We start from the raw sequence: 71695 nt of genomic DNA on the forward strand, positions 1-71695 counted from the left end.
GACTGGATCCTCAAAAGCAAACTCAACGGGCTCCTCGTTAGTGAACTCGTCTCCCGGCTCTACCCAAACAAGACAAACAAGCAACAAGGATACAATCAACCACGTGCAATCTCAAACAATAAGATGCAATGATGGTATGCTATGCGGGATGCGATGTGGGATGCAAAATGCAAGATATGACAGGAAATGCATGAACCTGGCCTCAACTTGGAAAACCAAGTGTGCCACTGGAAATATGGGATGAAATCTCTTGAAAACGTTATAAAGAACGCCGGAATCGGAGTTACGGTTTGGAAATGGCAAGCGATTCAAATATGACACCGGTCTGCGATTTACAACAAGTAGGCCTCTAAATGCAACGAAATGAACATGCTACAGCACTCAAATATGGCAACAAAATACATGGCAGGGAAGCATTCAAGATGCTTAACAAAAGACTAGCACTGAGCCACGGCCAATTTATCCATTAACAGGTTCAAACAAGCATGGCAAAAACGCAAATGGAAAACAGATCTCAGACTTAGTGAAATTAACACTTGTCTGAAATTTCAGATCATATAGCCCTCTTCGGAGCAACGAAACAACATGCTACTGGGTCTGATTATGACAAAGAAGAACATGGCATGGAGCTACTCAACAAGCTTAACAAAAGTCCCTTAGTGACCTTGAGCCAAAAGGAATCACAAAATATACTAACAAGCACACGAACATAGCTAAAACATAATCAGTTTTCAGACTTTGTGAAAACTGACACATGCTGAAATATAACTCACGAAGGCATGTTAACGAGCTCGACGCACTCACTACGGTGCAAGTCATGGCAAGACAAGCATACATCCATTAAGAAGGCACAAAATTCAAGCTATACATGGCAAGAACAATGGCATAGCATGCACGGATCAACTACAACAACACCGGCAAAATTGCAAACGAGTTGACAATCTGCCCAGATTCACAACGAATCAAAAGTAGAGCGCGATTGACTCAAGCTAGGGTGCTCCATAATTGCAAACAAAGACATGGATGGATAGAGCACTACAATATTAACAAAACTCCTTTAGTGATCATCCACAAAAGAGACACGGATCACTAGGAAACAACCTGAACATATGGCATCATGAACTAAACAATCCCAGGACTTAGTGATATTACTAAGTCCCTGAAAACAGAGTTACCGAGTGCCTCACTTTGCAAGCTTGCACTAGACACCACACACATCACAAAAATACATGGGTTTCACCTCTGGAAAGATGACAAAACTCTTAACAAAACATATGTAGGACTCATGGGCATATCATGCACACAATAATCATGGCAAAAATGACAAATGACTAAGATGAAAAAGCAGATCTGACAATTAACTCACGAAGCCCTCTTCTAACAGCATTTCGGGCATCAATATGAACTCAAATGAAAATGATGCAATGGAATGAAATGATGTACTCTCTGAGACGAACACTTTGATATGCTATATGCATGAATCGGAGCTACGGATGCGGAGATATCATAGGTCAAAGAAGGCATAAAAATTAAGGTTCGGAGGGAAAAAGTCAACCCGATCCAAAATCCTCAGATCCAGATCTTGATCGGCCGGAGTTACTGTAGCAGGGCGCGACTTCCGAGGTTCGCCGGAGACGGGGATGACGCCGGACTTGGAGGAGAGGAGGCGCCGAAGTGGAGGTGCCCGGAGGTGGGGCAACGCCGGCGCGGGGCGGCGCCGGAGCTCGGCGGCGCGGGTTGGCGAGGTAGCGTGGCGGGGCGGCGTTCGAGGCGGCGGAGGCAGCCGGCAATGGCGGCGCGGCAGCCGGCCGAGTGAAGCGACGATGGCGGCGGACGGCGGAGCGAGCACCGTCGGGCGGCGCGGCCTCGGGCACCCGCGCGGGCGGCGGCGCGCGGATGGGCTTGGGGGGGCCCGAGCTGGGCCTCGTCGGGCCAGTGGCGGAGGGAGCAGCGAGGCGACACGTGGCGGTCGTCGGTTGGCGGCGGCGGGATCCGGACGTTGTCCGGCTCCGTCCGGACACGTCCGGCGGCGGCGGAGAGGGATTTTTTTAGGGTTTCGAGAGGGGATCCGCGAATTGGAATGGGGGGTGTTTAAATAGGCATAGAGGGAGCTAGGAGAGTCCAAATGAGGTGCGGTTTTTGGCCACGCGATCATGATCGAACGCTCTAGATGATGGAGCAAAGTTTGGTGGGTTTTGGGCCAAATTGGAGGGGTGTTGGGCTGCAACACACATGAGGCCTTTTCGGTCCCTCGGTTATCCGTTGTAGTATCAAACGAAGTCCAAATGATACGAAACTTGACAGGCGGTCTACCGGTAGTAAACCAAGGCCGCATGACAAGTCTCGGTCCAATCCGGAAATGTTTAATCCCCACACACGAAAGAAAGGTAGAAATGACCACCGGAGGAGAACGAAGCACCGGAATGCAAAACGGACAATGGAGAAAATGCTTGAATGCATGAGATGAACACGTATGCAAATGCAATGCATATGATGACATGATATGAGATGCATGACAACGACAACAACACACGTAGACAAAAAAACCCGATCCCAAGGAAATAAATATAACTTAACGCCGGAAACGGCAAGAGTTGGAGTACAAATTGGGAAAGTTATATCTGGGGCGTTATAGCAACTCAATATTCTACACGGATGTAGTTTATATATAGGCTGTGAGATATTATGTTTGCATAAAACATCAATTTTTCTCGTCGCAACGCACGGGCATATGTACTAGTAAACTACAAAGAACATAAGTTTTTTGCAGGGTGGTTTGATTTCTACTTGTATCCCAATAAATTAGTCGAGCGAGCTTGATAAAGCTAGACTAGATGCCTAGCATGGATCTTGTAAACTGTGCAATAGTTAATCGAGATACAGAGGCCGCGGTATTATTGCTATTTCTCTTTCCAGGGAAAAAAAGAAAAAAAAAACTTTGGTTACTTTTGTGGAGCCATGCTTGCGCGTACTTCAGATTTCTTGAACTTAGCATCTTTTGGCGATAATTTTTTGTTCTTGTACTTGGGCTTACTGCATTGTTATGTTAGGAACATTGATTTTCTTTTGTAACCGAGCTTTGTATCTTCGGGAGCTAGAGCTTCTACTGAGTCAAGGCTGAGCCCACTAGAACTCGGTCAAGCTTAATTAGTTTGTTGACAGCCTGACCTTGTTGCTACCTTGTCGCGTCAGTTCGACCATTCCTTGTCAGAATCGGGAAAGCGAGACATTGTGGCATCTTCTACCTGGCGAGGTATCTAACTTGATGAGAAAATAGACCAAATCTTACATTCATAGTTTACCACATGGTATACCCAAAGTAAAACACATAGAACATACTCACACATCATCGCACGATTTACCCTATCCAACATCATGATATACAACACACAAACACATCAGAGTGGCTTGCTGGAAATCCAACGCCTAAGCATTGCGAGGCATCTCTCAGGTTGGTATGATGGTGCAGTGTGTCCACCACCCTATAAGCGTGATAATTGGTCAATGAGAACTGTCCAAACTAAATTGACCCATGATAAGCATGAATCTCATCAAGAGACATGTGCAATCCATATTTCCAAGAGAGTCTCCTAAGTGAAGGCAGAGATAGATATCTTATTACCTTTACGGTGGCGAACGTCATGTTATTTGTATATGCTATTGTGAATCTGCATATTTGTTATATTTCACATTGTAAGTGGAATTATCCGATGCAGTTTATATACGTTAATAATATAGAAACCAACATGAAGAATCCAATTCATCAAACGGTATTTAAATATAAATTCTCACCCAGCGGATTGTCCATCAAGATGCCAAGCCCTCCATTCATCTATAATGGAGAAGTTGAGTGATCTTACCCAAGACTGTGTACCCAAAAAAGGTACAACAGCATCATGGTCTCCACTGTAGAAGAAAGAGAGGTGAGCAGTTGGAAAACTATACTCCCTCCATTTCAAAATATAGTTTGTATTTTTGAAATTCAAGCTATATAAAAATTAACATCTACAATACCAAATAAATATCATTAAAACATTGTGAAACATACTTTTATATTATATTATTTTATATTTGGTAGTATAATGTTAATATTTTTTCTAAAAAATTGGTCAACCTTTACAAGATTTGTCTTTTAAAATATCCATATGCACTATATTTTGGAGTGGAGATAGTATTCAACTCCATAGTTGCTGATGTACGACAGATCATCTTTTGTTCCGCTGTTGTACATTCAAATATAGTTAAAATACAGCCCTACAACCAGATGATAATTGTTGTAAGCTATCTGTATTTGTTTTTATGTAATAGTAATTACCTATATACCAAGGCACGATAACCTTTTGATGTAATATTACGATGGTACTTTATACTGCTCTCAATGTCATGGGTGAAAGGTAGGTCTTTTTCATGGCACCTCACCCATTCGCCCATGCTCCCCTAAGTTGTTGGCGCATAGTGATACAAAAGAAGAGTGTTAAACATCAGATGCCAATAGCAAGAGATAAATATCTTCTCGAGCAGAGATAGTAATCTAACCTCCTTGATTCCAAGGTTTTCCCGTGTGATGTTGTTGTTAGCCCAAACATATGCCAGGTAGGTAATATAGCCCTGTAGATGGGAGAAAAATAGGAAGTTGGTTGGGAAATAACTTTTGATGACTCACAACATCTTAGTAAGTGTTGGTTGCTTTGGAATACAAAGCGAGGGGAAACTCTTTTTCGGTAAGTGGAATAACTAATCTGCATAGCTGCGTTGTTTTTTGTCAGCACTGAAATGCCTGGTGTATATATATATATATATATATATGTGTGTGTGTGTGTGTGTGTGTGTGTGTGTGTGTATGAAATATTGTGTAGTGATGTTGTATATGCGTGTGAGATTCTGGTAGTGCAGCGGGCCTGCTTCTACTGCAATTTCGGGTGTATGGCTGGCTGAAATTAAGCAGTTTGCCCTTCCTGCTCAAACATCCGACACAGAAATTTATACCTTGTGGGATCTAGTATATAACAAACGGACTAATTTAGTTCTTGCTCATCAAGGATATGAACCTATGTTCTGAGATGTTTGGTGGTTAGGGTCATCGCAGTCAGAATTTTCTCCCATTGGGTACGGTGGTAAAAAGATTGTAAGGGATGAGATTTTCCATCTAATGATAGTTCTTCTTTTTTTCATCCAATGATAGTTCATTGTGTAGTTTAGAACCAACCAGCAGAGTAAGGCAAAGCTTTATTGCACTCATCCAATATCACGGCATAAAAACAAGTCAGCCGCATGCACAAACAATCTATCGAGTTGCCCGAGTATGAGCTCGATTGTGTGCACATATTAATATGATATCCGTACTAATAACGTGGTAATATATACTCTTGTGGGTTTCAAAATGACAATCAATTCTTTTAAAAACCATGTACAGTAAATCATGGATATTTTCGTCATTTTACTAGACCTATATCTGCTCAGACTTTTTGCATTATTAGTAGTCATTTGCAATATATATTTTTCTCTTGTTCCCAACGTTTTAAAAAATGCACCTTCAAATTTCTTTTAGCATACTAATTGTTATTCATCGTGATATCACTTATTCAGTAAAGGAGTTAATAAAGATGGATTTACATGGCAATCCACTTGAGGCCGAGGTGGTGGATGTTTCAGTGCTCCAGTTTCTTGTTGGAGGATCCTGGCATGTGTAGTCTTATCGTTTGGTGTGGGAGACAGATAATTGCACTTTTTATACAAAATTTGGGAGTTGTAAATTTCTTCAAGCAACTGCAGGGAAACATAAAAAAGAATCATGCATATATTCAGTCTATTATAATATTGTGATAGAAAAAGAATTGTAGAAACTCATCAATCTATGTTTATAATATATACATGAGTACGAATTTGGCAGCCAACAACGTGCACATGGAGAGCTTTGATAGATTAGGATGGAAGTCGTATGTAAGCAAAATAGTTATGATAGATTAGGACAGCGATAGATTAGGATGGAAGTCTTATGTAATCAAACATGCTAATGATAGATTAGAACGGTGACATATTAGGATGAAAGTCGTATGTAATCAGACATAGTTATGACATATTAGGATGGAAGTCGTATGTACGCATATAGTCTTTAGATGGAGTCTTTTTGACAGGCCAACGAACATACTAGATCAAGATATATTAGACGTAAAAATTCTTTGAAAATGAGGAATTGAGAAGGAGATACGATGGAGGGTTCATCTTCTTAGTATGTAGAACAATATATAAATAGTTGTATAAAAATCTGCAAATAAAATGTGTATTGCTGTTGGTTTCCAAATTGACTTGAGCAATCAAATTGATCAGCGTCGTTAATCGTAAGTTGAGTGAGTTGTATGCTTACCGCCTTGAGCCTGTCCATAGCTTGAGCGCAGATAACATTCTTGGGGTTGGGGTTGCCATAACGTTCCCCATGGCAGTGCTCCATTATTGTCTTATATCAGATCGATTGATCACATGCAAGCACATGGAAACTGAATTAACTAACTAATTAACCTCATACGGGGAATAATCTAAGCTTTATATTAGTAGTGAACTGCAGGTCAGCGCATAGGTGATTGAGCAAGAGTTGGGAGCTTGTGTAACTAATCACCTCATACAGCTGATCGGAAATGACTCCTACTCCATGAAGATATGGCACTCTAGAATCGAGATCAATGGCCTCACCAGTAATCGGGTTGCCTACCAGATAGCCCTGAGAATATATGTTTTTGTCATAACAGAAGCTAGCTGTGGCCTGTGGCCAGACTAATTGTGATTTTGGCATTTAACATCAGTACAATAATTGTGATATATGTGTATACATAGTGTGTGAATGAATTTTAGAGTACTTACCTTGAGATTAATTGCCGGCTTCAGTCCCGCCTCAATATCTAAAAACACACAAATATATTGCTTAGGTGTGATGGATAGACGTACTATATCCACCTTTCCAAAGTAAACACCTTGAACTTTCTTTCATGTGAATGTGAAAAAGAATTACGAGTTATATATGCTAGTAATAATGCAGCACCTTCTGAGATCTTCTGCGCGACGTTTGGTACGATCTTTCCGGCGTACGAGTCTCCCCCGACATAGAAATGATTTGAGAGGAAATCTGGATGCTCAGTGAACCACTTATCCAAAGATGAAGAAATGTTTTTATCAGAAAATTATGTTGACGATGAAGATATATACTCTACATTGCAAATCAATGTATAGCAAGCAGCTTCAGTTGAATTATTGCTACGTATTACCTTGGCGAGGAACGTTTTGAGCTGCAGCGAAGAGGAGACCTCTCCGACGTCGTACCCTCTGGGGTCCCGGGAGAAGGAGAAGCCGGCGCCGACGGGCGAGTCGACGAAGATGACGCTGGCGGCCTTGGTCCAGGAGTAGGGGTGGTAGTGCAGCCGCGGCACGGTCCCGGCCGCGCCGTCGTAGGGCTCGATCACGAACCTCAACGGGCCCATCTCGAAGAGCAGCGCGCTGAGCACGCTGCAGCGGTCGCCGCCGGTGAGCCAGAGGATGACCGGGTCGCGCCGCGGGTCGCCCTCCGACTCGATGAAGTAGTAGAAGAGCTCCGAGTCGTGCTCCTCGTCCACGGTCACGTACCTGCCAATATGATCGTTGATAGTAGTGTGTTAAAGAGCTCGAAGTTGAACTGACCGCAGGTGAACAGACTGAATGCAATTTCGAGAAGGCACGGTTGGGTGGTGGTGGTACCCGGTCTCAAGGTGGAACGGGAGGGCGCCGTCGAAGCCCGGGAGGCTGGTGACCAGCGTCGTGGCCGCCTCGCCGGAGACGATGATCAAGCTGAGGAGGAGGAAGAGGAGCCGGGACAGCAGTTGCGCATCCATTGTTTGTCCGGTTAGCCGTTGAATTTCTGCCGGGCTGCCGTGCTCGACCGGACGTAACTGATAAAGAAGTGAGACGGCGTGCTGTCATGTCATGTGCCTATAGTTTACTGTCTCCTAGCTGCCGCAAGTGTATACAATGGGACTTGCTATTTGACTATATGTAGGTTGCCTGAAAATAAGGTTTGGACTCGGTCTTGCTTTTCGCCGTTGGATTGAAATCATAAACCCTGACCCATTACTAGAGAACCTCTACCTCTCCTTCACCGATGACCAGTAGCGAATCTAGGATGAATTTAAAGGCCAGGCTCAACTTCAGTACACATGCTGAAACTGGGTTATGATGGACTGAAACTGGGCTGAGATGGGCTGGGATAGGCTGGATTTTAATTTCGGAGGGCAGGCTTGAGCCCATCCAAGCCCGCCCTTTGGATTCGCCGCTGCCGATGACCCTGCGTCCGAAGAGATCTCGCCGAGTACTGGCCACGACACCCCGTCTCGAGCTCAAGCGATGTCAATAGGGATGTTGCGCTAGGCCACGTCGTGCCTCTTGTGTCGGGCTTGTTGCTCTGCATCTGCTCCCTTTCTTCTCCATTAAGATCTACTTGCATGAAATTTGAGTTCAAGCAACTTACAAATAAGCCATGTGGTATATATTCATCTCAAAGAAACAATAATACAACAATATCACTCATACAACGTATGTGTATCATTGTTTTTTCTGCTCGCGTGCGACCAATTCACATTCTTTTTACCCATGAGTGACCATTTTGTTGGCTAGAACAGTAGGGTACCACCAGCAAGAAATTTTGCAGGGTACCCGGAGATTCATATAACCTAAATCCACATCGTTGGATGCATTGGCTCCAAACGGATGGCAAGCCGCTGATTTGATGAATTGCTAGGATCGGGCGTGTGATCGGACACAGATTTCCCTTTTGTTTCTGCAAAACTCCCCCTCTTTAACGTAATGCATGATAATAATAATGATACGATGATGAATGAATGAAAAGCTTTTTAAAATCATAAAGTACTACCTCTGTAACTTAATTGAGTATTAAGCAATACATGAACTTATACAAATAAAATGAGTGCATTATCCAGTGGGAGAAAAATGTTTGAAGCAACTGTCTAAATAGGTAACGAAGTTGTTGTTTCTTGGGGTTCATGGACAAATACCAAAAACAATGCAAAATATGCATCTCAATATTGTACCTACATGATTTTTCTCAAATCTCTCAATATAGGCGGACAAGGCATTAAGTACATGTGACTTTGTGATCCACCATAAGTGAAGTTCTTTATTTTACTTATTATTAGGATAGGATGACTAGGATGAAACTAAGCTTAGCAATCCCGCAATACCCATGACTAACATGCTACTAGGTGATTGATTTTTCGACACTTCTGCTGCAAATATTTAAGGTATGAACTCAAAAAATCTAAAAATAGTTTTCTAAATACTCACATATGCCATGAATCAAAGAGTTGGGAAATAATAGTGCGGGTTGGGAGTAATCTATTTCTTCGTAGAATTAGAAAATTTTATTTGTAAGTTGACAATGTTGAGCGTCCATTGTATATATGTATCTGACAAAATGAATGAAAGGAGTGGTTATAATTTTGGAAGTTGTATACTGATTGGTGGAATTGTATGTGTAGCTAAGCTACAAACATTTTTTGCAGTCGGAGCTGGAGACAAAGACGGGAGGAAAGAAATGAAACGAGAGGAAGAAAAGAAAAAAGGAGCAGTAGAAAGATAAGGCAAGGGAATACCAACGGACGATGGAGGTGCCGCCACCGCCACCGCCCCCGCCCCCGCCCCGCACGACGGAGAAGGAGAGCAGAGCATGGCACTGGCGACGCAGCCGCTGCGGCTCCGCGTCGGCGTCGGAGCGGCCCCCGTGGCGTGCCGGCCTCCGAGCGCCAGCGTCCGGGCGCGCGGTGGCGGGAGGAGGAGGACGCGGTCTGTGGCGGCAGCGGCGGCCGAGGGGAGGGCGGCGGTGAAGGGGGCGGCGGCGGTGGTGCGGGAGTTCTACGAGGGCGTGAACCGGCGCGACCTGGCGGCGGTGGCGCCGCTGATCGCGGAGGGGTGCGTGTACGAGGACCTGGTGTTCCCGCGGCCCATGGTGGGGCGGGACCGGGTGGTGGGCTTCTTCGGCGAGTTCATGGGCTCCGTCAGCCCCGACCTCCGCTTCGTCATCGACGACATCTCCGGCGAGGATCCCTCCGCCGTCGGCGTCACCTGGCACCTCGGTACAGTACGCAGACCAAAAAAAAAATCCTTATTCTCTTCTTCCGGCTGTGCATCTCCGTCTGAGATGTCTGAATTTTGGTTTGGATTCAGAGTGGAAGGGGCGGCCGTTCCCGTTCAGCAGGGGCTGCAGCTTCTACCGCTGCGAGCCCCACCCGCAGCAGCCGGAGCAGATCCAGATCGTGTAAGCAAGCTCGTTCATTCATTCAGTGAATGACCAAATGTCCAAAGCGATTCCATTTCTGTATTCAGATTTGTGAGATTTGCGATCGCATCGCAGGTATGGCCGGGACTGCGTGGAGCCGGCGACCAAACCCGGTGAACTGGCGCTGGTACGTTGCATCATCAGCAAATGTTGCTTGCATCTGTAGCTGCTGTATGATTATCCTGATGAATCCGGAACGGGTGCAGGTTGTCATCAGGGGAGTCACCTGGATTCTGGAGCGCTTCCCAAGCCTCGCCGACAAGCTCTGAATCGATCGATCCTCACGGCAGTCAAACCTGGAGATGACTGAAACGGATTGCAACTCTCTCATCTTGCCATGTCAGTCGTGCTCTTCGGTTCACAAACAAGAATTGCCTGTCTCCTTCAGTTCTCATTGTAAATAACGTGCAATGCACAGTTGGTGTTGTAAGTATAAAGCGTAGGCGGATCATCAAGCAAGTTTGTTTGGGTTTTCACTCCAAGCATGAATTTTTTATGATAATTAGAGAAAAGGATCTTTTGCCTAGATCAATGTGGTCATATCATATAGGACCATCTTCTAGTCCAAGAATGGTGCTCGGCTCAGATGAAGCTTACACATATGACTATAATAAGTATGAAGTCCTACTTTGTAAGCTGGAAGCACTATGGGAATTTGTGTAGATTATATGCATGAGTTTTTACCGAATCTTCAGTAGTCTGCGAATCAGACACAACTCTTTGCTTGGGGCTGCATGCGAGAGCTGGGCATTCGGTAAAATTCCTCCGCCACCAACTAAGGAACTGATCATTTCGAGGAAGCGAAGGTTTCGCTATATAAGTATCAAGCTCTAACAACACAAGATCTGAAGAGCCAGCAGCGCAGAGTATAAGATCCCAATGCTTCCTTGTGTGGATTCTAGGTTGTTAATTTGGGCGTATTCGATGAACAACTCCTGAAATACCTTCTTCACTTTACCAAGTTGAGATGTAGTATCGGTACCAAAGGTTGTTGGAGACGAAATTCTGGAAAGATATATTCCTTGAACTTTGGATCAGTAATGTTGGGAATTGGCATTGACATCCACCTTAGTTCTATGTGCTTCTTGAATTTCTTTCTCGCGATTTGACCATGTTAAAACTATCATAATCGACTTTACATTCTTCTGTCTCTAAACTAAGTTTGACTTTTCAGACATTTGATGTGGATATTCTGGCCTAGAGATCACATTAATCGCTTCATGGAACACCTTTAGTTGTCTGCAAACCACTTCAACTCTTCCCCAATCCTAGAAGGGAATTGTCTTACTTCACACATCCTTGGTAGCAACCGTGATATCGTACAGCTCACATTCTTCTGTTGTAATAATCATATCCACATACAGAGCCACATGCCCATTTATTACATATCCATTTGTTATCCTTCTTTGCACTACAATCCATGCATATAGCCTTTACTCTATCGTACAGCTCACATTCTTCTTTTGTAACAATCATAATCATATCCACATAAAGAGTCACATGTCCATTTATTACATATCCATTTGTTATCCTTCTTTGCACTACAATCCATATAGCCTTTAACCTGCCGCACCTACTTGCATAACGATTTTTTTCAGAAAGTTGTTGGGGCGGGTTCATCCTATGATTAAAGCAATCATTCATTTGGGAGGGTATGTCTTTCTATGGGCATTATGGAGGTGCCATAGGTTTCGATGGCGTTCCAATATTAGGTTACATGCATAGGCATGCATTCCTACTTTCACTGTTGTGGTATTCGATTCTATGATTATTATTATTTTTAGTAGGAGACATGACTAGTACTTTCAACAATTTAATACAAAATGGGTGTGTGTGTGTTGTAATGATGCAGAGGTCGGGGTGTTACCTCCTTTTTGAGAAAAATAAAAATAAAATAAAAGAGCAACATATTAAAAAGCAGAGGCCGGGGTGTTACCTCCGACATATTGAAGTTAAATGGAGACGAATCCCTCCTTTGATTGCATGTTGTTTAGGTAGAAGAAGAGATATCTATGCATTTCACATAGAACCGCAAACTCTATTCATTCACAGCTAAAGGATAAGGTTCCATCAATGTTGGTTCCATCATAATACCCACTTCATCTCTACGGCCTTTACATATAGTTTTAATCATAATATAACATACATAATTTTTGATTTTGTGTAGTATCACATAAAGACAATTATTGACCAGGTAGTTTAATCGACCAACCAAATAATTCAAATGTCGATCGTTAATGCTATGCACCGGTAGCTATCTTTAGACACACATGTAGACTCAAGTACTAAAATTTTAGCTTCACATACTGATGTAATGTCAAAGTGCAAACTTATCGTAAATTCGCAATAGAAATTTAGTTTTACGTATTAATCTAATATTGTATATAATTAATCAGTCAAATCATATTAGAATTACTAATTTCCAATTAAGTACAAATAAAAAATCATTTAACTTTGTATTAACTATTCGGCACATGATACATAACAAATCACATTTTATGAAATCAGCCTCAAAGTCAGTCATGATAAACACCAATATTTACAATCTCTGATAATATATAATAATGTCATATGTGTTTATTTCCCCAGTATGAATAAACAAGAAAAATGATAATCACATTTTTGTTTGGATATAGAGTTTAGGCCCGTTGCATGGGATTTTTTTAAATACATTAAAAAATTACATTTTAGGAAAATCGTACCTTTTTAGGTTTATTAAGATAGTCTAGTATCACCTATTAACACAATTTGCCTCTAATCAAACATTATTTTGAATATCATTACAATAAATATTTTTACAAATACGATATAATAAAAATAATTAAATATTCTTTCTACGCAGTTGTGTGGGAGACTGACCTATTGAATACGAGTGAAATTTAATGTTGCTAATATACACCACGTGAGAATCTACACACACACACGCTACACCAACTAATATTCATGTTTTTTGTGGGACACCATAGTACTGATTTGTTGACCTTTTTTACTTGAGAGTTAGTGTTTTTTTCTCACAATCAAGATACCTAGTCATTATTAAGATTTTGGGTGAATAAGTCATTAGACGGATCATAATTAACATAAACAATAAGGACTAGAAACACATTGCTTACAAACGAGACATGTACACAAAAGGGGGCACTCGGCTTTACAACTACGAACGTTATGCCTTGGTGTTACACTCTTGTTAGTGGTCACTACAACTCATGGCGACTTTCTACACATGGTAGCGTCCATGGTTCATGAGAAGCACATTTTTATTGAATAATGGAGAGATGTTGACACTACTGTCTATATTTGTATAATAATACCATTTGACAAGTGGTAGCGATCTAAAGCCTGCAACTAAGGATATCTTCTCTAGAATTATCTCCCAAAGCATCTATGTCTATTTCTACACATTCACCACAAAATTTCCCCAGCATCTTCCATGATAACTATCTAAATCTTGAATTTTTTTAATTCTGAGTGGATATGTAGTGTCTTGACAATTTTTTAGTACATTGCTCGAGAGTGCTCACGTACTTTTCAACTCAAGAGCGCATGCATACCATACTATGTGAGAAACAAATCATATATAATTAAATTAGAGGACATCAACGGCATGCAAACTGTTTTGAACATTAAAAAATATATTACTTTCAAACCGAGCGTCCAATCAAATTCTGTTTTCCCCGATGTGTTCCCATGAGGAGCTTATTCAAACTAGATTCCACATGGCATATATATCCAATAAATATTTTGAAAATCAACTTTGAGTCATGAAAACAAATTGATGGTACACATATGCTTTTCTAGCTCAGATCGATTTTTTCTAGCATAATGATAAGTCAATCATTGTTATTTATTATTCAACGGTGAGAATATGTATGTTTCTAAAAAAATATTGCTTGCATATCATTTATGATGCTTTTGTGTACTTTTCTAGCACTTGTGCTAGTTTCTTCAAAGAAACGTGATAACCCTTAAAGTTGTATAATATTTTTGTTGTTTTGAAACTTGCTTTTGGCACATGCAATTCATAACAAATGATCAACCTACCGGTTTGTGAGAGAAAATCAGGTTTGTGTTGAACACATGGTTTTGACAGAGTAAGTTTCTTTTTAAATATATCCACCGAAATGTGTCCATGTGGGATCTAGTTTTGAAAGGTCTCGTGATGACAAATGTTCAGAAATGCAAGGAAAGCATGTGGGAACTAGTTTTACTCCAAACAAATACTAAGTCATTGATACTCCCTTCGTCCAGGTTTATTAAGGCCCCTCACAATTTGAGGCAAAGTTTGATTTTAGCTTTGTGCAACATAGTATGAGTTTTTTTTGCGGGGGAATGTACTATGAGTTATATGTACAAAATGATGTATTGTTGGAAATTTCTTTTGAATACAAATCCAATAATATTTTTTGACATATCATTTATATTTTATAAATCAAGTCTATGGTGAAAATTTAACCCAAAATATAAGGAGGACTAATAAACCCGGAAGGTGGGAGAATGTGCTAGAAAAGCAAGTTCATACAACAAACATGATTTTTGTGGCAAAAAGATGCTTTTCAGAAACATTTATCGAAACGTGGTCATGGGGATCTAGTTTCAAAGATCTCATCCCGATGAATACAACGATGAAAGCGGATTTTGATTTGAAATATAGTTGCATGGTGATGACCTCATTTTTTGTATTTACATTGTTTTTCCCTTTTTTTTCTAGTACACTATTTGCTGAGAGGTGCACTTGTTGTTGGAAATATGCTCTATATGAAATAATAAATATGTTATTATTTGATTTTTTATGTTCATAATTAAGTTTATTTTTCTGTGCTAAAATTGCAAGGTTCATGAATATGAGATTCTAAGAAAACTTGTTTGCATGTGTGAAGATGTAAACACCGAACAAAACTATAGTCCGGCCTCTAAACTAGCTCATTTATTGTCGATGGTTCTGTTTTCCTAACCATGGGAATTGTTATTGCAACAAGGATGCTAGCAATAATAACAATACATTATAGAGTAACAATAGTATTGGATAGACCCAAACTTATGAAATACTGCGAGATCATGTCGTTAATATGTTGTTGGTGTTTTCATGATGTGCTAACACTTACTTAAGTCCTTAGACCATGAGAATCTCATTTAAATGGATATCAGATGGTTACTTTGGGATTGTCAAAAGACACTCTATAACAAGGTGTTATAAAGTAGCTTTCGGGTATACCAAAAAGGATACCGTGGTGTTCGGTATGTCAAGATTGATATTTCCACCTTCGGCGATGGAGAGACACACTCTGCGCCCACTCGATATTATGGTGTTCATCATCGTCTAGCCAGACATAGTGACTAAGGTGTTAGCCACGAGAATATCAGAATACGGGAATGTGTAAAGAGTACAATCCCGAAACGAGGATTACTAGGTATTATGAACAAAGTGTTGATCACAGGAATACCGAAAAGTCTTGTCAGTTTTTTTAATGTATTGTAAAGTTAGGGAATGGTAATGATGATAGAAAGGTTCGCTCGATAAAGATCTTGGTTGATGCGGGAATTATTATGGTGTCCAGATACCACTGGTAATTATTGTCCGGAAAGTGTTCCGAACATGTCCACACATTGCCGGACCTGTAGGGTCAACACTTTTAGACTGGTGTTTTTCTAGAACAACTAGAAGATGAATGAGAAGGAAGAATTGGGCACCGGAAGTGTTCCGAGAGGTCCCGGTAATGTCCCGGTGATGCTGGAAATGTTCTAGATTTTATTTTTGCGGGATATGTTCTAGAAATGACTAGAAAGTTCTGAAACTTTTGGAAGGTCCTATTGGGTTGACCGAATGGGACAGGACGATTCTCTACACATTCAAACCGGATTCCCGTGCGTCCGCCTGCATCAACGCGAGCAGTCGGCACTCACTCGTCCATCAGCTTTCCTTTTTAGGCCCCTCCGCTTTCCCTTTTTTCAGGCCTCCTTTTTTTTTGAGATAAACTAGGCCCCTCTGCTTGCTTTTTTTTAAGGGTAGGCCCCTCTGCTTGCTTTTTTTAAGGGTAGGCCCCTCTGCTTGCTCTGCCAGCTCGCTCGTCTCCACCAGTCGTCCCTGGGCCGGGCCGGGCCGGGCCTGGACGACAAAGGAAAAAAAGAGAGGAGAGAGAAAGAGGGCTTGCTGCGCGCGTGCGGCCCATCGGGAGCTGATTAAGAAAGTAAACCCTCCTCGGTGGCTCGTCTCCCTCCTCTTATCCGCTGCGGCTGGCTGCGCCTGCGGCCCCGGGGCCTCCCTCCCCTGCGCTTTATATCTCCTCTCCTCCTCCGTCGGCCTCGCACCCCTCGCCGCCAATGCCACTGCCACTTGTTGACTGATTCACCCCCACGCCATTCCGCACACCAGAGACGAACCTTCTTGCTAGTAGAGGACCAGAATTCCATGGAGGAGGAGATGCGGGTGGCGGTGGTGGGCGCCGGCGTGAGCGGCCTGGCGGCGGCGCACGAGCTGGCCCGGGCCGGCGGGGCTGCGCGCGTGACGGTGTACGAGGCCGAGGAGAGCCTCGGCGGCCACGCCAGGACCGCCGACGTCGACGGCGTCCACCTCGACCTCGGCTTCATGGTCTTCAACCGGGTACGTACGCATGTACATACGGCGCCAATACGTACACACGGCCGTGATGCGCGTACCAATACGAATTCTCGAGAACATGATTCCCATTTTTTTAGGATGAAGAAAAAATACATGAGTTTCGGAGAATAGGATTCCTATCGAGAAGAATAAATATTTTTTTTCATACCATTCGGAGGAAAGACGTGACTATCCTACAATTTTTTTTTGAAATATACCTTTGGAATGGAGTATTTCATAGAAATTTTAGAGGGACTCGTGTTTTCACCTCTTTATATTTATCTACAGTCCTCGTGTTTCATCTCTTTATTGTGGGCTTCGGTTCCTGTACATGTAGGTGACAAAACCGCCTTAATAGCCGGCAAGGCATCTCATCTACTTACGAAATATTTAAATCATTTTTCTTCGGTAAGCCAATAATGATTACCGAATAAACTCTTTCTTCTTTGGTAAGCTAGTAAGTGATCACCGAACATAATTATTATTTTTGATACACAATCACATCAATAAAAATTACAGGTAAAACACGTGCCAAAAACGTCTTACATTATGGGATGAAGTAGTAGGATTTCTATGCTCTGTTTGCAACGTACGGACAACTATCTAGTTAAGTTAACGTAGATGGGTACGTATTGTTCACTATTTTGAATTAGCTCTTTTGAAATTGTTTGGATTGCTTACCACATATATTAGGTGGTTATTTTGAATTAAGCGGCGTTTTTTATCCTGTCCAAGCAAGAACCATGGTGGCATTTCCCCTTTAACAATTAAAAAACCCGGCAAATCATGTCGGCACCAATTAATCACGTGAATTCTTACCCAAAGTGCTTAACCAATAGCATCGGCCTATCCATCGGGGGACTCGATATGAGAGGCAGTGGGTAGGTAAACCATGGGAATGGCCGGTGTGTGGTGAGCGGGCGACGTGGACGCCCTGATCGCCTTACGATGGCACGGGCGAACGGCCAGACAAAACTAGACAAGTGACGAGGAGGACGACACGGACACATGTACCAACAGTTCCACGTTCACCTTTTCTCGGCCCAGCCTAGCTGGCCGGCTGGCTGCCTTGTGGGCGCAGAGCACAGAGTACAAGCTGACACGGCCGCCAATTTACTGCAGCCAGTCAAGGCAATCTATGCACATGGCATCTGTCTGCATCGTCTGCTGTTAATAACTGTACCACATTAGTGGGAACTAACGAGCACTGTGTGGTACTACTAAACATCACCCCGGAAAAGGCGCATGTGTTGCTGTCTTTACTTGGAAAATTGCTTTTGGAGCTCGGTCTCCCATGGAGGCCGGTTTTTGAAAAATTCAAAATTCACATTTTTATATTTTAAAAAAAAACTGAAAAAAATACAGACATACATGGAGGCATAACACACATCTATGAAAATTTTCGGGATGTGACTTTTCTACACATGATACTATTCATCCTAAAGGTCCACGAGTTTGTTCTTTTTACACAGATCGCATCTCAAGGTATCTCATTCTGAAATTTTACACACATACACATCACATCCCTGTGTACTTGTGTAATTTTTTTCCAGATTTTTCTGAAACAAAAAAGTATGAATTTTGAAATTTTTAAAAAATTCGGCCTCCATGGAGGCCGAGCTCCAAAATGCCATTCTCCTTCTCTCTCTTTAATAAAGAAACACAAATCAAATAAACTTCTAGATAGAAACCCAGCACAATATATGTACGTACACACACATGCGCATGTCTAATTTTACCACACCTGGTTAGACTAATCGACAATCAACTCTGTCTATCCCATCTTCTGCCCTTAATTCCCATGTTTTGCTGTGATAGCCTATTTTTCCAGAGTTTTTTTATCTGTTGCGTATTTGGTCATATCTTTTTGTGCACTTTAGAGAGCATCATCTCTAGTTGGCATGAAGTTATTTTTTCTAAACTTTGTACCAAGTATTATTACTACTTATTTATTTCCTTATGAAGACCCTTGACTCATCTTAAATATTTGTTACCTTACCTGGAGGGCAACGAGACTAGATCAAAGTTACACCAATTTTAGGCTCTAATCGACCGGCTTAAATTTGAATCTAGGCCTTACAACAGTCAAATCTGGTCAATCTAGGCCCAGACTTCTGAAGTTGTAATCAAGTTTTTTAAGAATTAAAAATTGTATTGATCATAGGCCTGAAACCTTCTCAATCTCTAGCCACACCCGTTTGAGGCACGTAAACAGGCAAGTGTCGGCTATGGCCTTGTCGAATCTCGTCGGCAGAGACGGCATCTATGACTTCACCTTCGCTCGCTCTTTACCACCTCTCGGGACTTGATCAAGCACCTAACCCCAACCTATGAAACATCCGTCTCAAACTGAACAAACTTGTTAAAACCTAGAAGTTTGTTAGCAACAAGAAAGTTGTTGATCGATGTAGACTAGAATATGCTGACAAACACGATGTACATAGCAAAATCGTTGCCCCGAAGAAGAAAATGTTGAAGAAGGCCCGAGTCTCCTTGAATAATCCTGTAATATCGTATCTGCGTTAATCATTTACTCAACAGTGGTTCTTAATCAAAGCGCTTAACAATCAATCAATTGCAACGATGTATCTGCCATTCGTGGAAGAACTCCAAGGTAGGTAGGTAGACGATGGAGATGGTCAGTGGGTGGTAAGCGGGCGACGTGGACGCCGCGATGGCCTTACAATGGTATTCTCGTGCGGCCGATATACAACAGAAAGGGGTAGGGACGGCGGGGGCGGCGGCGACGACGATGACACAGGCACATGCGCCAATAGTTCCACTTTCATCCCCGGGCCAATAGTAGTAGCATACTTGTCTCTCGCCACATTTGCTTGGTGCCTCCACTTTTTCTGCAGCTAGTCAATCCAACTGGCATGAACATTTCAGTATGGGCATCTGTCTACACCATTCCTTAATAAACGTACCACATTGGTGGAAATTAATGAACAGTGGTACTAAATTTCACCCTAAAGAGACACGTGTCGCCCCAATGTGTCACTGTCCTTTCTTCTCCCTGTCTCTCTAACAAAAAATAAACACATGTCCAGTTTTTCAGATCCGGAGAAGAACATCAATACCTTCAACTAATTTTTTTTGTGTAGTATTCACATAGGCTTGCTCGTAGTCCAAAACCTCCAACTAAGGCATACACATTTTTTGAAATGGATGGTATTATCTGAAAGAGCCGGTCAAACTTAAACTTATAATATTTAGTGGAAACATTATCATTAGATTTTTTATGTAAATATTTTCAAAATATAATAACCTTAAAATATTCCACTACTAATATATTGGCACAGAGAGTAAATTCGCAAAGTTTGACATAATCCAAAATAATTTTGTTTTGTCAAAGTGAAAAATAGGAGATCATGTCGATATCCAGAATGTCTACAGACATAGGGGGTGAGCTTTTTTTTTAGTGCGGATTGAGGAGCTCTTCGCCCTTAATTTTCATTGAAGAAAACCAATAACACAATGATATTACGCAGTGAGTATCTTTTGTTATGCTTAACCGAACTACAACTGCACGTACGCCTCCTCCTCCTCCTCGCCTTATCACTGTATTTCCTCCTCCCCCGCACGTGCTACACACGACACCAATACATTACGTACCGCCATGATACGGCTACTAATATTATCACAAGCATATCCTTACTCGACTAATTAATTTATTTGGGATATTTCCTCTTCTGCACTTGTCCATCATTGTTAACTTGCTCCCAGGCCCATGTGCAATGGCTTTCATTATTCTGCCCAAGAAGAACCACTTGTTCATTGGGTTCCTTAGCCAAACCTTGAATCGGGATGAGCACGGCGGGGACGACACCAACACATGTACCAACAGTTCCACTTCCATCTTTTTTATGCTTGTCCCTGACAAGTGTTTTTTGGTCCAGGCTGGTTGGCTGGCTGGCACAAGCTGACAGTGCTCGTTTTCTGCGACTAGTCAATCTAATTTTGCACATGCCAAATGCAGACTTGCGGAGGCATCTCCACATGTTTGATTAGTCTACTGTCATGGTCTCCGTTTGGCACAGTTCTGCTTGGGCGTCTGTCTAGATCTCTCCTTGGCTAATTACTGTACCAGTCTGGTGGAAACTGATGCACAATTGTGGTACTAAATATCACCCGAAAGAGACACTTGTGTGGCTGTCATGCCACAGCAGGCTGTTCCCGTTGGTTGGTTAGCTTGAGGTTTTCTGCGCTGTCTTTCATTGTCCCTGTCTCCCTAGTGCAAGTCTGGTCCAACTTTACTGCGTCTGATTGGACGAGAATGGTCACCCTATCTGTTTGTGAGTTTATTTGTCTAGATGCATAGTCACACCCAGCCATTGAAATTCTGAGCTTTTTACTTATTTGGCATACTTTTCACTCGCTTAATTTATTTATTTGACCGCTCGTCAACGGGAGTAAATTTCAGCTATATACCCAATTGCTATGTATAGTAATCTTAATGGGAACATCTTAAGCATATTTAGTACTCCCTCTGTTCACTTTTATAAACCGTTGAAGACAATTCAGACATCATCCAAAATAGTTCAATGTGAGCTGTCTGAAACGTCTTATAAAAGTGAACGGAGGGAGTAACTTTTTCCCAATCCATCAAGGATTTGCCTAATTACTCCCATACATATGGGAAAACGTCTTATTTGGCAATACCATATTCTATCTTGAAAGACAGAAAATCTTGCTGCATTCAAATGTAATTTCAATAATTGCAATTTGTACCTAAGCGAATACTAATACGGTAAGTGGCCAAACTTGACCAGTACTATCTCTAATCCAAGTAGTCAGAATAGATGACCTCTCAGAAAACATGTAGTCTCTGACATTGAATATTGATGTGTGGTTATTGACTTATTGTGGTTGGTCAAAGGGATAGTTATATGTGTATATAATTAGATTTGAGATGAAAAATATCTTATAAGTATATATTTCATATAAAAGACAACGATCAAAGTCGTGTTTCAAAGGCCATATTCATGTCTGATAGGTCGGTCATGTCTTCTGGAACAGAGGATGCAATATATGAAAACAGACATCTAGATTCGCAACCTAATTACTATGCAGAATGAACCTGTAACTGCCCCCATTGCTGCCGTGGTGTTGAAGCTGCTAAACCGAGTGAAATGTCTGCCAAATGAGGAAAAATACTCCTTAACATCCATTTCTGAAAACTAAGAAAAACTTAAATTCTGTTAGCTACTGAATTTAAACCTGACCATGCATACAACTGCACCAACATGGCAGGTGACATACCCAAACATGCTGGAATGGTTTGAAGAGCTCGGTGTGGAGATGGAGATATCAGACATGTCGCTGTCAGTGAGCACGCAGCTCTCCGGTGGCGGCAGGTGCGAGTGGGGCAGCCGGAACGGCCTCTCGGGCCTCCTGGCGCAGAAGAGCAATGCCCTCCGCCCTGCCTTCTGGCACATGATCCGCGAGATACTCAAGTTCAAGGAGGATGCCCTCAAGTACCTTGAGGACCATGAGAGCAACCCTGACCTGGACCGGCACGAGACTCTGGGGCAGTTCATCCAGACGCATGGATACTCCCAGCTCTTCCAGGAGGCTTACCTGATACCAATCTGTGCGAGCATATGGTCATGCCCGTTGCAGGGGGTGCTTGGCTTCTCCGCTTTCTTTGTCCTCTCCTTCTGCCGCAACCATCACCTCCTTCAGATCTTCGGCCGCCCTCAGTGGCTCACCGTCAAAGGTCGCTCGCATACATATGTAAACAAGGTACTCTAATTCCTGCAAATGTATTGCACACTGTAGCTGTCACCTGCAAAAATACAGTGTCTGAACATGTGCATCTACAAAATAGGTAAGGGAAGAACTGGAAAGCATGGGTTGCCAGATTAAGACCAGCTGCCAAGTCAAATCTGTTTCAAACTTTGAAGGAGGTACTCGATCCATTCAAAAATAAAAATTAACCTGAATCCCTGTTCTTTTCCTGCAAATGATGTCATTGCTCATTGATTTGTGGTTGCAGGATACAAAGTCTTGGAGGTCAGTGGCTCGGAGGAGGTGTATGACAAGATCATTTTTGGTGCTCATGCACCGGATGTTCTGAGAATGCTAGGAGATGAAGCAACACACGAGGAGTTGAGAATTCTGGGTGCTTTCCAATATGTCCACAGGTATGTAATCGGTGTCTGCTATAAAATTTAATTTATTGTAACTGCCTGGCCTGCTGTTCTGCTCATCTCTGAACTATTAACATTGCAGTGACATATACCTCCACCGCGATGACACTTTGATGCCACAGAACCCGTCGGCGTGGAGCGCCTGGAACTTCTTGAGGACAACAAGCAGTGGCGTCTCTGTTACCTACTGGCTAAATCTCCTGCAGGTAAAGCTCACAGTGTCGGCGATGCATGGACTTACTTTGATTAACACTGTTATCCACACTGAACTCATTCTCATATTTATCACATCTTCGCTTGGAAAATTCAGAACATCGAATCTACCGGCAGGCCTTTCCTGGTGACACTTAACCCGCCTCATGTCCCAGATCATGTCCTGCTCAAATGGAACACCGGTCATCCTGTTCCATCCGTTGCTGCTGCAAAGGCTTCTCTGGAGCTTCAACAGATCCAAGGAAACAGGGGAATATGGTTCTGTGGGGCATATCAAGGTAACTCGATCTCTTCCTTTTAGCAAATGTTTTGTTTATTACTACGTGTATTTCGGTTAGGTAACTCCTTTGATTACACAGGTTATGGCTTTCATGAAGACGGTCTTAAGGTACTCACTCTGTGGCTGCACAATTACCATCTTCAGTGAAATATATGTTCTGTATGTGGTATTTATGTGTTTGATTTACTGCAGGCTGGGAAGTCTGCAGCTCAAGGTTTGCTTGGACAGAAGAGTAGTCTTCTTCTGAACCCAAAACAGATGGTTCCGTCGTGGACGGAATGCGGGGCTCGTCTTCTGGTAACAAGGTTTCTCAACCAATATGTCACCATCGGTAACATGACGTGAGTCCGTCCTTGAAACTCCAGATCTAATCCCAGGATTTATATGGTATAAATCATAACTTGGTTATTTTTGCCTGCCCCCAGCATTCTTGAAGAAGGTGGCACTATGTTCAGTTTCGGTGAAGTCGACAAAAAATGTCTTGTCAAAACTGTCTTGCGAGTTCATGACCCTCTGTTCTACTGGAAGGTTCGGCTACTGTCTCTTCTCATTTTCTCTTCAGTTTTTGGTGGCTGATTTCCTGAGATTGTCTCCTGTGTGAAAACAAAACACTGTTTCAGGTCGCAACCGAAGCGGATCTTGGTATGGCAGACGCATATATTAACGGTTATTTTTCGTTTGTTGATAAAAGAGAAGGGCTTCTGAATCTTTTCCTGGTAAACTAAATCATTATACTAGATTGATCTGGCATACTGTGTATATGCATCTTAATTATGCAATTTTTGCCTGCAGATTCTCATTGCAAACAGGGATGCTCAGAAGAGTAGTAACAGTGCTGCCAGTAAAAGGTACTAAATTTAGGAGCTTCAAACAAACTCTCCAAAACATCTCTAGTATGTACATCTAGTATGTTCTCACTGGCATCTTAACTAAGCCATTTCATATAGTATGTTATTTATCGTTAATTGACAGGGGCTGGTGGACACCAATGCTTTTAACAGCTGGGATCGCATCGGCAAAATATTTCCTCCGCCACATCTCAAGGAAGAATACTGTCACGCAAACTCGCCGAAACATCTCTCAGCATTATGATCTGGTCATTCCTAATGCACCTTCCTCCTGCTGCCCTCGTCTCTGTCTGAATGTTCTAACTGACAAATCACAAATTCTGAAATGTGCATGCAGAGTAATGATTTCTTCTCGATTTTCCTGGATCCATCGATGACTTACTCTTGTGCAGTATTCAAGGTTTGTCAATCATGTGATCAGTACTAGTGTTAACTGCCTAACTGTGCATCCAGAGTGCGAATTAACTGGTGTGAAATCATCATAGGTGGAAGATGAAAGCTTAGAAGTAGCACAGCAACGTAAAGTTAATCTACTAATCAAGAAGGTAATAGTACTGATATAATTATTAAAACTTGATAAATATATGCATACATGATCTGATGAATGTGTAATAATGTAAGGCTAAAGTGGAACGGAATCACCATGTTCTTGAAATTGGTAGCGGTTGGGGCAGCTTGGCGATGGAAGTGGTGAAGCAAACGGGATGCAAATACACAGGGATTACACTGTCTGAGGAGCAACTTAAGTATGCTCAAAAGAAAGTAAAGGAAGCTGGTTTGGAGGTAAATTATGATTTTATACTACCTTCAGAGTTCAGACACAAGTCTCACTTTTTTTCGACACTGCCCGTACTTAAGATTAAGATGTCCTTGGAGAACTTATTCCAATTTAACAAGTGCTCCTCTCTATTGTCTATTTACAACAACATTGATATGCTTTGTTTTGTCAGGATCGCATAACTTTCCTGCTGTGTGACTACCGTCAAATACCAGGTCGGTGTAAGTACGACAGGATCATATCATGGTAAGTAGTAATGCTGCTGTTCCCAATATGAATATATTGAATCGATGAAGTATTTACCTCTTGTTGACACATGCAGCGAGATGATTGAAGGGGTTGGTCATGAATTCATGGACGATTTCTTTGGCTGTTGCGAGTCTCTATTGGCTCCAGATGGCCTATTTGTCCTCCAGGTTTCTACCAATCAACGCGAATACCACATTGATTCGCTTCATCCTTTGTGAGGAATCATTGATAGTGAACTAACTGAACTCAAATATCCGTTTTTCTATGTGTGCATGCAGTTCATATCGATTCCAGAAGAACGGTATGAGGAATACAGGCGAAGTTCAGACTTCATAAAAGAATACATCTTTCCAGGGGGTTGCCTTCCTTCCTTAGCCCGGATCACGTCTGCCATGTCCGCCGCGTCCAGGCTCTGGTACGGTGTTTGCATATATGCACCTTTCACTGCGATGAACTTATTGACAAACTGAATTTTCTGAACTAGCATGTTTGTTGTTACTGAACTTTGGAGACAATAGTGATGCGTGCTGTTGTCTGAATGCAGCATCGAGCAGGTTGAGAACATCGGGTACCATTACTACTCGACACTGATACGCTGGAGGGATAACTTCATGGCCAACAAAGAGTAAGCATCAATGCATCTCATCCATGTTGAATTGCGAACAAATCCATAAAGCTTATAACACTATGTATATTACGTTTCTTGATTGCAGTGCGATTTTGGCTCTTGGATTTGATGACAAGTTTATCCGTGTATGGGAGTACTATTTCATATACTGTGCTGCCGGTTTCAAGTCACGGACGCTTGGAACTTACCAGGTAACCGTGTTCTTAGCTATGGAGTAGAATGTGTTCGCATGAATTCGACAAAATTTGGTCAATCTTTTCACAAAATTCACCAAGTAACTTTTGAAACTAGTAAATACGCAGTTAATACTTGCTAATGCATGTGCTTATGACGGTTTAATACTTGCAGATTGTGTTTTCTCGACCTGGCAACGACAAGCTGGCCTGCGCCGACAACCCCTACGCAAGCCTTCCGGCAGCCTAGCAAGCTCACTGAACAAGTGCACAACCATTCAAACTCATACCTATACATAGTAGGTAGCATTTAATCATCCAGAAACTAAGGTCGAGAAATTGTAATTTCCATAGGAGTGTGTGAAGTGTCGATTATAGTGCTACCACAGGGTGATTCATTGATTGGTTCATGTAAGGCGTGGTTCACCATCAGACATTTGTCCGCCGGCTTGCTCAAGGTCGTGGTTTTCTTCCCCCTCTCAGCATTTTCATTCCAAGCCGTAGCCATCTCAATTATCAGCCGTCACTCGTCACCCACTTCCTGCATGGCTTTTGTCTCCGAGGAAAATCTGATGTTCGCTTGATTTTCATACCTGGGAGAAAATTTGAGCCTTCAATATAACAAGAATGCCAAGCTACCTAGCCAAACTAGGGCCAGCAAGGTTAGGGTTTTCTCGGCGTACATGTGCTATGATGAGATTTGGTGCTAGGCATTTCAAATCGATTAAAGGGGGTTCAACAACAGCGATGGCGGTTCTAGGACATTGATTCTTAGGGGCACGTGCACGAAGATCAGGCCGGCTTCGGTATGGGAGCGGCAACAGTGGCATGTCGACGGCTCGTTCTGGTGGTGGTAGTGATCGTTCGGTGGTGCACGGACCTCAATATAATGTCTATTATTTTTAGGGTCCTTTGTACTTCCAGTGAACTTTTATAATAGATTTCTGTCTTTTCAAAAAAAAAAAGTCCACACTCCAGACAACTTTTCAACCACGTTCAACGAGCACGGATATGCTTTTCAAGATCTTTCCTACATCGTATTCGGTTAGGGATTCCTACCTATATATGCCACAATATCGTCGCCGGGTGAGCTCCGATGACTTGTTTGTAAATATTCATCATCAATTAGGGTTATGACATAGGGGCATTTCTGGACTTTACACATAAGGAAAAGGTGATGTCTTAGTCTGCACACATCACACAAAAAAAACAAGTGGAGCGACAAAGAGTAAGAACATAGCCAAAAGGGGAAAAAAGAAAAAAACCACAAAGGTCGAGGCATGATGAACGACCCAGTGTGGCAAAATATCAACTACTACCACCACCATAGACAACACCTGAAGAAGGTGCCTCTGCAGAGACGCCTGAAGCAATGAAACAATGCATGAACGCTAGATGTCATCGCCGGACCCAACCATAAATGTGAGATCATGGTTTTCTCACCTATAAGAAGTCCAAGCAACCTCTAGACAAGAGCTTTCAGCAATGGAGCATAACACCACTCCAAGTACAATGAGTAAAAACTAGACCTAGGGTTTTCACTAGGAACTCGAGACCCGGTACTCAAAGAGCACCATCATAGATAAAGTCCCTAGTGTTGTCACCACCAACTTGCCAGAGAAAGTCTTGCTGCATTGCCTCGTTCAGTATCACAATAGTAGATCAAGATGAACTCCACAAATCGGGCAAATGCTAAGATGCCAAATTGGTCATTGCGGACATACGTCGAGCGTGCGGAAATCCATTGGAGACGATCCATTCTACGGGGTGGGAGGCATGGGGTTAGCATTCCACTATGAAGCTAGACAACCAAGTCTCGCGCACTACCAACATGCAACAACCAATTGTACCCATATTGATGGATGATCACATGGGACACTCACGCCGTCACGCGCAACGCTAATTTTTCTAAAATGTGCACCCCTCCATCGAGGTCACATCGACCAGAGACTGTAATGGGAACAAATGAAGGGAAGGCGGACATCACTATATCAAGTCAGCCTGGATCCACCTAAGCAGTGCCTGAACGAGATACGCTGCGAGTCACTGCCAAAATGTCCACCGCCTGCAGCGTGCCCCATGAAGGAACGAGGTACGATGCAAGTCACCGCCAAAATGTCCACCGCCTACAGCGTGCCCCATGAAGGCTGCTGCAGAGCAAGAATTTTTATTTCGGAAACATAATAATTTCGGACCTCACCGAAATTTGCGAAATTTCAGAAATTTCGCATATTTTGGAAATTATTTGGATTTTTATTTCAAATTTCACTTAAATTCAATGAATTCTAACATAAATTAAATTTATTTTGAAATTAGTTTGGATCTACCTCAAAAATTCGAGGATAAAAATACTTTGGACCCTACTGAAATATGCAAAATTTCGAAAATTTCACTGAAATTTCGTTGAAATTTTTAACCCTGCTGCAGAGCATAGTTGCATCAACCAACTACCACCACATTGAGCACCACCCGCCGGAGCAGGCATCTATGTCTCCCGAAAAATTCTAAATCAACGGACTATTACGGGCCTATTACGGGGTCTCTTCGTTAACTAATCTTCTCCCCCCCTTGATTTTTAGGGGGTGTGGGCCTCTCATCATTCTTTCTTCTAATCAAAAGGTCCCAGCTAAGCTTCCCCGTAAAAGTCCATTGTCATCTGTCCGTGCGTGTACCAATATGTCTCCTGAGCAAGAGGAGTAGGCAGATCCAACTTGCCAAGGGTAGACCTACGGTTGTCAGTACGACGTCGACGGTTATATCCCTGAGGAACGAAGCCACCAGACACCAGCGCATGTTGCCGCTTCCTTCATGCCTGGGTGCCGCCACCACCCACCATACCCTCACCGCCCGCGCGGCCGAGAGGAGCAGCGAGCATTCGCGCACACGCTCCGTGTCGCCATCCTCCATGATGCTGGCTTGACAACCTCTACGGTGGGCGGCGTCCTGGCGTTCTCCCTGTCGTTGTCTTCCACGGCACCATCGTGATGAAGTGGACACGAGCTGTGTTGGCGACCTCGATGCCGTCGACCTCCATGGCACTGGTTCGACGACATCGGCGATGGGCGGCGTCGTGGCGTGCTCCATGTCGTCGTCTTCCGCGGCATCATTATGATGAAGTGGTCGCGGGTGACCTTAGTGCTGTCGGCCTCCATGATGCCGGCTCGACAACTTCGATGGTGGGCAGCATCATGGCGGGCTTCATGTTGTTGTGTTCTTCAGCGCCGCGGTCACAAAGTGGACGTGAGTGGTGACGGAGACCTTGGTGCCGTCGACCTCCATGTCATCGTCCTCCACGGTGCCTCGGTGGCTCCATCTCCGGCGGCAGCCCGATCATGCCAACGTCCTCTTCGAACGTTCAACATCGTCTGTGTGGTGCCTGTGTGTGTGTGTATGCATATGCTGTATATGAGGAAGCAAGAAAGGAAGATGTAAGCTAGATGAAAGTAGTACCTTACGGGAATGTGAGTTGTGCGTTCATGTTGCTGCCGCCGAGGTCCCCTGCGCGCAGACGGATGTACGGCGGCCTCCTCCTTTCCGTGTACGCCGGCGGGGATGCCCGCGTCCTACGTCCGGCCGGCGGTCCGGCGCGTGAGAGAGCTTCTTGCGTCTCGCCGGTCGTCGGGTGCTCCTCTCTCTTGCTGGCCTTCGGGTGTTTATCCGTAGGCCGCTCCCGATTTTACTGGAGGAAATATGGATGCATGACAGCGTTTTCATCTAGTTGCATGGCTCTTTATGCATATCTCTTCTTCTCCTTCTTGACGTGCACGCTTGGACGGGGACATAGCTTGTCGTACGTACCGGCCACCGAGTCAAACCGGGTTGTACATGGTATTGATGCACACCATCCTACAAAGCCTGCATGCAAAATAAAACGGAGAGAAAGAAATGGGAGGAGTTCGCACATCGCTTGCCGGTATTCGGGTACACGTACGATCCGGCTTAGACGTCTATACAGATCATGAACTGCATCAGTACGGCTGCATGCGTTAGTACGTGGGTAAGTTTCCCATGCGGACGTACAAGTTAGATACGTATATCTTTTTTTACGGCGGCTAGATACATATATCTACGTGAGTGCATGGATGGATACGAGCGAAACAAGTTCATACAAAAAGAAAACTAGTGTGTGCATGTATATGAAGAATCACTTAGCAAGGACTTATTTATCACGTCTGTGTAAACATGCATGGCTTTTCTTCCCTCCCTTTATTTGTTTATATACAATGCACAGATATTAACTTGTATTATTTCATACAAAATCCCATCGAACAGTTATTCATTACACCGGTGCTTAATAAGAAGTCCAAAGGCTACATTCACCATACTATTATGGTAGGTACTCATTGTGATGTGCACACACAATACAATGGACCGATGTATTAATCTTGTGGCACTTCGGGAACGAGGAGGAGCTTTTCCTTTCGGTGCACCGTCATCCCAAAAAATTCAGTCATACTGATGCCACCTTCGTTCATCAACTCTACTGGTAGCTTCCAGTTGAAGTGGTACATGAGATTCGCTAGCATGATTTCAATGCTCGCAGTCGCATAGTTCATGCCTGGGCAAATCCTTCGCCCAGCCCCAAAGGGCAAGTATTGGAAGTCATTTCCCTTATAGTCCATAGTTGCGGCGCTACCACATTCCATAAACCGCTCAGGCATGAACTCATCCGCATGCTCCCAACTATTAGGGTCCCTTGCAAGAGCCCAACTGTTGATGATGACACGTATTCCTGATGGTATTGTGTAGCCCATTATGTTGCAGTCGGCCATGGAGAGGTGGGGTATGAGGAGTGGCCCAGGCATATGGAGCCGGAGTGTCTCTTTAATGACTGCCTTTAGGTAGGCCAAACTATCCAGATCGTCTTCGGTAACTATTTCTTTCCCCTTGGTTATAGTGCTCCTCACCTCAGCTTGTAGCTTGTTCATGAGGTGGGGTTTTCGCATGAGCTGGACCATCGCATATTCCAACACTATGAATGATGTATCCGTGCCAGCTTCGAATATGATCTACATACATACGGATCCATATGTAAGAATCAAATCAACAACATATAAGCTATATGTGTGGATGTGTGATTGTTTTGTTTTTGTTTGTGAGGACGTACTTACTTCTAACTGAGCCTTAATATGGTCTCTCGTGAGTTTGTACTCTTCTTGGATAGAAAGCAACACATCGGTGAAGTCACTATCCTCGCTGTTGTGTTCTGGCACCGACTTGCTTGCATGCTCATCGATGATATTATTGAGCAGGTTGTCCCACATCTTCTTCACCTTCTGGGCCTTGGCGCAAACAATCCTCTTGATGATGTCCATCTTCACCAACACGGGGAAGTAGTCCTCTAGGTTGAATCCACCCAGGAGCAATGAGTTGGCCTCGACGAGCTCTCGGAAGAGTTTTTTATGGCCTTGTTCCCTGAAAAGCCTACCGGACACAGCTTCGCACACAATGTCGTTGGTGAAGGCATTGAGAAGGTCAGTCAGGTCGATGACGGTGCATTTGGAGGCCGCATCGCGGATCTTGGCCACAACCGATCTCACCTGTGAATTGAAAAGGATTAATTTTGGCACAATCCATGATGTGGACAACATGCATCTACCAATGCTGCAATATATCTATAAATCAAGTAAGTCGTCTATATTTAAGTTGCCTATTTTTTTTGGAGATTTCAATCACTTTTTTACTAGCCTTTGGATTAATTTGCTTTTTAAGCAGACTAAGGCATAGCCTTCCCACCCACCCAGGTTCAAGGCATCGTACTTGCAATTTGGTTTTGTTGCACCAATTATACTGTAGGGGGTTTCCTTACAGTCTGTCAAAAAAAGTTGCTTTTTAAGAACTATCAATTTTCTAAATATGGTGTCCCTTGGCCATAACAAGACTATGAATAATGATTTTCCCAATTGGCGAGCCTACTTCCACTCTTTTGGGATCAAAAGGCTAGCATGCTCAATGAAAAATAATAGGCACTATAACTATGACATGAAAAATCAACACAATTACCTGAAAGGAAAAGCAACAAAAAAGCTTATTGTGGTAGATTTAGTACATCGAGTAGTATCACTTTGGTATAACGACACGAAACAACAATAATAAGACTGCAATACTTTGTATAAATGAGATGACTCATTTGTCACATCACTTAGACTGAGACTCTGGGTTCGTTTGGTTCTTTGCTCAGCTAGGCTATAGCTCAGCTAGCCCTTATAGCCTTGCCATGCTTGCCTTAGCTAGCTGTTTGGATGGGCATCAACCGAGCTAGCTAGCTTCTATGCATAATACATGTCGCACGCATCGGAGAAACGGCCGGAGAACGGCTGCCAGTAGGGACGGTAGTATAGTTGCAGAAATCTGAGATTTTTTTTTTGTGGTGTAGAAATCTGAGATAACGTTGGGGAAAAGATCATATTAGGGAGAGAAATCTGTTTGTAGAAATAGTTGCAAATTCATTTATTGATTGGAGAAATCTGGTGCGACCATCCAGCTTTAGTATTAGTAGATGGGGAAAAGATTGGAGGAGTTCACTTCATTTTTTATCTTCGCGTGAGAGTTTGCCGTCGAAGGCGAGCCAATTCGGCTCTCCCTGGCGGGCTAGAATTTTCTGGCCCGGTGAGGCTAGTTGGCCCTCAAAACCAGCTCTACCAAACGCTTATCCTGGCTCGGCAAGGCTATAACCGTTTTTGCCCAGGAACCAAACGTTCCCTTACTCTCTCTCCTGTAAAAGATGCTCCAAAGCTCTCAAATACTTCATTAATCAGTGTCACAGATTGGAACCCATCATCAGAATATGCAAAAAAACTCAAAATATTCTAATTGGAGAAGAAACCAACTGAGATAGAGAACATGAGTTGCCTAAGACTTAGCAAACCATCATTTTGAAATGAATATGTAAAGTGGAGAAATATACTATATGCATAAAAGAATAATATCAACCTTGAAGGAAAAGATCAAAGATTCCATGTTTTATTACATCGCTTAGACACCGTTTTGATGTAGTTGATCATGTAAACCAATGGCCAATTAATAATTAGGAACATATTCCCATGAGTTCCCATTTTTTAAATAACTAGTAAAAACATAAATACATAAACAAAACCCTAGAAGGAAAGACTGAAAATAGATGGATTATTATTTTTTGGTAGGGGGCCATAATTCAGTTATGCAAGAAAAAGAATTAGGAGGTAGCTTTACTCCCAAAGTATACATTTTTGTTAAGAAACAAGATGACAAATGGATAGCGAACCTAATATACAAAAAATTGTAAAGATTAGCCAAAAAATGGTAAAATGGTTCTATATGAAAAAGTATAATATGAGTAGAGTTACAAAAGACAGGTGTTTGTGATGTGAAAAAGAACCATAAATTTTGTGTTATTAAATTGCACAGAAATTTCGAAATTACACTTGTCCATACTTTGCAGGAGTTATTACTATTAACATTAAGTTTGTAGCATCAATAAGAATTAAACGTAACAATAATGTTTGAGATGAACAATAAACAAAAATCCCCTCTCTTTCACACACACGAGTGATCATATCCATGTGCGCAAACCTCTTTCTAGCAGCGCCGGCACGTAGTGGTCAAAAATCCGTTGTTTGCAACTGTTTCAAAATTTGTGTATTTGCCAGCTATTATTCCTCGTTTTTAGCTAAACAAAACCAATACCATCCCTTCCCGAAAAAAAGAAAAACCAATACTTATCCTAAATACAGTACCCACTACCTCTCTCTACACAATATTCACTTGATCCACCAGCGCTTCACCTCTCGATCCAAAACCAGCGGTTGGCAGCGGCTTGCCGGCCGACGCTAAATCCGGCTCTACCGACGGCGGTAGCTATGACGCGAGCGCAAGGACCCATAATGACCAGAGACGAGCGGATGTGCGGTGAAACCTAGACACCTGTGGAGGCCAGCAGCGACCAGCGGCACAACACGAAGCTCAATATTCGGGGGTCCTGGTTCCAGATCTGTTGGATCCTCGCCTTGGCTAGCCGGATTTGGTCATTGTCCACCACATCTGCTCCAGTCTCCGTCGACCATCGCCATCCTTTTAGCTCTCCTCTCCCCACCAGCCACATCTGAAGCATGGGCACCGCCATGGATGCCGAAGGGCACCGGGGAACCCACCTTTTCCTGTGATTTGTCCTCCCGGGTAACAGTGTTTTGTGTTAATCTGGAGCTTAGTATATGATTTGGCACTTAGTGGATGATGAACCGAGGTAGTGATCTAACATGTTTTATATTAGTATACAGAGGTAGTATTTGTTATTTGATTTGTATGATTAGGATTTGTCGATTATTGTTTAATGGAAAATTAGTTCTGCAATGTAATTGAAATAGTTGAACAGTTCTGAAAATATGTGTGATATATGAACGTAACTGTTGGGAAATATATTAAATCAGTTTTCTACAAACTTGTGAAACTAATTTATGAAATAGGGTTACAGAGAGTGAAATAGTGCCACAGAAAGTAATATCATGGTGGATTTGTGTAACTAAAATGCCTATTTTGTGTTTATTCAGATTTCACTTGAGTAATAGTTGATGGAAAGATTTTTGTATTTCTTTCATTGAAATTGTAATGCAGCTTTGTGAAACTGATTATTTGAAAAATGTGGAATTGATTATTTTAAAAGAGTGAAACTGATGATTTAAAAAAATATGGAATTGAAATAGATGTATTTTTTATTAAACAAGCAAGTTGAAATAATCACTTTTCCTACTTTGTCAAATATGAAATTGAAATAATGGAATTTTTTTTTTGGAATTAATATCAATTTCATCGAAATTGATCATTTAAAATAATTGAAACTGATCATTTGAAACAATTGACATGGGCATTTTGAAATCGTTGGTTTTTGGCAACTATTTAAGTAAGTATTTTGAAGAAATTGAAATCACTCTTTTGTAATATTGAAATGGAGTTCTGAAATAACTGAAACTGGCCATTTTGAATAATAAGTGAAATCAATCGTTTGGACTACTTCAAATAGATTTTATGAAATAACTAAGATCATTTTTTGAAATATTGAAATGGAGTTTCGAAATCACTGAAACATGCCTTCTGAAATAATAGTTGAAATCAATTGTTTGAAATAATTTATATATGTTTTATGAAATAACTAAAAAAATTGAAAATTTTGAAGTCGGTCATTTGAAATAGTAATTGAAACCGTTTTTGAAAAATTGTAATCCATTCATGAACTGAGTGAAAATAGTTTTTTAAAGTGAGTGAAATTCAATTTTGAAATATATATTTTTAATGATTTTAAAAATGTATAGTGATTAAAATAATATTATCTTTGAATTAGACTAAGTTAACTGATGTAAATATATAAGATGTTTGAATATTTTAATATAGACTACATACAGACTGAAATTAGTGAACATACACAGTAAATCATGTCTATATGCACCCAATTCAGAAAAGGTTAGAACGTTTTATGATTGTGAACGGAGGAAGTAATTAACTAAATGATGAATAATGTTACATCTACTAAAGATAGCAAAGATGCAGAAGAAATTGATGCATGGTTACCCACCTCGTGCTCGCGGGCATAGCGGTAGGAGCGGACCTTCTTGTTGGTGAGAAGGTGCGTGGTGGCGATCTTCTTGACCTGCCGCCAGTGCTCGCCGTAGGGGGAGAAGGCGGCGTCCGTGGGGCCGTAGAAGAGGATTTCGGTGACGGCGGAGTAGGGCCGGGACGCGAAGACGTGGTCGTGCGTGCGCAGCACGGCCTCCGCGGCGCTCGGCGAAGAGACGACGAGCGTCGGGACGGCGCCCAGGCGGAGGAGCATGAGGCCGTCGCGGCCATGCTTGGCGGCGAGGTCGCGGAGGGAGATGTGCGGGAGGGAGCCGACGAGGTGCAGGTGGCCGATGACGGGGAGCCTACTGGGAGGAGAGGGAAGCCTGCCCAGTAGCTCTTCTCTGGCTCTCGCGGTCGCCGCGGCCGTCGACGGCGTCGCGAGGCGGCGCACGACCAGGAGTACGAGAAGAGGGCAGACAAGCAGGACAAAGACCAGTCCTAGAGCAGCATGTGGAGACCTCGCTTGCAGCAGGAGCAGCAGCTCATGGAGGCCATGCAACGGATGAAGCATCACAGCGGCTGATTGATTGTTTCACTGAATGTTTCTTCTACAGAGCAGCTCAGCAGACTTTATAGCTACAAGGCTGGAGATTGCAGCGAGAGCAAGACATCACTTCTAGTCCATATTTATGCAGAAAACTCCAAGTGGTGACACGCGCGTACGTACCTTTTGAAGGAAGAGACTGGATTTTTGGTAAACGTCCCCTGCCCGCCGACCGGCCGAGCCACGCGCCGGCCGCCTTCTGCATACGCGCGTCTCGCGTGGGACGACGCATCCACGTGCATCCTTATCTCCTCCGAGTCTTCCGAATGGCAATGACCCCGTTTCCCGTAAACCTGGAGGGATTCATCTATCAGGAGATAAGTACGGGAATATATGGAAAACACTGTTTCCACCGGCTGATATTAACAAACGTAAGCCTCCCGCGTTGCTTGCCACGTGTCCTCTGGGCCCATCTACCGCTGCAGCGCAAACTCCGGCGGCGTCCACGACCGCTGCATCACTGCTCCGGCGGTGTTGCGGCCGCTGCAGCGCAACTCCGGCGGCATTGACGACCGCTGCATCACAGGTACGGAGGCGTCAGCGGCCGCTGCATCGTAGCTCCGGCAACGTCGACGTCCGTTGCATCGTAGCGGGAGAGTGGGCGACTGGGCGTTGTGCCGTGGTGCGCGAGGCGAACATGTGCATCTGAGAGGAAGTGGGATCCGTGGGATTTTGAGTGAACGGCTATGATGTGCATGATCGGACGGTTATCAAGGCGGTTGATAACTGCGAGTTATCAACCGGCTTACGCTTAGCATCGAATTTTTTTTATCCCTGCAATCTAATATGAGAATTTTTGTTCCGATACTTATCTGAGGTGGTATAAAAAATTGATTCAAGATGCATCGCGCTAAAGAGTTGCATATGCTTCCTGCCTATGGCACGTCGTCTTATGGGACTGCCCACATGAGCCGCCTGACCTGGGTTTCACATAAGAGCATCTCCAGCTGCGTCCCCAACAAACCTTTCCAGATCACTTTTTCGACGCCGGCGTGAAAAAAACGCCCCAGTCGCGCCCCCAGGACGTTGAAAATCGCCGGTTCGGCCCTGTTTTCCGCCCGGCGGTCACAGGCCGAACCCGGCGCATTGGGGAGCAGTTGGGGGCTCCGACGCAAGGGAAAAGCGTGGCTGGCCCACACCGTCAGGGGAAAAGTCAAGGTTTTCTTCTCCGACTCGCCTCCCACCCCCGCGCCCTCGGCCACCAGTAGCTATATCCCAGCGCCGCCCGCCGCCCTACACCGCTAGATAGCCATTTTCCACCGGAAAAATAGCAGCGCTTCGCCGCAGCAGCCCCCCAACAGCAGCTGGGCGTTTCCGGCCGCGGAGGCGCGGTTTAGCGGCGGGTACACGCCCACCGAGCGCAAGGTGTTCGGCGATTTGCCTGCCTCGTCGATGGACTCGGATGACGAGGAAGCGCTCGCCGCGCTGCTGGAGGAGGAAGCCGAGGCCGACATCCAGGAAGAAGAGCATCTCATGGTGCTCGCCGCCATCGCCCAGCTGCTGGCGAGCAATGAAAAGCCGCGGTGAGGTGGCTCGGCGCCTGGGCGGGTGAAAGCAAAGAACCGGCATCGTCTCGAAGGCTACTGCATGCTCTACTCCGACTACTTCGCCGATGCTCCACTTCACGGCGAGAAAACATTTCGACGCCGTTATCGGATGAGCGGAAAGCTCTTTCTCAGGATTGTGAATTCCATCCGGGAGTTCGACAACTACTTCAAATGCAAGATGGATTGCACCGGCGCTCTTGGATTCACCTCCATCCAGAAGTGCACGACAGCGATGAGGATGCTTGCATATGGAGCTCCCGGTGATTCACTCGACGACTATGGGCGCATGGCCGAGTCCACCAGCATAGAGTGTTTCTACAAGTTCTATCGGCCAGTGGTGGCAGTGTTTGGATCACAATACTTGAGAACACCCAATGCGGAAGACACTGCTCGGATCCTAGCACAGAATGCAGCAAGAGGATTTCCTGGGATTCTTGGAAGCATCGACTGCATGCATTGGAAATGGAAGAATTGCCCATTTGCTTGGCAGGGGATGTACAAAGGCGCCAAAGGCGGTTGCAGTATGGTGCTTGAGGCGGTGGCCACACAGGACCTCTGGATTTGGCACTCCTTTTTTGGTATGCCAGGAACTCACAATGACATCAACGTGCTGCAGTGCTCTCCTGTCTTTGCCAAGCTTGTTGAAGGTCTTTCTCCTCCGATGAACTTCGAGATCAATGGGCGGCACTACAACAAGGGGTACTATCTAGCTGACGGCATCTATCCGAAATGGTCGACATTTGTGAAGACGATCTCAACCCCTGTGGCAGGAGGCAAGAACGCCTGGTTTGCGAAACTTCAGGAGGCTTGCAGGAAGGATGTCGAGCGGGCATTTGGTGTGCTCCAATCTCGATTTGCTGTTGTTCAGTACCCCGCTCAGACCTGGTCCAAAGATCAAATCTGAGAGATTATGACTTGCTGTGTCATCTTGCACAACATGATCATCAAGAGCGAGCAAGAAGACCCAGTGTTTGACACTGAACCATACTACAGGCAGGGTCCTCTAACCGAAGTTGATCACCAGCTACCGGCAATTTGGACTGCCTATCTTAGTATGCGTTAGGAGATCTGAGACCCACAGGTGCATCATCAACTGCAGAAAAATCTGATTGAGCACCTATGAAGGCTCAAGGGGGACGCCGTGTGATGAAATACGAATTTTTATTTGTTGAACTATATAATTTGTATTGAACTATTTGTTGTTGTACTATTTTGTTGAAGTATTTGATTTTTCTGTGATGAAATATGTGATAAGAAATAATTGTGTTGATAATTGAACGCCGAGACACGGCGAAACCATGCCGAATATGGGCCTATTCTCGTCCATATGAACCCTTTATTCGCCGAACTGGGGCTTCAAAGTGGGCCAATTTCGGCGCCTGGGGGCGACGACTGGGCGCAAACCCGCCCCCAGCGCCGATTATATCGCCGGCTCGTCCCAGGGAGCGATTTTTACGCGTCCTGTGGGGGCCAACGGCTGAAGATGCTCTAAGTATTAACAATAATATAGTACCACCTCAATTGTTTACATGGAATTGTGACAATTTATATACCTAGGCAAAATGCGAAGGACAGGAAGACACAGTGACTTCAACCCGACCTGAGAAAGAATCGAATCAAGAAGAAAACAAGATGAATCATCTTAAGGCTTAGGAATTGTACAAAGAAGAAAAGGAGGACGGAAAGATGAATCATCCAAGGCTTAGGAATTGTACAAAGAAAAGAGGACAGAAAAATAACCACGGTGGAGCCATCCGACTTGCCAGGATGTGATGAGTCCGGGCGGCACCACCGGCCAGACCACGGCGGAGCCATCCGACTTCCCAGCCGCAACGCATGCGGAGCAGAGCAAGGTCGCTACTTCCGAGGAGCCCATGAGATCCCGTGACAGGGCTTGTAAAACGTAGGTTTTGGAGGAAGGTAGAGGCTTGGTGAAGATGTCTATAAATTGATCTTTTAAAAAGATAAACCTGACTTGTAGTAGCATCTGTGCGACACGTCTCCTCACAAAATGATAGTCAATCTCAATATGTTTGGTCCATGCATGGAACACCGGGTTTGATGACAGAAACGTAGCACCAATATTGTCACACTAAAAGACCGAAGGATGTGGCTGAGCAACTCCTAGCTCTCGAAGTAGAGACTCAATCCATATAAGCTCGGCAGTCGCATTGGCAACCGACTTGTACTCAGCTTCTGTGCTACTGTGGGAAACAGGGACTTGCTTGCGTGCACTCCAGGCGATCAGATTAGGCCTCAAGAACATAGCATGTCCCCCCGTAGATCGACTGTTATTTGGACACCCAGCCCAATCATCATCTGAGAATGCAGAAAGAACTCTGGAGGAACTGGGACGCAAGTGAAGATCAAAAGAGACAGTGAGACGCACATAGCACAGTATGCACTTCAGAATAAACCAGTACACATCAGTAGATGCATGAAGATACTGACACACTCCGTTAAACGCAAAGAAAATATCAGAACGTGTAATCGTCATATACTACAGACCACCAACAATACTCCTGCTCGTGGCCCTCTCCTGCAAGGGAACATGCCGGGGTGTGATTTAAAGGGAGACGGGAGAGAGAAGGGAAAGGGAGAGGCGGCGGAGACTGCTGTTCACATGCGTGGCTGCCTACTACAGCGACCATTGCAAAGCTATACAGTGGTGCTCTGGCAACAGAATGCCTCAACGCCATGAGGGGGCATCCAGGAGATCGACCTCACCCAGATGCAAGAGATGGAAAGAGAACCATCTGGGAGAGAGGCCTGATGCCAAGAGGTGGAGCCTTCAAACATGCATCAGATCAAAATTTGCCATGCACCCAAATGAACTGAGCTGGAGAAACCAGATCTAATGCATAGCAGAACCACCACTGGAGATAATAAGAAAAGATGAAGACCAGACCGGTTTGAGTAGATCAAGCAAAGAAAACATGGGGATTTATATTAGGCAAAAATAAAAGAAACAAATCCATTGGCAAACCATGGAGCAGCTCCAAAGAGGACACCAAGAACAAAGACACCGGAGGGGCAGGGGAGGGGCCAACGAATGAAGAAAGAGGGGAAGCTTGGAGAGAGACAGGCGGAGAGCACGAGGAACGGAGGAAGGGGGGCTGGGGGTAATCACGCTGGCTCCCACAATATTTTCGTTTTTTAGGCAAAATAAATATACACCCTGGCGTCCCTGTACAGTTTATGCTGGCTAAATTAGAGGAAAGTCTTTTTTATTGTAATGGGATCGGAAGAGAGGTGTGCGTGCGTGTGCATCTCTCCAAAGTGTGCATGTTTTATTCTAAACTAAGTGTGCGTGTTTTTTTTAGAGAAATAGCCTACCGTCTACGTGAAATGCTTCTGTTTAGGCCAAGTGCAAAAAGAAAGGAAGGAAATATAATTTTGCAAGCCAAACAACCAACATTTTCTAAAGAAGAACCAACATAGGAAAACTTATTTTGTTTTGAATATTAATAGAAAGTTGTATATGCTTGATGTCCTAAAAATGAAAGGGTTCCCTGAACGTTTTGTCCAGTGGACAAAAGATGTCGTTAGTAATGGAAAGGTTGCCATCACTATTAATGATGTTATTGGCCCGTATTTTGTTACCAGGAAGGGTTTGAAGCAAGGGGATCCGTTTTCCCCCTTGCTTTTCAATTTGGCGGCTGATGTTCTTGCTACCCTGGTGCAAAGGGCGCAAGAACAAGGATTTATCAAGGGAGTGTTGCCTAGGTTGTATTCAGGAGGTCTAAATATTTTGCAATATGCGGACGATACTATTTTCTGTTTTGAAGATGACCTTGAGGGGGCTAGGAACCTCAAAATAATTCTATGTGTTTTTGAACATTTGACCGGTCTGAAGATTAATTTTTTAAAAAGTGAAATTTTCTGTTTTGGTAAAGCTTTGGAGAAACAAGCTGATTACGCCGGCATTTTTACTTGTGCTATTGGGGGCTTCCCTTTTAAGTATTTAGGTCTTCCCCTGCATTATAAAAAGCTATGTAATGCTGACTGGAAGCCAGCGGAAGAAAAGGTAGAGAAAGGAGCTGCAGCGTGGCAGGGGGGGTCTTTTATCTATGGGTGGTAGGCTTATCCATACTAAAACTTGCTTGAGTAACGTCATTAGTCATTTACTTAACTTTTTCCATCTACTAAAGGGAGTAGGCAAAAGAATCGATTTCTTTCGAGCTTGGGTGCTTTGGCAAGAGAAAGAGGGGGTTAGGAAGTTTCATTTAGTTAACTGGCTTGATGTTTGTCAACCTAGAGACCAAGGGGGGTTGGGTGTTACCAATCTGGATATCAAGAATATTAGTCTTTTGTGTAAATGGCTCTGGAGACTTGAGAATGAAGATGGGGATTGGTAGGAGATGATTAGAGCAAAGTATTTGAAGAGGAAAACTTTGTCTCAATGTGAGTCATCTCCTGCCAACTCTCATTTCTGGAATGGTATCATGAGTGTTAAGGATATCTTTTACAACTATTGTCAGAGAATTGTTGGAGATGGGTGTAAAACTAGATTTTGGGAAGATGCTTGGATCCACAACAAGCATCTCTGTCAACTTTTTCCTCGCTTGTACAAACTTACTTTCCATCAAAACATTACGGTTGCTAAAGCATTTGAACAAGATTTTAACTGCATTAGATTTAGGAGATGTTTATGTTGGGAGACATTGGATATGTGGAATAAACTTCTAGATATGTGCAGTCAGGTTGTTCTGAGTGAGGAACCTGACAAAGTCAAATGGCTTTTGACCAGCTCTGGCAAGTTCTCTATTAAATCTCTTTATCAATATATTATTGCGAGGAGAGTAGTGTTCCCTTTTAAGTTTCTGTGGAAACTGAAGGTACCTTTGAAAATTAAGGCTTTTATTTGGTTAGTTATCAAAGGGAGGATCCTGACCAAGGACAACTTGTGTAAAAAAGGCTGGAAAGGCACCAACAAATGTGAATTTTGTGATGGCAATGAATGTATTGACCATCTGTTTTCACTTGCTCTTTTGCTCGGTTTCTTTGGAATGTAGTTGGGAGTGCTTTGGGAAATCCCCAAACACCCCTGTCATTCTTTGACTTTTGTCAGAATAGGCTTCCTAAGTATACCGGGAAAGATAGAGTGGTTATAGCTATTGGTACGGCTGATTTATTATGGTCGATCTGGAAAACAAGAAATAAATCTTGCTTTCAAAGTTCTTTACCTAAAGATTCTACTGATATTATCTTCTCCTTATGTTCTGTGTTGGATTCGTGGGGTGTGCTACAGAAAAGAGGAGTGCAAAAAACTCTTAAGGAAATGACCAAGAGGTTGGCCCAGATAGCGAGGGACGTCTTCAAGCGCGCTTACGGCTGGGGGCTGCTGTACGGAGGCTCTGTTGATCAAGTGGTGATAGATGTAGCATTTGTGATGATCTCTCTTGTTCTTTTGCTATATCACCCTGTAGGTGCAGAGTTTGGTATCTCAGGTTGTAGTGAGTTTTTTCACCTGATGCAAAAATGTTAGACAAAAAAATGTAGCGACGGTGCTTTGGAGCGGTCTTTTGTTGTAGCATCCTATAGGTGCAGTCGAAGTGCCTCAAGATGTAGGAGTAGTTTTTTTTCATGATGCATATGTTAGGCATCGAAAAAAGTTAAGTCTGTATGAAACTTGATTCGTATGTTGTGACTCCATTTTCGTAATGAAAATGGGGGCCGTGTGGCCCCTCTGATAAAAAAAAGAAAGTTGTATATGAAAAATCACACTTCAATGCACCACTACTCTTCCATCCGGTGATAATGCGATGCTAAAGAATATGCTGCCAAAAGACATGAATGTGGCTTCATAAAAAGAATTGTGGGCATAAAAAATCCTACCACCATAGACATGAAAGAGTCACTAAACACTTGTGGTGATTTTTTTTCTGTGCAATGCACGACACATTTAATTGCTACGTACAAAGGTTAAAGGAAACTTCCTCTTGAGAAACACAACACAAATGCAAGCGCTCATAAACACGTACATACACTCAACCTATAGGGATTGAGCAGAGTGGTAATGAGATTGATGAAATCACCACGAACATCTCACTATTGACACGAATGTCGCCTCTCGCAGAAAGAAGGTTACGTCTTTATGAGATATCAAAGCGTCAAACATTGATTTTAATTCTTACTGGTATTGGGGTACCATTATCCTGCTAACCATTCATCCTAAACTTGGTTCATAGGGTTAAAACCAAAACTACCAATTCATGTATGGACATGCATTTATGCATGCATTGCAATAATGGACAGTAAAACAGGATATACATTTCTTCTATACTTCGGCATCGACTCCATGCCCCCCGCCATTCTGCGCTGATGTTTATTGGGGGGGGGGGGGGACATAAATTTTCTCTTCATTGCAACACACATGCATATTTGCTATGAAAATAAAATAAAATCTTCAAACCAAACATCGAACCATCTCTAAAAATACATTGTAAAAATCCGTTTTCATTCATATGTTTTCAAAATTAAAGAAAACTTTTGGATTAGTTATTGAACTCTCAAATAATATACAACAATTTCATCATATGTATATCCCACAAAAAACACATACATCACTCCTCTTCCACCCGATGTTAGTGCTAAGCGGAAGGAGGTGCCGTCGAAGCACATCACTATGAATTTCTCAGCTCAATACTCCATGGTCCGGATACCATTAATCCTATTTTTTAACTGCGAACATAGAGCATTTGAGTTTTTTGAGATAAATAGTTTTTCAAATTGTTCTTGATTTCAAAAATATTCACATTTTTTAATATGTTCACGCTTTTAGAAAATTCTCAAAATTTCCAAAAAAAGAGTTAATTTTTCTTTAAAAAATACATTCAAATTGTTCATGAAATTAGAAAAATCATAAATTTAAAAAAATCTTGTGTTCAAAAAATGTTCGGCTTCAAAACATGCTCTGATTCTAATAGAAGAATTCAAAAAAAAATCAACAAATATTCAATGTTATAATAAAAGAATAAATAAATATTCAAGTTTTTTCCGAAAAGCAAAAACCAATTGAAACTCTATTTCATGTCCATCAAGCACTACTCTTCCACCAGATGAAGGATGTTCGAGTAGCTTCTCTACGTCTACTTTCATGCTTCGAAAAGCAATAATAGTGTACCCTTATCACCGATGTTTATCAGAAGATATAAGAAATGACGTGTGATGCACACGGAGTAAGTTCCGCGATTTTCTTGCTCGTTGCAACGCACGAGCATTTATACTAGTATGATCATATGCATATAAATTGGTACACTTTTATATGAAAATATTGTAATATTATATCAAGCATTGCAATTTTAAGTATAATTTAATCTAGAAAAGTTATTTAATATCATTATGTTTTTGCATGTCTTATAAATATGTCCGAATGATAATATAATTAACATATCATGAAAATATCATAATATATTTTTTGAATTTGGCTGCTTAATTAATGGGTAACCTAATCCCCGCCCTGAACTTGATGGGGATGAGGACGAGAAGAAAAGTTTCCTCATTTGCTAAGAGTGTGTTTGGTTGCTGTCCTGGTACAAAGGTGTGGCCTGGAGGGTGTCTGAAGGCTGCCTGTACCTTGTTTGGTTGCTTCCCTCACGATTTCTCAGTTAGCCTGGCCTGGACGGATGACATAGGTGATTAGCCTGGCCAACATACATGCACACAATTAGCCTGATCCAGGCGACCTCAAACGAATGCCTGGACACAAAAGTCGAGGAGCCTAGCGAGTAAAAACAAGGGGCCAGGTGATAGTTAAAGAACTGAGGACCTGACACATAGTAGTTTAATAATTGTTCAGGCCCAGGAACTAACCAAACGTCTTTTGGCTCAGGCAGCCAGGCCAGGCAAAACTCGATCGCTTTATAGGCGCAGGTCAGGCACCTACTTTCCCAGGCAGAGAGCCCTGGTCGTGAACCAAACAGGTTCTAAATGAGGATGGGCTTGACAAGTCACTCCCTAGTGGGGAGCAGCCCCGTTGCCATCCTTTGATTCTCCTTCTCTTCCTCGCATCTTCTCCCACTTCTAGCACCAGCGCAAACTTCTCTCTCTCCCCACAACCCACCATGCTCGCTCAGACTGCTCTCCCTTCCCATCATCACGTAGGTTTCTCTCCCTGACCCCCACATCTTGTAGGCTAGTCTCTAACCCCATCTCGCGCAGGTTGCCAACGAGCTGGTGGCGGCCGCTTGTATTTTGCCACAACAATGGCCTCGTTGCGCGGCTAGGATTGCCGCGCGTTACAACCATGGCAAGGTAGTGTTGTGGCCGCCGTCGTGCACCGCTATGGCCACGGCGTCGCAGTGCTACAACCAGCGACTGGCCGTGCTGTAAAAGGCTATGAGATGTGCTAGAACCGTGGGGCGAACATGCTACATCGTAGACACCATGTGTTGGGAGCCTGGGAGTTGGCTAGCGGAGCTGCATCTAGCAACATAATTTGTTACATCCGACATCGATTTTTGTTGGAACCAGTCGAGTGTCGGCTACGACTGTCGGCGCAGTGGAGCCAAGGTTTAAAATTTCGTCGTAATTTCCTGAAACTTCCAAAATTTCGAGGGTGTGCAATTTTTTTGCCTTTCGCTGAGAAAAATCCGGTTGGTTTGAAATTCTATGTAAAAATGAACATCGCTCAGCTAGAATTAGCAATAGTTTCAGTAGCATAGTGGTAGGGAAGTTTTCTTTCGACGATCATTAGCTCTTTAGTTCGAGTCATGTAGTACAATTTTTTTAATTATTTTGGCACTAAATATATAATTTTTGGCAAAAATATGTCCTAGCGGAGATTCAAACCACGGCCAGCTGCATGCTAAGCAATGGACTACCTATCAGGTTAGATATTACTGCTCAGATACGGTGGATATGGGTTTGCTCAGCCTCAGGCCAGGGAGAAATTCTTGCTCGGTTTGCCGATGCTGGCAGCGGCGGCGTCCGTGGATGTCGTTTCCTTCTTGTAGACACTGCCAAGGCCCTCGGTTGCGTCCCTCTTCAAACTCAGGGGAAACCCTAGGTCTAACCCCTACAGACCGGTTGGAGGTGGCGTCTCGGCGTCGTCCTCCTTTTTGAAGGTGCTATCTTGCTCGATCATGGTGTCCCCTATTTTGGTTTTGGAGGCATTGGTGCTCATGTTGGTTCGGCATTGCCACTCTTGGTTCGGGCATGGTAGGTTTAGCTGTGATGTATCCTCTATTAGGGTCGATCATCCCTTGCCTCTCTGCTCTGGGCACCATGTCCACGTCTGATTGCATTTGTGTCATGTGATGTACCTTTATCTGCACGTGTTCTATTCCTTATATCAATGCAATGATACCCAAGCTTTGCATATTCGCTAAAAATAAAGTGGGAACCTCAAGATTATCAGGCCAGCTAAATTATTGTCTTGATAAAGCTATTGGAGCTTCCCTCTGGCGACACACGCTGAAACAGCCCTCCGACGACGAACGTCTGACTAAAGAGACGAAGATGAACAGTAGACAAAAGAGATTTACCAGCGACGAACGCCACGTCAAGATTAGTGCATGCATATAATCTTAACATGCAAGTTTGTTAGCGCATGCATTAGTTGTTAGCTGATTAGTCGGCCGTGAGTTAGTGGCTGGCTGTAGTGGCCGGGCCATACGGCATGTAGTTAGTTAGTAGTGCATGCGTGGGTTAGTTAGTACGTGCTGGTAGTGGTTTATTTGCCTGCCTATGTGCGTGCGTGGTCTGAGTGTGGCGGCCGGCCCTGTGTGTGTGGGTGCTATATTTAAGAGTTGCACTCGTGCTCGCTGTGTGTGAGAAGCTGAGTCCAGTAAGCCATGGAGAGAGACCGAGAGAGACGTCTCTAGGTGCGTATGTGCGCTTACCGTGAAGGAGTGAGTCTCCATGTATTCTGTGTTTGTGGGTCGAATGCAGAGAAGAAAAAACGACGTTCGCCACTGAGGTGTATGTCGCCGCAAATACTCGTGTACTCAATTTTGTGTCGAGTTTGTCTTCTTTCGTCCAGCGTTCGTGTCGCCGGAGGCCAGCCCCAACAAAAGCAATCTCTTAGGTTTAAAGTTTTCAATAATTGCATTAAACACAAGCGGCCATTTTATACGTGCTCAGCAGCTCTTCTCTGGCCCTCGCGGTGGCCGCGGCCGTCGACGGCGTCACGAGGCGGCGCACGACCAGGAGGACAAGCAGAGGGCCGACGAGCAGGACAAAGACCAGTCTTAGGGCTGCATGTGGAGACCTCGCTTGCAGCAGCAGCTCATGAATGTCATTCAACGGATGAACCATCACGACCGCGCAGCGCTTCCTACACGAGAGGATGCTTCACTGACTGTTTCCTTTACACAGCAGCTCAGCTGACTTTATAGCTACAAGGCTGGAGATTGCAGCAAGAGCAAGACATCCCTCTTAGTCCATACTTATTCAGAAAACTCCAAGTGCTGACACGAACGTACGTCCTACTCTTCGAAGGAACAGATTAGATTCTTTTGTAAACGTTCCCTGCCCGCCGACCGGCTGAGCCACGCGCAGGCCGCCTTCAACATACACGCGTCTCGAGTGGGATGACGCATCCACGTACTTCCTCCGTTTTTTTAGTCCGCATATAAAGTTTGGTCAAAGTCAAGCTTTATAAAATTTGACTAACTTTATATTAAAAAATTTAAACATTCACAATATGAAATCAATATTATTAGATGCACCATGAAACGTATGTTCATACTATATAGTTTTAGTATTGTAGATGTTTATATATTTTTATATAAATTTGGTTAAACTTTGTGTAGTTTAATTTTGACCAAATCTTATATGCGGAGTAAAAAGAAACGGAGGGAGTATATCCTTATCTCATCCGGGTCCACTCGTTCAGGATGGCATGGCCCGGTTTCCGTAAACCCGTAGGCATTCATCTATCTGGGGATAGCCATATCCCCAATTCCCTAAAAATGCTAGACATACGCCCTCCTGCAGGCTCTTATGGGCACCTTCCAATAATCTAAACATGCCTCCTCATGATTTTCAGGAAGGTGGAGTGATTCCCTCAACTGATGCCCAATTATAAAGTGCCACGTTTGATCAACCCCGTAAGAGCCTGTAAAATGCCCGTACGTGTAGCTTTACAATTCCCTCTTCTTTGAGACCAGGATTCTAGGTATGGGAATATTTTATCCCCGCAATCTAATATGGGGATCGGGATGAAAAATGTTTGCTCATCCCTCTTCCCGTTATATGGTCATATGCATGTAAGTTGGTAGACTTTTATACCAAAATATTATAATATTATATCAAGCATTGTAATATGTTGAACATATAGTTTGTGCATGTATATTGTATACTCGGCCCACTTCCTAGTCATTGTATAGTTGAGGTTGTGATCTACTTTGTACTCCATATATACGTGCAGTATGCACCGATCAATACATTGTGTAGCATTGCCAAAACTCTCGTTTCCAACATGGTATCATACCTCCGATCCTAAACCCTAACCCTCTGCCGCCGCCGCCGCGGTCCCATCGCCGCCGCCGCCGCCGCACCACGTCGCCGCTGCCGCCGCGTCTCTACGCCGCCACCCGTGTGTCCAGCCGCCGCCTCCTCCCTACGCTTTCGCCCTCCCTACCCTAACCCTAACCGCGCCGCCGCCCCAAGCCGCACCGCCTCTCACTCGCCGCGCCGCCCTCTTCGTGTGCCGCCGCACCACCTCCCCTCCCGAACTCATGGCCTCGCCCGGTTCCTCCGGCACCACCCGCAGCCGCCGCTCCAACCCGTTCGACGGTCCCGACCCCGTCGTCATCCGTGATCTCAACATTCTCGGTCGGGTTCCCGCCGTCCTCGATCATCTCACCTCCACCTACTATGCCTGGAAGACATACTTCTCCCTTGTGTTCCGTGAGTACAACCTTTGGCGTCACATTGATGGCTCCGTGGATTCCCGATTCATGGAGGACGATGAGGAGTGGATGTCCATCAACGCTACCCTCATCCGTTGGTTCTACACCACCATCTTGAAGGACCTCTTCCACGCGGTGGTCTCCACCGACGATGATGCTAACGTCGTTTGGACCAAGCTCAACGGCCTCTTCACAGACAACGCGCTCCAGCGCAAGGTTTTCTTGCACGGCGAGTTCTTTAGATTCCAGCAGCTCGACTCGTCCGTTAACGACTATTGCATGCGCCTCAAGAAGCTCGTTGACGAGCTCCGTGACCTCGGCGAGAAGGTCTCCGACGAGCTTCTTCTCAGCACACTAATCACCGGCCTGAACGACGACTTCGGGAACGCCACCTCCAACATCCCCTCATCACCAATCCGACTTTCCTCAAGTTCGTCGCGTACCTGAAGCTGGAGGAGAGGAGGATGCAGATGTCGCATACACGGGCTACTCACACGGCCCTCACCGCCGGTACCCGCGTTGGCGCGCCACCCAATGCCCCAGCCCCTCCGCCGCGGTCTGCACCGGGCCCCTTCCAGGAGCCGCCGCCGCCCGGGTTCCCCTACCCGCAGCAGCAGCTGGCTCCGCCGCGGCCCCCCGCCGAGCGCCGCGGTGGCCGCCCGGGTTCCCCTACCCGCAGCAGCAGCAGAAGGTGGCGTATCGCGGCATTATCATGGGCGACAGTTCCTCCATGCCCATTACTCATGTTGGTCATGCTAATTTTCCATATAACTCCATGCCATTATATCTTTCTAACGTACTTGTCTCTCCTGACATCATTAGAAACCTTGTTTCCGTTCGTTCTCTTACACGTGAAAATCATGTAACCGTTGAATTTGACATGTTTGGCTTTTCTGTTAAGGATGCATCACTAGTAGAAAACAGGGCTTTGGTTCGGTTAGGGCAAGCCCATTAGTCCCGGTTCAGTCACAAACCGGGACCCATGGGGGCATTCGTCCCGGTTCGTGAGCCCAAGGGGCCGGCCGGGGCCTCATGGGCATTGGTCCCGGTTCGTGTGGACCCATTTGTCCCGGTTCTAGGCACGAACCGGGACCAATGTGCCTCGCTCCTGGCCCACAACCATTGGTCCCGGTTCCAGCCACGAACCGGGACAAATGAGTTGCCTATATACACCCATCGCCTCCGCAGAGCACTCCACAGTGCTCTGTTTTTTCTGGCCGGCGAGGGGAGGACATTTGGGTGCTCTAGCTCACCTCCTATGCACATGAGGTGTTCCTCACGTCCCGTCCCCGTCTTCACCGCCGTCGATCGCCCGCGCGGATCTCGTCGCCGGCACCATCGTGGTGAGCCTCCTTTTCTTCTTTCTGAAAGAAAAAAGTTCTTACTTCAGATAGATACTTGTCTAATTTTTTTAATTTTATTATTCCTTGTTATTATATAGTGTGATGGTTTTGGTATCCGCCCCCGTCGGCCCACGTTCTGTCTATGATTCGGATGTGGTATATATTATATTTTTATAACTATTTGGTTCATTTATTGTTTATGACAATTATGCCGACCAACGTGACATAGATTTTATTTATCTAGGAGGTGGTTGAACCGGAAATTCCAACCAACCCTATTGTCGAGAGGTTAAATTTAGTTGAAGAAGAAAACAATTACTTGAAGGAAAAAATAAAAAAAATGAGGAGGAGAAGATGATATTGGAGTTGCACGTTGCGGATGTCGTCGATGATCACAAGACCAAGATGGATGCAATGCGGTTGAAGATTAGAAAGATTAGAAAATATGCCATTCATACCGAGGCTTGGTATCATTATGCAGTTGGATCAATTGTTACCTTGGTTGCGATTATGATCGCATTTGTTGTTGCATTGAAATGTTTTACATAATTTCAATTTATGGTATAATTAGATGCTCTGGAGAGCTATATGTTGTTCAGTGAGAACTATGTATGTACTTTGGTTTGAATGTGATGATGAACTTCTATTAATTTGGTCACTTATCTACTTCGAAAGAGATTGTCCGTTTTGTACACAAAGTGCATCCAGTTTTTGCCGTAACCCTCTCTACTTTCTTGCACATGCTATGTGAGTGAAATGATGATACCATGCCAACTTTCAACCCTTTCAGAGTTCATTTGAAATGCTTTTCAATTTCAGGGTCTTATAGCTCAAAATAATCAGTAAATGCATGACAAATAACAAATGAAGTCAGAAAGGGTTGAAAATTGATGATGTGGCTTTGAATGGGGCATTTTGAACACAAAAAAAGTCTGGAGTTCAAATAAGTTCAAAAAATGAAATCCCTTTGTAACAGAGGAGTTTCCGTATGAAACCCTGATACTTCGAAAGAGATTGTCCGTTTTGTACACGAAGTGCATCCAGTTTTTGCCGTAACCCTCTCTACTTTCTTGCACATGCTATGTGGGTGAAATGATGATACCATGCCAACTTTCAACCTTTTCAGAGTTCATTTGAAATGCCTTTCAATTTTAGGGTCTTATAGCTCAAAATAATCAGTAAATGCATGAAAAATAACAAATGAAGTCAGAAAACGGTTGAAAATTGATGATGTGGCTTTGAATGGTGCATTTTGAACACATAAAAACTATGGACTTCAAATAAGTTCAGAAAAATGAAATCCCTTTGTAACAGACGAGTTTCCGTATGAAACCCTGATACTTCGAAAGAGATTGTCCGTTTTGTACACGAAGTGCATCCAATTTTTGCCGTAACCCTCTCTACTTTCTTGCACATGCTATGTGTATGAAATGATGATACCATGCCAACTTTCAACCTTTCCAGAGTTCATTTGAAATGCTTTTCAATTTCAGGGTCTTATAGCTCAAAATAATCAGTAAAAGCATGAAAAATAACAAATGAAGTCAGAAAGGGATGAAAATTGATGATGTTGCTTTGAATGGTGCATTTTGAACATAGAAAAACTATGGACTTCAAATAAGTTCAAAAAAATGAAATCCCTTTGTAACAGACGAGTTTCCATATGAAACCCTGGTACTTTGAAAGAGATTGTCCATTTTGTACATGAAGTGCATCCAGTTTTTTCCTTAACCCTCTATACTTTCTTGCACATGCTATGTGGGTGAAATGATGATATCATGCCAACTTTCAACCTTTTTAGAGTTCATTTGAAATGCTTTTCAATTTCAGGGTCTTATAGCTCAAAATAATCAGTAAATGCATGAAAAATAACAAATGAAGTCAGAAAGGGTTGAAAATTGATGATGTGGCTTTGAATGGTACATTTTGAACACAGAAAACTATGGACTTCAATAAGTTCAAAAAAATGAAATCCCTTTGTAACAGATGAGTTTCCATATGAAACCCTAATAATTCAAAAGAGATTGTTCGTTTTGTACACGAAGTGCATCCAGTTTTTGTTGTAACTCTCTCTACTTTCTTGCACATGCTATGTGGGTCAAATGATGATACCATGCCAACTTTCAACCTTTTCAGAGTTCATTTGAAATGATTTTCAATTTCAGGGTCTTATAGCTCAAAATAATCAGTAAATGCATGAAAAATAACAAGCGAAGTCAGAAAGGGTTGAAAATTGATGATGTGGCTTTGAATGGTGCATTTTGAACACAGAAAAACTATGGACTTCAAATAAGTTCAAAAAAAATGAAATCCCTTTGTAACTAAAATCCCTTTGTAAAACTCTAATAGCAAAAGGAATGAACTAAAAAGCTTTTATAAACCTCTAGTATTTTTTAAACTAAAATTATATAAAATTCATGCCACTGAAATTATCAAAGTATTTTCTGTTCAAAACATGAAAAGCAGAAAGAAACAAAATAAACTTTAATAAATAAGTAGAAACAAAATAAAATAAAATAAATAAGTAGAAACAAAATAAACTTTAATAAATAAATTAAATAAACTTTAATAAATAAGTAGAAACAAAAATAAATAAATTAAAATTTAATACAATAAATAAGTAGAAACAAAATAAAATAAACTTTAATAAAATAAAGAAGTAGAAACAAAATAAACTTTATCAAAGTAAAATAAATAAACTTTAATACAATAAATAAAAATAGCAACATTAAGTTTTTTGTTGTAAGTAGAAACAAAATAAAATAAATAAAGCAACAAAAAAGGTAAAAAGTGCCACCTATTGGGCCACCACGGCCTGAATACGACTAGAAATCCAACCATGGGCCAGGATTCAGGCCCGCAGGAGGGCCAGTAGGCCCACAAGCACACCGTGACAAATTAGGCCCGCAAGCCTGCAGTTGAGAGGAGCTCGAGGGGGTTGGCGCAGTAGCGCTTATAAACCACTCTCGAGCTCTCTCAGCTAGCGAGGTGGGACTAAAGTTTTGGCCGCGACGTGGGCAGCACAGGGCCTTTGGTCCCGGTTGGTGCCACCAACCGAAACTAAAGGGGTGCATTGGTACCGGTTCGTGACACCAACCGGTACCAATGCCGCCGCTTCCCGCCCTTTGGGCTGCCGAAAACTGACCTTTGGTCACGGTTGGTGGCTCCAACCGGGACTAAAGGTGGCATTGGTATCGGTTGGTGCCACGAACCGGTACCAATGCTCTGGGTATATAAGCTGGACTTGTGAAAATTTCACAATTTCACTGTCAGTTCGTGCCCGACGCCCCAGCGCTGCTCTTCGTGACCGTCGCCGTCATCGCCCCTGCCTCCGACGCCGTCGCAGCGCCGCCCCTGCCCCCGACCACGCCGTTGCCACGCCGGCCCCTGCCCCGCGCCCGAGCCGCTTCCCGCAGCCCGCCCCCGTGCGCCGGCGCCCTCGCCTCCCCCGCCGTCGCCATCGCCAGATGCCCCCGCTGTGAGCCACCACGCCGGTCCAGCTCTGTTTTTATTTTGTATTAGATTAATTTTTTGTTCATATATATAAAATGTATATTTGTATGTATGTGGCTATATGTAAGTTCAGAGCATGTTTTTTATTAGATTAATTTCTTAATAGATTTATTACGTTAACTTTTTTGTTCACAGCATGTTTTTGTTCATATATGTATTTTTTATTCATATGTGTATTAATGTTTTTGTTGCATATGTGTAATCTTTTAATGTATATATGTATGTGGTAGCTATATATGCATGATGAGGAGGGTGGGGGTCGATATACCCCCTCCCCGATAATTTCAACATGAGGGGAGGTCGATATACCCCCTCCCCGATAATTTTTTTTAGAAAAAGTTATGTATATCTAGCAAGGAATAAAGGGAGAAGGAATGAACTAAGAAGATGAAGAAGAAGAGGAAGGAATAGAGGAGAAGAAGAAAAAATAGAGTCTATTTTTTCTTCTTTTCCTCTATTCCTTCTTCTTCTCCTTTTTTTTCTTCTCCTCTTTTTTTATCTTCTGCTTCCTCTTCTTAATTTTTATCGGGAACTCCGTTCCAAAATAACTTCGACATGATGGGTGGTCGATATATATACCCCCTCTAGACCGTGATAACTTATACCACGGGAGCACCCCCCGGCCCTCTCGCTCGACCAAAACTCTCGAGGACACCCAAACTGTAGAAAAAAATGATGTCGGTCTCCTACCCCCTCCCGCTGCGCCCCTACCCGACAAACTCTCTCGAGGCCACCCAAATTTACCAAGTTAAAAGAGCGTTGTCGTCGAGGCCACCCCATACCCTTGAAGCGTTGTCGAGGCCACCCCAAACCCTTGAAGCGTTGCCGATCGAGGCCACCCCAAACCCTAGAGAAGCAGCGTCGAGGCCACTAATTAATAAGATTCCTTATTGTGATTAGCTAGCTAGTTCTACGTTTGCCACTAATATATCCATCTGTCATGTTTGAATAATAATTGCCATGTTGTAAAAATTTCCAGAAACTATCGACCCTCGAGACGAAGCAACAGAAGCGATGTTGGGGGACATAATCGCACATGGAAGTGAGGCCGTCTTGTCGTTTCTCAACGACACCGATGGTCTGGAAGGAGAGGGTGAAGAAGCAGACTACGGTGATTGAACAATGGAGGAGGAAGGACATGATCATGATGGCTCCGATGACCCAATGCCGGTGCAAGAAGGACACCTTGATGACAGCTCCGGTGACCGAACGGAGTCCGGCCAGGTATATATAATAATTAAGCATGTGCTGACTATAGCTAGCTAATTGATGCATTAATTGTTTTTGGTAAAGAGACGAGGCCCGAAGAAAAAGTTGCGCTCGGATGAAAGGTTTGAGATCATAGAAATCGCGCGCGATGGCATGCTGATTGAACCCATCCATTCAAAGGAAGCATTTGCTGCTCAGTGTGGGGTTCTTGTTAGGTACAAGATCCCGATCAGCATCCACCAATGGTTAAAGCCGGCTAAAGAAGACCCTGAGGTGTCTTATGTCTCCGATATGCAGAAAGATGATCTTTGGACCGTGCTGAAGGCAAATTTCACCCTACCGCCAGAGGAGGATCCGGAGAAGCCAGTTAAAGAGCAATTGATCAAGTCTCATGCTCTTAAGAAGATGGCAAAACTATTCAGGAGGTGGAAGAATGAGCTGAAAAAATTTGTCGACAAAGAAGAGACACCAGAATTCACCGGCCGGTATGAGAAGATCAGAGATCACTGGCCCGCTTTGTGGCCCACAAGACATTGAACAAGAGTAAGAAGATGTCAGCGACAAACAAGAAGAATGCTGTGAAGAAGAAGCTTCACCATCGCACGGGGTCAGGTGGCTACCTCAAAGCCCGGCTGTTGTGGGCCAAGGCTGAGAATGACCTGCTTGATAAAGGGGTCGAACCAGAGACATTGAGGTGGCCAGACCGTTGCCGGACTTGGTTGGAACCTTGGACCCTGTAACAGGGAAGTGCGTTTGGACGGACGAGCAAATGAGAATACCAGTCACGAGGGTTCAGGAGTATATCGATGCAACCCAGCAAGGGACGTTTGTTCCAGACAGAGAGAACGACGAGCTCACAATGGCCCTCTGGAATCCTGAGCAACCTGGACGGACACGAGGCTCGCCAGGCTCCGTTCCATGGAAGGCTGGGTTTCCGGACACATGCGGTTACAAATGCCAGGACAGGAGGAAGAAAGTGGAGCATACCCAAGTGCAGGCGCTGCACGCAAGGGTACAAGCGATAGAGGAACGAGAAGCAAACCGTAGCAAACGACCTGCCGAAGCTTCCCCTGAAGCTACCCCGCCATCTCAGCGGAGAAGCAGCGTGGCTCCCACCGAGCAGCTTCAGCCGGAGCCTGTCTTCGCGGCTCCTGCTAGCTACCCGGCACGTGGATGCTATCACGGAGTCTCAACATTGCCACCTTATGACGCAATGGATGAAATTCAAAGTCAAGGCGGCTGTTGGCTCTGTTTTACCTACTAAACCTGGCGCAACCTACCACTGCCGGCCGAATCCAGATGGATATGCTAGGGTGATGGTGGATGAAATAACGGACGGATTTGAGGACCTCGAGCTTGACCACCCTACTGGTGAAGGGGATACTCGGCTGGGTTCTTCTCTGAAGACTCCATGCCTATGGCGGAAGGAGCTCATCAACCTGCCGCACTGTACGCCTCCGCCTCCTCCTCCTCCGGCGAGCCAGGGCACTCCGCCTCCTCCTCCGGCGAGTGATTAGGGCACTCAGCCTCCTTCTCCGGCGCGTGGCGGCACTCCGCCTCCTTCTCCGCCTGCGCCAGCGCGCCTGAGCAGCCAGCCTCCTCCTTCTCCACTTCGCCAGCAAGGGCGGAAGAGACATGCCGCTGCTCCGGCTGCTCCGGAGCGTCGTAGTCCTTCTCCTCCGTCTCGTAAGCAAGCACGAAAGAAGACAGCCGCAGCCGCTCCGTCTGCTCCGGCGTCTAGCAGTACATCCAGAGGCTGGAGGCAATACAGATTCGGTCCTTCTCTGAAGACTCCGCCGAAGTTACCATACGAGAGGACCATCAAGGAGAACACGAATATCATGCGAGCCGAAGTGACGAAATTCTTTGAAGGGGTGAAAGCAAAGAAACATCCACCTCCGGAGGAGAAGATAGATCCGGTGAAAGCGAAGCGCGCTCTGGATGCCCTGAAGAAATCACCAAAGTCTCCGTCGAAAGCCAACTATGACCGCATTATTGAAAAGTCATTTCTCGAAGCGAAGCGGTCGGGAAGTACTATCAGTGATCAAAGGTTAGTAGAAGGACGAGCTGGGAAAAAAATTGCCCAGCTCGGCGAACAAGCGGACCAATCGTGCCCCCCACTCAAGGTGTCTAGCGAATCGTCGCTAATGATCCGAGGATGGTGCCCTGTTATAGCAATCTTGGAGATTACCTGCCCGATGATGTACATTATGATTTCTTGGAGGTGGAGGAACACAGATACGAGTACGGGAAGCATCTCGTCAAAGATGAAAAATCTCTAACAATGATGATGCGAAGATTCCATGATTGGTACATGAAAACATGCAGAGAGTGTGAGGGGACGAATAGTTTAACACTGAGAGTTAAAGAGGAGCATGACCTCGTTGGAATTGAACTGTTGAATGTTCCATTTGTGGAGTTCTTCTAGTTTTTCAATCAACAGGCCCTCGATAAATTAACGATCACTTGCTACTATCTGTAAGTACTACTTCTGTCATTAAGTCTATATATAGGTCAGCTCTTTCATTGCATGTATTTATAATTATCCTCACTATATTATGCAGATTGAAGATCGCCGAATTGAAGAAAAGACAAATCGGTGATATTGGGTTCATTAACACAAATCTCATAGATGCGAATGAGGTTAAATTTCATGCCAAAAATACCAAGGCCAACTTGCTACGATCGTTGGTAATAAATGAAAATAAAGATATAATACTCTTTCCTTACGACTTCAAGTGAGTGTTACTGTCTTGTGCATATTCGGTTTCCCTTATTAGTCCAGGTTATAGTAATGTATTGATGAGTTATGCATGCGTGCGCAGCTTCCACTATATTCTCCTAGAGATTAAGCTTGAGCAGGGACTAGTAACCGTCTTAGACTCGAGATGAAAAGATCCTAAGGAGTATGCGGACATGACTGAAATGCTCGAGAAGTAAGTTAAATCGATCATTATCGCACCATATCAGCAACTTTGTTCATTTCCTGATATCAAGTAATTTTTTTCTTTATCTGGCAGGGTTTGGACAAAATTCACCAAAAAAGCTCCGGGACTGCCGAAGAAGCTGCAATTTAGACACCCGAAAGTAAGTACTACTAGCATGTTCCGCGCATCTCCTAGTGATTCAAGCGCTAGTTTCATCAATACCATTTATAGCATGCTTGCTTATCAATTTGATTGACCTTTATTTCTTGTAAAGTGGTTGTGGCAGGAAGCCGGGAATAATTACTGTGGATACTACGCTTGCGAGTCCATCCGCCACACGACCTGTGAGCGGGGCTACTCTGACGAACAATATGAAGTGCGTAAGCAATAATATTCACAATTTTATTTTATTACCATCATTTTTGTTGAGTTTCATTTATTCATATATATATGTATTAACCCCCTTCTTCAAATTAGATCTTTCGGATGCGGGATGAACTCCTCTTTCGGATGCGGGATGAACTCCTACCACCAGATCGTATGCGAGCAATTCAAGAGGAATTGGCGGCATTCTTCCTTGACCACGTGATCACTGAAGACGGAGAATACCATGTGGACCTTGACTTCATATATAATTAGGAGATTATATTGTAAGATAATTATATTGTATATATGTAGCCAGTATTGTCGGATAGATATACGAGAACTTGTTGTTCAACCAATCTCTCGGAGAAGGAGAGGTGGTCGATATCACTTCTCTCTGTATGCATATGTTCATGACGATCTTCTGTTTCCTTCATTTGCTTACTAGCTAGCACGTCGAGTCCTCTCTATACGTATAATACGTAGCGTACGTCGACCAAGCATGGAGATAAGAGAGGACACTTCTCTTTATTAATTAGCTAGATAACACAATATATGAAACACCTAAATTAACCCCCAAAACCCCTAAACCACCCCCTTTAAAAAAACAAAAACCTCAGCTCCTGCCAGCTGCTGACGCGTGGATGCTTATTGGTCCCGGTTTGTGCCACCAACCGGGACCAAAGGGCCTCCTGCCTGGGCTCGCCGCACGGGCCACGTGGAGGCCCATCTGTACGGGTTCATGTAAGAACCGGGAGTAAAGGCCCAGGGCATTAGTGACGACACTTTAGTCCCGGTTCAACAACCGGGACAAAAGGCCCTTACGAACCAGGACAAATGGCCCTTTTTCTACTAGTGCCTGTACCCGGAAGGTGCTCCACCAATGTGACAGCCCCGACGAGCTCTACCCGGTCCACTCATCCACCTCCTCCATCGCCGCACCCATGGTGCTTTCCGCCGGAGTGGACCTTTGGCATGCTCGTCTTGGTCATCCCAACACCGCCACCCTTCGTCATATTCTTCGGAGTTTTTCATTCACGTGTAATAAGATCGACGATCACACTTGTCACGCTTGTCGTCTCGGCAAACATGTTCGTCTTCCTTTTAGCACTTCCTCGCATGTTGCATCATACCCATTTGAGTTAATTCATAGTGATGTTAGGACCTCTCCTGTTGCAAGTAACACGGGCTATCTTTATTATCTTGTCATACTTGACGATTTTTCGCACTATGTGTGGACCTTCTTGTTGCGGCGAAAGTCGGATGCTGTTGCCACTCTCACCGCTTTCTACTCCTATGTCTCCACGTAGTTTGGGCGTCCCATCCGTGCGTTGCAAAAAGACAACGGGAAGGAGTTTGATAATCTTGCGATCCACGACCTTCTTGCCACACACGGCACGATTTTTCGTCTCACTTGCCCATACACATCGCAACAAAATGGCCACGCTGAGCGCGTGCTTCACACTCTTAATGACTACGTCTGCACCCTCCTTTTTCACGCCAACATGCCACCACGTTTTTGGCCCGACGCGCTCGCCGCCGCTTCACTACTCATCAATATTCGCCGCTGTCGCACTCGCGGGAATTTTGCACCTCATCACCTTTTGTTTGGCAGGCCACCCTCCTATGCTGAGCTCCGCTTCTTCGGTTGCCTGTGATACCCTAGCATTACTTCCACTACTCCGCATAATCTCGCACCTAGTGTTGGGGGACGTAGTAATTTCAAAAATTTCCTACGCACACGCAAGATCATGATGATGCATAGCAATGAGAGGGGAGAGTGTCGTCTACGTACCCTTGTAGACCGAAAGCGGAAGCGTTATATCAACGCGGTTGATGTAGTCGTACGTCTTCACGATCCGACCGATCCAAGCACCGAAACTACGGCACCTCCGAGTTCTAGCACACGTTCAGCTCGATGACGATCCCCGGGCTCCGATCCAGCAAAGTGTCGGGGAAGAGTTCCGTCAGCACGACGGCGTGGTGACGATCTTGATGTTCTACCGTCGCAGGGCTTCACCTAAGCACCGCTACAATATTATCGAGGAGTATGGTGGAGGGGGGCACCGCACACGGCTAAGAGAACGATCACGAAGATCAACTTGTGTGTCTAGAGGTGCCCCCTGCCCCCGTATATAAAGGAGCAAGGGGGGAGGAGGCCGGCCCTAGGAGGGGCTCGCCAGAGGAGTAGGATTCCTACTCCTAGTTGGAGTAGGTTTCCTCCTTTCCTAGTCCAAGGGGGGAAAGGGGGGAAGAGGGGAAGGAAGGGAGAGAGGGGCCGCGCCCCAAACCCCTTGTCCAATTCGGACTGGGCTTGGGAGGGGCGCGCGCCACCTCCTGGTCCTTCCCACTAAGGCCCATTAAGGCCCATTGCTTTTTCCTCGTATTCCTGTAACTCCCCGGTACCTCCAAAAATACCCGAATCACTCGGAACCTTTCCGATATCCGAATATAGTCGTCCAATATATCGATTTTTACCTCTCGACCATTTCGAGACTCCTCGTCATGTCCCCGATCTCATCCGGGACTCCGAACTCCTTCGGTACATCAAAACTCATAAACTCATAATATAACTGTCATCGAAACCTTAAGCGTGCGGACCCTACGGGTTCGAGAACAATGTAGACATGACCGAGACACGTCTCCGTTCAATAACCAATAGTGGAACCTGGATGCTCATATTGGCTCCCACATATTCTACGAAGATCTTTATCGGTCAGACCGCATAACAACATACGTTGTTCCCTTTGTCATCGGTATGTTACTTGCCCGAGATTCGATCATCGGTATCTCAATACCTAGTTCAATCTCGTTACCGGCAAGTCTCTTTACTCGTTCTGTAATACATCATCTCGCAACTAACTCATTAGTTGCAATGCTTGCAAGGCTTATGTGATGTGCATTACCGAGAGGGCCCAGAGATACCTCTCCCACAATCGGAGTGACAAATCCTAATCTCGAAATACACCAACCCAACATGTACCTTTGGAGACACCTGTAGAGCTCCTTTATAATCACCCAGTTACGTTGTGACGTTTGGTAGCACACAAAGTGTTCCTCCGGCAAACGGGAGTTGCATAATCTCATAGTTATAGGAACATGTATAAGTCATGAAGAAAGCAATAGCAACATACTAAACGATCGGGTGCTAAGCTAATGGAATGGGTCATGTCAATCACATCATTCTCCTAATGATGTGATCCCGTTAATCAAATGACAACACATGTCTATGGTTAGGAAACATAACCATCTTCGATTAACAAGCTAGTCAAGTAGAGGCATACTAGTGACGTTTAGTTTGTCTATGTATTCACACAAGTATTATGTTTCCGGTTAATACAATTCTATCATGAATAATAAACATTTATCATGATATAAGGAAATAAATAATAACTTTATTATTGCCTCTAGGGCATATTTCCTTCACCTAGGTCTGTGGCCTGCATCTTTCTCGGCTATCCCCCCAACACCAAAGGCTACCGCTGCTATGTGTTGGGGAACGTAGTAATTTTAAAAAAATTCCTACGCACACGCAAGATCATGGTGATGCATAGCAACGAGAGGGGAGAGTGTTGTCTACGTACCCTCGTAGACCGAAGCGGAAGCGTTGATGCAACGTAGAGGAAGTAGTCGTACGTCTTCCCGGTTCAACCGATCCATGCACCGTTACTCCGGCACCTCCGAGTTCTTGGCACACGTTCGGCTCGATGACGCTCCCCGGGCTCCGATCCAGCAAAGCTTCGGGGAGGAGTTCCGTCAGCACGACGGCGTGGTGACGATCTTGATGTTCAACTGTCGCAGGGCTTCGCCTAAGCACCGCTACAATATGACCGAGGTGTAATATCGTGGAGGGGGGTACCGCACACGGCTAAGGAACGATCACGAACATCAACTTGTGTGTTCTAGGGTGCCCCCTGCCCCCGTATATAAGGAGGAAGGGGGAGGTGCGGCCGGCCCCCTTGGGGTGCGCCTGGACTCTTGCCTTGTTGGAGAAGGAAAGGGGGAAAGGGAAGAGGAAAGGGCCCCCCCTTCCTTGTCCTATTCGGACTAGGGGGGAGGGGGCGCACGGCCTGCCCTGGCCAGCCCCCCTCTTCTCCCTTATGGCCCATGTAGGCCCAATAACCCCCGGGGGGGTTCCGGTAACCCCCCGGTACTCCGGTAAAATCCCGTTTTCACCCGGAACTATTCCGATGTCCAAATATAGGCTTCCAATATATCGATCTTTATGTCTCGACCATTTCGAGACTCCTCGTCATGTCCATGATCACATCCGGGACTCCGAACAACCTTTGGTACATCAAAATACATAAACTCATAATAACTGTCATCGTAACGTTAAGCGTGCGGACCCTACGGTTCGAGAACAATGTAGCCATGACCGAGACACGTCTCCGGTCAATAACCAATAGCGGGACCTGGATTCCCATATTGGTTCCTACATATTCTACGAAGATCTTTATCGGTCAGACCGCATAACAACATACGTTGTTCCCTTTGTCATCGGTATGTTGCTTGCCCGAGATTCGATCGTTGGTATCTCAATACCTAGTTCAATCTCGTTACCGGCAAGTCTCTTTACTCGTTCCGTAATACATCATCTCACAACTAACTCATTAGTTGCAGTGCTTGCAAGGCTTATGTGATGTGCATTACCGAGAGGGCCCAGAGATACCTCTCCGACAATCGGAGTGACAAATCCTAATCTCGAAATACGCCAACCAAACATGTACCTTTGGAGACACCTGTAGAGCTCCTTTATAATCACCCAGTTACGTTGTGACGTTTGGTAGCACACAAAGTGTTCCTCCGGTAAACGGGAGTTGCATAATCTCATAGTCATAGGAACATGTATAAGTCATGAAGAAAGCAATAGCAACATACTAAACGATCGGGTGCTAAGCTAACGGAATGGGTCATGTCAATCAGATCATTCAACTAATGATGTGATCACGTTAATCAAATAACAACTCTTTGTCTATGGTTAGGAAACATAACCATCTTTGATTAATGAGCTAGTCAAGTAGAGGCATACTAGTGACACTCTGTTTGTCTATGTATTCACACATGTTTTATGTTTCCGGTTAATACAATTCTAGCATGAATAATAAACATTTATGATGATATAAGGAAATAAATAATAACTTTATTATTGCCTCTAGGGCATATTTCCTTCAGTCTCCCACTTGCACTAGAGTCAATAATCTAGATTATACAGTAATGATTCGAACACCCATGGAGCCTTGGTGCTGATCATGTTTTGCTCGTGGAAGAGGCTTAGTCAACGGGTCTGCTACATTCAGATCCGTATGTATCTTGCAAATCTCTATGTCTCCCACCTGGACTAGATCCCGGATGGAATTGAAGCGTCTCTTGATGTGCTTGGTTCTCTTGTGAAATCTGGATTCCTTTGCCAAGGAAATTGCACCAGTATTGTCACAAAAGATTTTCATTGGACCCGATGCACTAGGTATGACACCTAGATCGGATATGAACTCCTTCATCCAGACTCCTTCGTTTGCTGCTTCCGAAGCAGCTATGTACTCCGCTTCACATGTAGATCCCGCCACGACGCTTCGTTTAGAACTGCACCAACTGACAGCTCCACCGTTTAATGTAAACACATATCCGGTTTGCGATTTAGAATTGTCCGGATGATCAGTGTCAAAGCTTGCATCAACTAACCGTTTACGATGAGCTCTTTGTCACCTCCATATACGAGAAACATATCCTTAGTCCTTTTCAGGTATTTCAGGATGTTCTTGACCGCTGTCCAGTGATCCATTCCTGGATTACTTTGGTACCTCCCTGCTAAACTTATAGCAAGGCACACATCAGGTCTGGTACACAGCATTGCATACATGATAGAGCCTATGGCTGAAGTATAGGGAACATCTTTCATTTTCTCTCTATCTTCTGCAGTGGTCGGGCATTGAGTCTTACTCAACTTCACACCTTGTAACACAGGCAAGAACCCTTTCTTTGCTTGATCCATTTTGAACTTCTTCAAAACTTTGTCAAGGTATGTGCTTTGTGAAAGTCCAATTAAGCATCTTGATCTATCTCTATAGATCTTAATGCCCAATATGTAAGCAGCTTCACCGAGGTCTTTCATTGAAAAACTCTTATTCAAGTATCCCTTTATGCTATCCAGAAATTCTATATCATTTCCGATTAGTAATATGTCATCCACATATAATATCAGAAATGCTACAGAGCTCCTACTCACTTTCTTGTAAATACAGGCTTCTCCAAAAGTCTGTACAAACCCAAATGCTTTGATCACACTATCAAAGCGTTTATTCCAACTCCGAGAGGCTTGCACCAGTCCATAAATGGATCGCTGGAGCTTGCACACTTTGTTAGCTCCCTTTGGATCGACAAAACCTTCTGGTTGCATCATATACAACTCTTCTTCTAGAAATCCATTTAGGAATGCAGTTTTGACATCCATCTGCCAAATTTCATAATCATAAAATGCGGCAATTGCTAACATGATTCGGACAGACTTAAGCATCGCTACGGGTGAGAAGATCTCATCGTAGTCAATCCCTTGAACTTGTCGAAAACCTTTTGCGACAAGTCGAGCTTTTTAGACAGTAACATTACCGTCAGCGTCAGTCTTCTTCTTGAAGATCCATTTATTCTCAATTGCTTGCCGATCATCGGGCAAGTCAATCAAAGTCCACACTTTGTTCTATACATGGATCCCATCTCAGATTTCATGGCTTCAAGCCATTTTGCGGAATCTGGGCTCACCATCACTTCTTCATAGTTCGTAGGTTCATCATGATCCAGTAGCATGACTTCCAGAACAGGATTGCCGTACCACTCTGGTGCGGATCTTACTCTGGTTGATCTACGAGGCTCAGTAGTAACTTGATCTGAAGTTTCATGATCATCATCATCAACTTCCTCACTAATTGGTGTAGGTGTCGTAGAAACCGGTTTCTGTGATGAACTACTTTCCAATAAGGGAGCAGGTACAGTTACCTCATCAAGTTCTACTTTCCTCCCACTCACTTCTTTCGAGAGAAACTCCTTCTCTAGAAAGTTTCCGAATTTAGCAACAAAAGTCTTGCCTTCGGATTTGTGATAGAAGGTGTATCCAATAGTTTCCTTTGGATATCCTATGAAGACACATTTCTCCGATTTGGGTTCGAGCTTATCTGGTTGAAGCTTTTTCACATAAGCATCGCAGCCCCAAACTTTTAGAAACGACAACTTTGGTTTCTTGCCAAACCATAGTTCATAAGGCGTCGTCTCAACGGATTTCGATGGTGCCCTATTTAACGTGAATGCGGTCGTCTCTAAAGCATAACCCCAAAACGATAGCGGTAATCTGTAAGAGACATCATAGATCGCACCATATCAAGTAAAGTATGATTACGACGTTGGGACACACCATTAAGTTGTGGTGTTTCGGGTGGCGTGAGCTGCAAAACTATTCCGCATTGTTTCAAATGTACACCAAACTCGTAAGTCAAATATTCTCCTCCACGATCAAATCGTAGAAACTTTATTTTCTTGTTACGATGATTTTCCACTTCACTCTGAAATTCTTTGAACTTTTCAAATGTTTCAGACTTGTGTTTCATTAAGTAGATATACCCATATCTGCTAAAATCATCTGTGAAGGTGAGAAAATAACGATATCCGCCACGAGCCTCAACATTCATCGGACCACATACATCTGTATGTATGATTTCCAATAAATCTGTTGCTCTCTCCATAGTACCGGAGAACGGCGTTTTAGTCATCTTGCCCATGAGGCACGGTTCGCAAGTACCAAGTGATTCATAATCAAGTGGTTCCAAAAGTCCATCAGTATGGAGTTTCTTCATGCGCTTTACACCGATATGACCTAAACGGCAGTGCCACAAATAAGTTGCACTATCATTATCAACTCTGCATCTTTTGGTTTCAACATTATGAATATGTGTGTCACTACTATCGAGATTCAATAAGAATAGACCATTCTTCAAGGGTGCATGACCATAAAAGATATTACTCATATAAATAGAACAACCATTATTCTCTGATTTAAATGAATAACCATCTCGCATCAAACAAGATCCAGATATAATGTTCATGCTTAACGCTGGCACCAAATAACAATTATTTAGGTCTAAAACTAATCCCGAAGGTAGATGTAGAGGTAGCGTGCCGACCGCGATCACATCGACTTTGGAACCATTTCCCACGCGCATCGTCACCTCGTCCTTAGCCAATCTTCGCTTAATCCGTAGTCCCTGTTTCGAGTTGTAAATATTAGCAACAGAACCAGTATCAAATACCCAGGTGCTACTGTGAGCATTAGTAAGGTACACATCAATAACATGTATATCACATATACCTTTGTTCACCTTGCCATCCTTCTTATCCGCCAAATACTTGGGGCAGTTCCGCTTCCAGTGACCAGTCTGCTTGCAATAGAAGCACTCAGTTTCAGGCTTAGGTCCAGACTTGGGTTTCTTCTCTTGAGCAGCAACTTGCTTGCTGTTCTTCTTGAAGTTCCCCTTCTTCTTCCCTTTGCCCTTTTTCTTGAAACTAGTGGTCTTGTTGACCATCAACACTTGATGCTCCTTCTTGATTTCTACCTCTGCAGCTTTTAGCATTGCGAAGAGCTCGGGAATTGTCTTATCCATCCCTTGCATATTATAGTTCATCACGAAGCTCTTGTAGCTTGGTGGAAGTGATTGGAGAATTCTGTCAATGACGCTATCATCCGGAAGATTAACTCCCAGTTGAATCAAGTGATTAGAATACCCAGACATCTTGAGTATATGCTCACTGACAGAACTATTCTCCTCCATCTTGCAGCTATAGAATTTATTGGAGACTTCATATCTCTCAATCCGGGCATTCTGCTGGAATATTAACTTCAACTCCTGGAACATCTCATATGCCCCATGACGTTTAAAACGTCGTTGAAGTCCCGGTTCTAAGCCGTAAAGCATGGCACATTGAACTATCGACTAGTCATCAGCTTTGCGCTGCCAAACGTTCTTAACGTCGTCAGTTGCATCAGTAGCAGGCCTGGCACCCAGCGGTGCTTCCAGGACGTAACTCTTCTGTGCAACAATGAGGATAATCCTCAAGTTACGGACCCAGTCCGTGTAATTGCTACCATCATCTTTCAACTTTGCTTTCTCAAGGAACGCATTAAAATTCAACGGAACAACAGCACGGGCCATCTATCTACAATTAAACATAAACAAGCAAGATACTATCAGGGACTAAGTTCATGATAAATTTAAGTTCAATTAATCATATTACTTAAGAACTCCCACTTAGATAGACATCCCTCTAATCCTCTAAGTGATCATGTGATCCATATCAACTAAACCATGTCCGATCATCACGTGAGATGGAGTAGTTTCAATGGTGAACATCACTATGTTGATCATATCTACTATATGATTCACGCTCGACCTTTCGGTCTCCGTGTTCCGAGGCCATATCTGTATATGCTTGGCTCGTCAAGTATAACCTGAGTATTCCGCGTGTGCAACTGTTTTGCACCCGTTGTATTTGAACGTAGAGCCTATCACACCCGATCATCACGTGGTGTCTCAGCACGAAGAACTTTCGCAACGGTGATACTCAGGGAGAACACTTCTTGATAATTAGTGAGAGATCATCTTAAAATGCTACCGTCAATCAAAGCAAGATAAGATGCATAAAAGATAAACATCACATGCAATCAATATAAGTGATATGATATGGCCATCATCATCTTGTGCTTGTGATCTCCATCTTCGAAGCACCGTCATGATCACCATCGTCACCGGCGCGACACCTTGATCTCCATCGTAGCATCGTTGTCGTCTCGCCAATCTTATGCTTCTACGACTATCGCTACCGCTTAGTGATAAAGTAAAGCATTACAGGGCGATTGCATTGCATACAATAAAGCGACAATCATATGGCTCCTGCCAATTGCCGATAACTCGGTTACAAAACATGATCATCTCATACAATAAAAATTAGCATCATGTCTTGACCATATCACATCACAGCATGCCCTGCAAAAACAAGTTAGACGTCCTCTACTTCGTTGTTGCAAATTTTACGTGGCTGCTACGGGCTTAGCAAGAACCAATCTTACCTACGCATCAAAACCACAACGATAGTTTGTTAAGTTAGTGCTGTTTCAACCTTTGCAAGGACCGGGCGTAGCCACACTCGGTTCAACTAAAGTTGGAGAAACTGACACCCGCCAGCCACCTATGTGCAAAGCACGGCGGTAGAACCAGTCTCGCGTAAGCGTACGCGTAATGTCGGTCCGGGCCACTTCATCCAACAATACCGCCGAACCAAAGTATGACATGCTGGTAAGCAGTATGACTTATATCGCCCACAACTCACTTGTGTTCTACTCGTGCATATAACATCAAACCATAAAACCTAGGCTCGGATGCCACTATTGGGGAACGTAGTAATTTCAAAAAAATTCCTACGCACATGCAAGATCATGGTGATGCATAGCAATGAGAGGGGAGAGTGTTGTCTACGTACCCTTGTAGACCGAAGCGGAAGCGTTGACGCAACGTAGAGGAAGTAGTCATGCGTCTTCCCGGTTCAACCGATCCAAGCACCGTTACTCCGGCACCTCCGAGTTCTTGGCACACGTTCAGCTCGATGACGCTCCCCGGGCTCCGATCCAGCAAAGCTTCGGGGAGGAGTTCCGTCAGCACGACGGTGTGGTGACGATCTTGATGTTCAACTGTCGCAGGGCTTCGCCTAAGCACCGCTACAATATGACCGAGGTGTAATATCATGGAGGGGGGCACCGCACACGGCTAAGGAACGATCATGAAGATCAACTTGTGTGTTCTAGGGTGCCCCCCTGCCCCCGTATATAAAGGAGGGAGGGGGAGGTGCGGCCGGCCCCCTTGGGGTGCGCCTGGAGGTGTCCTACTCCCACCGGGAGTAGGACTCCCCCCTCTTGCCTTGTTGGAGAAGGAAAGGGGGAAGGGGAAGAGGAAAGGGGGGCGCCGCCCCCCCCCCCCTTCCTTGTCCTATTCGGACTAGGGGGGAGGGGGTGCGTGGCCTGCCCTGGCCAGCCCTCCTCTTCTCCCTTATGGCCCATGTAGGCCCAATAACCCCCCCCCCCCCCCGGGGGGGGGGGGGGGGTTCCGGTAACCCCCCGGTACTCCGGTAAAATCCCGTTTTCACCCGGAACTATTCCGATGTCCAAATATAGGCTTCCAATATATCGATCTTTATGTCTCGACCATTTCGAGACTCCTCGTCATGTCCATGATCACATCCGGGACTCCAAACAACCTTCGGTACATCAAAATACATAAACTCATAATAACTGTCATCGTAACGTTAAGCGTGCGGACCCTACGGTTCGAGAACAATGTAGCCATGACCGAGACACGTCTCCGGTCAATAACCAATAGCGGGACCTGGATTCCCATATTGGTTCCTACATATTCTACGAAGATCTTTATCGGTCAGACCGCATAACAACATAAGTTGTTCCCTTTGTCATCGGTATGTCACTTGCGCGAGATTCGATCGTCGGTATCTCAATACCTAGTTCAATCTCGTTACCGGCAAGTCTCTTTACTCGTTCCGTAATACATCATCTCACAACTAACTCATTAGTTGCAATGCTTGCAAGGCTTATGTGATGTGCATTACCGAGAGGGCCCAGAGATACCTCTCCGACAATAGGAGTGACAAAAATCCTAATCTCGAAATACGCCAACCCAACATGTACCTTTGGAGACACCTGTAGAGCTCCTTTATAATCACCCAGTTACGTTGTGACGTTTGGTAGCACACAAAGTGTTCCTCCGGTAAACGGGAGTTGCATAATCTCATAGTCATAGGAACATGTATAAGTCATGAAGAAAGCAATAGCAACATACTAAACGATCGGGTGCTAAGCTAACGGAATGGGTCATGTCAATCAGATCATTCAACTAATGATGTGATCCCGTTAATCAAATAACAACTCTTTGTCTATGGTTAGGAAACATAACCATCTTTGATTAATGAGCTAGTCAAGTAGAGGCATACTAGTGACACTCTGTTTGTCTACGTATTCACACATGTATTATGTTTCCGGTTAATACAATTCTAGCATGAATAATAAACATTTATCATGATATAAGGAAATAAATAATAACTTTATTATTGCCTCTAGGGCATATTTCCTTCACTATGATCCTATCTCACATCGGGTGATCACTTCCTGACACGTTTACTTTGATGAGATGGTTTTTCTGTTTCAGCAGGTACCTTTGGATGTTGCAGCTTTGCCCGCTCCCGGTGATGGCCGCCCGCGTGCTTCTCTTGGGCCGCCTCCCGGCTTTGAGGTTGCCCCCCGCGCCACGGGTCGAGTTTCTCCCCATTTGGCTGCCCCAGGGATCGCACCCCCCCGGCACCCGCGACACCCTTGGCGTCCTCGGCTCCCACCATGCCGTCGGCATCCCCGATGTCCGTGATGCCTCAGGCGTCCCCGGCACCCCTCTCGACGTCTCCTGTGGCCTCGCCCGCGGCCTCACCCGTGGCCTCGAAGGTGGCGGGCTCTTCTTTGTCATCGTCGTCGCCGCCCC

General features: G+C 44.3%; 4 protein-coding genes across 5 annotated transcripts; 2 read left to right on the forward strand and 2 right to left on the reverse strand.

Annotated features, from left to right (window-relative positions):
* Window positions 1-3268: 3268 nt before the first annotated feature.
* On the reverse strand, window positions 3269-7941 carry LOC125535228 (serine carboxypeptidase-like 7). Of its 2 annotated transcripts, XM_048698282.1 has the most exons (12): window positions 7723-7936; window positions 7257-7611; window positions 7034-7136; window positions 6856-6893; window positions 6614-6715; window positions 6365-6454; window positions 5614-5766; window positions 4537-4608; window positions 4316-4437; window positions 3793-3906; window positions 3623-3668; window positions 3269-3482 (listed from the first exon to the last, which is right to left on the reverse strand). In XM_048698282.1, exons 1-12 carry the CDS (start codon window positions 7854-7856, stop codon window positions 3399-3401), a joined length of 1413 nt encoding a protein of 470 aa, XP_048554239.1. In that variant the 5' UTR covers window positions 7857-7936; the 3' UTR covers window positions 3269-3398. The 2 variants fall into 2 exon arrangements, with proteins under 2 accessions (XP_048554239.1, XP_048554240.1); XM_048698283.1 differs by lacking the exon at window positions 5614-5766 and having other exon boundaries at window positions 7723-7941.
* A 1660-nt stretch (window positions 7942-9601) lies between these two features.
* Window positions 9602-11000, forward strand: LOC125535232. The gene is made up of 4 exons (XM_048698286.1): window positions 9602-10109; window positions 10201-10291; window positions 10388-10439; window positions 10519-11000. The coding sequence occupies exons 1-4, from the start codon at window positions 9704-9706 to the stop codon at window positions 10579-10581; spliced, it is 612 nt and encodes a 203-aa protein (XP_048554243.1). The 5' UTR covers window positions 9602-9703; the 3' UTR covers window positions 10582-11000.
* A 5536-nt stretch (window positions 11001-16536) lies between these two features.
* On the forward strand, window positions 16537-26703 carry LOC125535230. Its single transcript, XM_048698284.1, has 21 exons — window positions 16537-16910; window positions 22161-22652; window positions 22738-22816; window positions 22906-23053; window positions 23142-23265; window positions 23370-23550; window positions 23632-23660; window positions 23745-23893; window positions 23978-24080; window positions 24173-24268; window positions 24345-24400; window positions 24525-24648; window positions 24738-24800; window positions 24886-24945; window positions 25022-25183; window positions 25351-25424; window positions 25501-25594; window positions 25706-25842; window positions 25972-26052; window positions 26141-26246; window positions 26404-26703. The coding sequence occupies exons 1-21, from the start codon at window positions 16719-16721 to the stop codon at window positions 26476-26478; spliced, it is 2625 nt and encodes an 874-aa protein (XP_048554241.1). The 5' UTR covers window positions 16537-16718; the 3' UTR covers window positions 26479-26703.
* A 3702-nt stretch (window positions 26704-30405) lies between these two features.
* On the reverse strand, window positions 30406-36385 carry LOC125535231 (indole-2-monooxygenase-like). Its single transcript, XM_048698285.1, has 3 exons — window positions 35773-36385; window positions 31340-31768; window positions 30406-31237 (listed from the first exon to the last, which is right to left on the reverse strand). Exons 1-3 carry the CDS (start codon window positions 36325-36327, stop codon window positions 30608-30610), a joined length of 1614 nt encoding a protein of 537 aa, XP_048554242.1. The 5' UTR covers window positions 36328-36385; the 3' UTR covers window positions 30406-30607.
* Between the last annotated feature and the right edge of the window lie 35310 nt (window positions 36386-71695).

The sequence above is a fragment of the Triticum urartu genome, chromosome 2, assembly GCF_003073215.2.
Source record: "Triticum urartu cultivar G1812 chromosome 2, Tu2.1, whole genome shotgun sequence".
NCBI lineage: Eukaryota > Viridiplantae > Streptophyta > Magnoliopsida > Poales > Poaceae > Triticum > Triticum urartu.

Coding starts and splice junctions, on each gene's coding strand:
- LOC125535228 (XM_048698282.1), bottom strand. CDS start 7,856: ATGGATGCGCAACTGCTGTCCCGGCTCCTCTTCCTCCTCCTCAGCTTG. Junction 4,609..5,613: donor GGCCTCAAGTGGATTGCCAT/GTAAATCCATCT, acceptor TCCCATCTACAG/GGCTATATTACCTACCTGGC. Junction 4,438..4,536: donor AAAACCTTGGAATCAAGGAG/GTTAGATTACTA, acceptor CCAACAACTTAG/GGGAGCATGGGCGAATGGGT.
- LOC125535231 (XM_048698285.1), bottom strand. CDS start 36,327: ATGCTTCATCCGTTGCATGGCCTCCATGAGCTGCTGCTCCTGCTGCAA. Junction 31,769..35,772: donor GCTATGCCCGCGAGCACGAG/GTGGGTAACCAT, acceptor TTCAATTCACAG/GTGAGATCGGTTGTGGCCAA. Junction 31,238..31,339: donor ATATTAAGGCTCAGTTAGAA/GTAAGTACGTCC, acceptor GTATGTATGTAG/ATCATATTCGAAGCTGGCAC.
- LOC125535232 (XM_048698286.1), top strand. CDS start 9,704: ATGGCACTGGCGACGCAGCCGCTGCGGCTCCGCGTCGGCGTCGGAGCG. Junction 10,110..10,200: donor CGGCGTCACCTGGCACCTCG/GTACAGTACGCA, acceptor GTTTGGATTCAG/AGTGGAAGGGGCGGCCGTTC. Junction 10,440..10,518: donor AACCCGGTGAACTGGCGCTG/GTACGTTGCATC, acceptor GAACGGGTGCAG/GTTGTCATCAGGGGAGTCAC.
- LOC125535230 (XM_048698284.1), top strand. CDS start 16,719: ATGGAGGAGGAGATGCGGGTGGCGGTGGTGGGCGCCGGCGTGAGCGGC. Junction 23,661..23,744: donor TTCATGAAGACGGTCTTAAG/GTACTCACTCTG, acceptor GATTTACTGCAG/GCTGGGAAGTCTGCAGCTCA. Junction 26,053..26,140: donor AACTTCATGGCCAACAAAGA/GTAAGCATCAAT, acceptor TCTTGATTGCAG/TGCGATTTTGGCTCTTGGAT.